Below are 72,089 nucleotides of genomic sequence, written 5' to 3' on the forward strand. Positions count from 1 at the left end.
TGAAGAAGACTTGAAACTAGAGATTGAGACCATAAACTCATGTTTACAATGTTTACTGAGGGAATAAATCAAGAGAGAAGTAGAGTCATTTTCTCATAGACTTCTATACAACCAGAGGAGTCGCCCCCTGATGGACACTAGAGAGAATGCAGCTTTAAGACATGAAGCATTGGCTTCACTTTTCAGAACTAGAGGTTGTCGTCTGATTTGAGCCAAGGAGGGCTTTTACTCTTTAAGTATCAAAAAGAGTGAACAAACAAGATACAACAAACAAGGTATAAAATCTTAATTAGTGAGCATTAAAGGTTGCTTCAAGTCTTTATGCTAAGCTTTATTATCCGTAAACCTCATATCACCTTCATATTAAAAAGGACAGATGAATACTGAAACTATTCGTTTTTCTACATTCAACCAATGTACATTACATTACATTACATTACATTACAGTCATTTAGCAGACGCTTTTATCCAAAGCGACTTACAATAAGTGTATTCAACATAGGTATTCAAGAGAAGGCAGCAGAGCGAAGTGGTCGGGCGGGGGTGTAGGGCTTGACCAAGGCCTGGAGATAGGAAGGAGCTGTTCCTTTCACTGCCCTGTAGGCTAGCACCAGAGTCTTAAACTGGATGCGAGCTCTTACAGGGAGCCAGTGTAGAGAACGGAGAAGGGAAGTTGTGTGGGAGAACTTGGGGCGATTGAACACCAGACGAGCTGCAGCTTTCTGGACAAGCTCCAGAGGTCTGATGGCCGACGCCGGGGCTCCGGCAAGTAGTGAGTTGCAGTAGTCCAGGCGGGAGATGACCAGAGCCTGGATGAGCACCTGCGCAGTCTCCTCAGTGAGGAAGGGACGAATCCTCCTGATGTTGTAGAGGAGGAATCTGCAGGAGTGTGTAACCGATGCAATGTTTGCTGAGAACGACAGTTGGTCGTACAGGGTCACACCCAGATTCCTCACAACACCCAGATTCCTCACATGTAACCAAACACAATGTCTTATGTTCTCTTTACACGTCATGAGAAAAAAACTATTTAAAATGTTAGAAATCCAATAAAGTATGAATATAGTTGTTTGTCCTTCAAGTTTGCTCAGTGTTCTTCTATTTACAACAGCAGAGTCCCGGCAGCCATCTGCTGCAGTCCTGCACCGGGAACAGAAGGTTCCCTCTTAACACACGAGGAAGTGCAGTGTACCTTAGATAAAGTGCTGCCCCTGCTCTCACACACACACACACACACACACACCACACACACACACACACACACACACACACACACACACACACACACACACACACACACACACACACACACACGCTACTCATCCTCACCCCAACCATCCCCTCTGCGGTCCGTGTATCTTCTGGCAGGCAGCAGCAGCAGCCGTCCTCGTCTCAGTCGGAGGACGAGTGTTTCCTGAGCAACTTGAGCGAAAATGGGAAGTGGTGGTGACCCGAGAAGTAAACCCATATGTTGCACCCCATGTCACCCCTATCCTTCCTTTTGACCTCCATCGCATCGGTTAACTGCTAAAAGAGAAAGTGCACAATGAAAAACAAATTAGAGGTTTTATGTAATTTTCGGTTCCTGCAGGACACAGACTGTGACAATGGCTGTATTCAGGGAGGCTGGGAATGAGCTCTGGTGTACATCGGGACTGCCGTCTCTGCAGCATCACATGGTTAGGTACGGAGCATCACATGACACGGAGCAAAGACACTGTGACGTGGTCAACGAGGGTCATTTAACAGAACCCCCGGGAGGCTTTTACTGTTAAATGTTTCTCTTCTTTTTCAAAATAGATTTCACAGGAGCTGAAGGCAGTTGTTTAGTTTCTGGGTATTTGCTTTGTGATAACTGGAAATTCTAGAAATCGCTGACAATCTTAAACCAGAAAGAAAAAGCTACCCTTCCACAGAAAACGCTTCTCTTTCCTTCTTACCTTCAGCTTCGAAAAACAAACGGGAGGTGTTTCATATTTAACTGCCAGATTTACCACAAACAGTGTCGGAAGGAGTGTGACATGCTTATCAAATTTAGAACCACAGCGAGGAACCGCAGCGGGTTGAGCAATCCCTGCGGACCTGTTGCACAAAACACTGGGGTCACATGCACATGTTCTTGCTTATCCTATTTGTTTAATACTTTACAAAATAAGAGTAACGACTTTTTGAGCCAGACGCCGTCCTAAAGCTTCATCTTTCTGAACCAGAAAAGAGTTTGTTGCCAAGAGATTCATGATGGTTCGTCCGCATGATCGTCGTAATTATCAATAATGCTATGCTTGCTTAACAAGAACATTTATCATTCTCAAGAAAAGGTGAACTTCCAGCACAGTGCACAGCTATTAGCCCTCAAGGAAACATCAGCACAGAAACTTCCTACTGTCATCCTGTCATTTCTTTTTTCACTTCAGGATGACATTTAGGATATTTGGTTTGACAGAAACATTGTTTTTGGACTGCATTCAGGAGACAACCCTATCTTAGTACTGTCATGTAAAATATTACATTCATATGTATAAATGCACACATACAAATCTCAAACACAGTATATTTTGTCTATGCTTTCACATCACACCACACTGTGCACATTGCGGTAAATGATTATAAGTTCTCTTAGAAGGTCAAACACTCCGGACAGGGCATTCTAGTGCCTGGCCGTACGATGGAAAAGAACAGAGACACTTAAAGAAGGAATGTGCCTTTACGACCAACTGACCACAGATAACAAATAATAATAATAATAATCAATCCTTTATTAGTCCCAACTCTGCATTTAACCCATCCCGGAGGAGCAGGGGCTGCAATGAAGCGCCCGGGGAGCAACTTGGGGTTAGGTGTCTCGCTCAAGGACACCTATGTTGCCGGTAGAGGGGCTTGAAAGGCTCTTTTTACGACAAACTGACCAAGGCCCTCAGAAAGTCTAAAAGTCTAAACCAAGAGCCGCCTCTCTCATTTTTGGACCTATCATATTCAACTCACAAAACCTATATAACATGATGCGCACTCTGTATAAGCGCCTTTTAGTTGCTGAACTTCTCAGTACTGCTAGGCCCGTGCACGTATAACTGCTGGGCGATATACTCCTGTCATCCTAAAATAAATACCAATTTGTTTTAAGTTGATTCTGGTGTAGAAGTCTCTCTTGTTTTCCACTCAACAGTACACGCGTCAATTTCCGATTGTTACATGCATTCAGTCTTTTCAAAATAAACCTCAGTTTTAACAGGAAACAACAGTTAGCGGAGCCACCGGGTCAAATTCTGGTGAAATCAGATGAAATCGTGCAGGTTCACCAGAAACTCCTTCAGATCAGACTACAGCAGAGACCAGTCCACCGTGGACAGACCCAGAACCAGCAGAGACCAGTCCACCGTGGACAGACCCAGAACCAGCAGAGACCAGTCCACTGTGGACAGACCCAGATCCGGCTTCACTGCGGCCTTCAACCTGAAGTCGGAGCTCCGGAATGAAGAGGAGTGCTCAGCTCCCGGCAGCAGCAGCGCCTCCTCCTCCTCCTCATCCTCCTCCTCCTCCTCCAGGAGCAGAGCTTCTCCCCTCTGGGAGCCAACACCGGCACCAAGCTGCTAGAGACCCAGACCGTATTACTGGACCCGCTGGAGGGAAGGGAGACACGGGAGAACCAGGACTGAGCAGGAGCAGACCGTCAGACCCTGCTGCAGTAAAATTAGAGGATTTCTAAAGGGAGTCTGGTGCTCGGAAACACTACCACTTTAGTCCACAGGGACCGCCAAAATCAGGACAAAATGAAAGTTATGTGTAGTAACTTCAAGTTCAGGTCGCACAATCAGTGAAGATATTTTCTGTCCACAGGAGCCTTAAAGGTTTGGTATGAAGTTAAGAGGTCTAAATATTTGAATCAGGGTTCAAAAGCATCTAATCTCACCTTATTAACATACAACTGTTGCATTAGGATAAACTGGAAAAAACTGTTCTTTCGAAAAAGAGCATTAGGATGTTAATTGCTGATAGCCAAAGCTAAGGCTAAATATCAATATAATAACATATTAATAGAATATTAAAATGAGGTGTGTTACATTTTATATTGTCTTGAGTGTTGTACTACTGGTCTAATTACTACGAAGATACAACTCAGCCTTTGTCTCTTAAACCCTTCCTTAATTCTGACAAACAAACATTTACTTCAATGGTGGGATTTCCTGTTTGTCTCTTATCAGTTAGATCCTGAAACAATGGACGCTGCCCACGCAAAAAACTTTGTGCACCGGCTTGTCGTCCTCGTGGTTTTTCCCCCTCAAGTCCAGATGTCCCTCTCTGGGCCGGAGCCAAAAGGATTTAGAAGAGAGCAGGAAGAATGACAAACAAAACAAATCTGATAGTGTGTGATCCGTTTGTACTTTACATTAGAATTTGAGCCTCCAAAGAAGAGATGATCAGAATTGAGACGTCGTGCTTGACTTCACCACACCACAGACTGTCAGTGTTATAGATGCTGGGGGAAGTTGACCAATCACACGCTGCAGTGAATTGATTAACACTATAAAAACTATACAAATTGTATTTTCTTTCTCTAGATTTGGTTACAAAAAAAGGATATGATTGACAGGTCTCTACCAGAGGCATATACAGCGTCTCTACGTCACTCCTCCTCAGTCCATATATGGTGACTTCCGTTTACTGGTTGCAAAAAGTCAAGATGGCGACGGCCAAATCGCCGAACTAGAGGCTTCATAACGGCAGTTCACAAACCATTGGTTGACGTCACGATGACTACGTTCACTTCTTATAAAAAGTCTATGATCGACACCTTAAAAGGACATACTCTTAGGCCAATGCAGACTTTCTAATCTAAGAGACGGGCAGTCTTTGGCTATAACTTATCTATGAAACCATCTCTTAGGTGCTTAGAAACGATGACAAATTGATCGTAGAATAACTGTAACAGTAACCAGTCAGCAGTGACTAATATTTACATTATTATGATAAAGTAACTTAACATTATTAAGAATTTAAGCCACTTAAGTTGTAACATGCATGAGCTACCATGTGACTTGGCTTGTAGGTGAGTCCCTAGCGTTTTCTGAACATAATGGCAAATAGAAAATCTCCCTAAACTACCATTTGAACGTCAGTACTTTGAACGTCAGTACTTACATAGACATAGATTTAATTCTCAGCTTAAGAAATATAGAATGTTGAAATAGGTTTCCAGGATTTTCCAGCACATTTGACCTTTTCTCTCATTTTCCACGTGTTTTCCATGAGTTGAAAATTGGTCATCTGTTTTCCAGGTTTTGCAGGACGCGTGGGAACCCTGTACGAGAAGATTTTCATACATGGCTCTTCAGAATTTAAGAGACATATGAGTTAGCAAAAAAACTAAACTTAAAAGTTTCATAGGGAATTCAATATACACAATTTTATTTACATTGTCAACAACATCAAAATTACACAGTAACACTAAAGCCTCAGGTTTAATAAATATGTAGCAAAATGCAGGAAAAACTCTTAAAAGGAGCATTGAAATGAAAAAAATCTCATTTTTGCCGTGAATATCGATGATCACATGTGATCATCGGTCTGTTTTTAATGAGGCGGTCGCCAAAGTGAACTGGCATAACTGTTTGAAAAGATGAATCAGCCAAAACGTAGCCAAAGTGAATCTCTTCTGTTTAAGTAACCATGGTGACAGAGACACAAGCAGCTTTTTTTTTGCTTTTTTTTTTTTTTTCCAGTTGAACCTACAGTCTGAAATCTGTGCACACATTTAAGAAAATACAGCATAATAAAACTCTGCATCAATGTACCACATCTTCATTGAGATAAACATCCTCAAAAGCGTCGACATTACTGCTTTACAATAAAACACACATTTATATTTACAAAACGACGGAGCAGTAAGACTGTGGTTTATATTTTAAGTAGCCTAAACGACTTTATGAATCTCTAGTAGTGGCACCTCTTGACAGTATTTATTTTAATTCTGCAGTCACACACACATACACACACACACACACACACACACACACGTTCATACACACATACAGGACACTTTCCTGGTGCTCTTCACAACCACATCCACCAGTGGGAGGGGGGGGGGTCATAATGGTTTTGGGACTGGTGCAGACTACTGGCTGAGAGGGGCTGTAAAGTCCCACATCTGGTGGAGGAAACAGCTGGAAGGGCTGCTGGGAAACCAGCTACTGGTTTTTGAGAACAATGAGATGACCAACACACTGAGGCTGAGCGACGAACGGAGAACGGAGAACCTTGAAGACAAAACATTCTCAGTCCCAACTCGTCAAACACAGACACTCGTTTAAAAACCTTAGCTTTAAACTCAAACAAGTGAAGCCAATGCTGAATTGTTTAAAGCTGCATTCTCTCTAATGTCCATCAGGGGGCGACTCCTCTGGTTGTATAGAAGTCTATGAGAAAATGACTCTACTTCTCTCTTCATTTATTCCCTCAGTAAACATTGTAAACATGAGTTTATGGTCTCAATCTCTAGTTTCAAGTCTTCTTCAATACAGCATGATGTTCATTTAGTAAATAATGCTCCATTTACAGTCAAACAGACCATAAAGCAGGGGATGCTTTAGGGCGGGGCTACACAGTGATTGACAGGTCTCTGATAGAGACGTATACAGCGTCTCTACGTCACTTTTGTTCACTGTTTGCAAAAAAAAAACCAAGATGGCGATGGCCAAAATGCCAGATTTGAGGCTTCTTAACGGCAGTCCACAAACCAATGGATGACGTTGCCATGGCTACCTCCACAGTCTACAGTTTTCACTTATTACATACAAAGTGTCTTTTTGAAAATAAACTTCAGTCTTCACAGGAAGTTTATGCAATAAAAAACACTAAGTTAGTTTTAGGAAAAGGCCGTGGTTGTAGCGAATAGCGAGTGAAAAAACAATCAAGGGACTAGCGGAACTAACGACTTATGATTGACGTGATGAATAGGTCAACGTTTACTTTTAGTTTTGCACGGGACACGACACAAACAGTGGTTAGCCTGGAGGAAAATCCTGTTGTTGTTTGACCCTCTGTGGAATTTCTCGCTCTAAACGGGTTGGAAGTGAGACCGGATATTTGAAGAAGACCCACTGTCTTGTCTCAGGGAATATTGCAGTCCACTTAACAGGCATCGCCCTTGTTTTTTTTATCAGAACTGTAAAACAGAGAGCTCAAACCTAAAACAGCCAAACAGAAGGGGTCCCGTTTCCCGGTCCTTCACGAGGGGGAAAGAAGGTGAAAAAGCAGAGAAAAAATAAAAATAAAAACACATCTCAGAAATGGCAGTACCTGTCTCATGCTTGTAAACAAAGACCATACACTTAGATGTGGCGGGAGAGCGAACCACATAAACCTGAACAGTTATTTACACCTTTACAAGAGAACTCCCCCAGCAGTCCAGCTGTCAGAAAGTGAAACTGCACACACCTGCAGCTGCTGCATGCTAACGTAACAGTTAAGACCCAGAGTGTCTTCTTTGTCTTAACTTCCCATCTCATCGTGTAGCAACATCATTACCTACGTATATGTGCACATATACAGTCGAAAAGCACATTAAATGAAAAGCTAGCGTACCATGTTTTTTTCCATATCTCTGAAGACAACTGTGAGTGTGATTAATCGTAGGCTGACCCATGTAACGTGTTAACAGATCCAGTAGATGCTCTCTAGGTAGCAACATCCAACATAAAACAAAAAAAGAACAGAAATGCATTTTCCTTATTGTCTTGAAGCACTTATGGATTCTAAGCATGACCGACCACGCTGACTAATAGCTTATACACCAGTGTCTCGATATCTATACTCAAATTGGCCCCCGAAAAAAGTATCTCCTTCATATCAACATAGATCTGAACAGTTGGAAATAATACTGACAATAAAAGAGTAAAAAAAAAGAAAAAAGAAAATCAGAAAAGCTGCATTATGTGATGTGTGAATATGTGTTAAGTTCAAGTGCCTCAAGTGCTTTTTTCCTCCAACAATTGCAACAGCCAACCCCCCAAAAAAGAGAATGCTGCATAAATATCAGGAAAAACAACAAAAGAATAACAAAACACAAAATGTAAAATGAAAAAATTATCTCCTATGGATGGAAAAAAACCCAGAACGATCTTTATGAAATGTGTAGGAAAAATGTAACTGAAAAAAAATAAAAACAAAACCAGACGCCACAGTTTATTAGAGGAGTTGGTGTCCGTCCACCGTTTCTCCGGGTGCCCTAACAGTTAACAGTTCTTTGCTATGAGCAGGGGAGCATTAGTCCAACTGTCCTCCCTGTAATCATTAGTCAGTGATAACTGCCATTCGTTCTTTGTTGTTTCTGGTAAATAGATGGCCATTACCATCCATTTGCCGCATGCGACAACAAAACGCTGCCGGTACCGGGGCGGCTGGGCGGGTGTGTTTGTGGTGGTTGGTTTTGTGGCGGAACATCACAGGCACTTTATGAGGCGTCCGGGCAGGTCGGGGCTGGTCCTCACACCCGGTGGGCTCTGAGGGTCGTCCCCTCCAGGAAGACCTCGTGCTGGACCAGTAATGGCTGGTTCAGAGCTGGAGCGCTGCCGTTACCGGCTGAGTTGAGGCGGTGAAGAGCAGCGATCTGAGAACTGGGCTCCTCTATGGCTCGGGGCGTCCCGGGGAGCCTCGGGCTGAAGTTCAGATAAATCTGAAGAGAAGGAAGAGAGAGAGAACAATCATTTTTAGATCTTTCAGTTCTTATCTCAGTAAAATACTTATTTGTCATTGCATTATGCAGATAAATGGAATTATTTGACATTGGGGGTGAAAAAAATGGTTATTTACTTTCCTAATGAGAGTTAGATGAGCTTGATACACTGTCACAATTATATCTCCTTTAATTCTGAAGCTTGAGCCAGGAGGCAGTTAGCTTATCTTAGCTTAGCATTCAGATTGAAGCCAGGAGAAGGTTATCTTAATTTAGATAAAAGACTGGAGACAGAAACTGTTAGCTTAGCATTCAGTCTGGAGCCAAACGGGTTAGGGTTTAATGTTTACCATGGTCCCCATTTTAGTTTAGCATTTTAGCATAAAAGATATACGACTCCATATTCGGCCAATCTGACACAGTGACCATTTTAACAGACAAAAGTATCTTGTAGTCATTTCATATCTTGTTTGGATGGCAAAATCTTGTCCCCTTGCAAACAGACTCTTCATATGAACTCAGACGTTTTTTAGAGATTAACCCGACACTGACATGAAGAACCTGATGAGAGGTGCTGATCAGAGCTGATGAAGTGGAAGAGACAGTCATGAGAACGACGGAGGCGCTCACATGTAAGTGTGATTATAGCAGACTAGCTGGAAGTTCAAAACACATCTGCTGCTCACGCTGCAAGAGGCCTTCTGACCTTTAGCCGGAGGAATGTGTGAACACCACCACGAGAAGTGATGCGTGTGGATAAATTAAGTTCAAATCAATTCATAATAATCAACCGACAAAGGAAACTTTTTGGTCCAGTAAGAACAGGAAAAGGAAACAGACATATGCGTAAACATGCATATACAAGCAAAAGAGTTGTTTAAGACTGTGAAAACACAAGTTATTATGAAATAACGATAAAAAGAAATGATTAATATGGTGGATTTTACGAGACATTAATAGTATTTCATGTTTTTCATGTGGCAAATCAAGATAGAGCAGAACTGTCTCCCAGTTCCTTGTGTTTACCCGGCGGGCGGCTTCTGGAATGAATGATGCTCTGTGCCGGGAGAAATATAATTAATTAATAAAGCTTTCAGTGTCAAGTACGCTTGGAGTAGATATGTTTGCTTTAAGCACAAAGAACAAAGCGTGGATTTATCCCCAATATGTACTAAACTTCTAGTTTGCGTAGGGCTCAACAATGGTGTCAAAAATGTATCACATGCACCACGTAACCTAACCCCTTTAGGACCCTGGGGTCGCCTCTACTTCACTAACTCATAACCCGGCCGGCCCGCCAGCTCTGAACCAATTACAGCAGAAACAAACATTTTGTAAAAGTGGTGCTCGACCTACGTGCTTCGTGGCATCTGTCAGCTGTTGTTCGATCCTTTCCACGACCTTCCTGAAGGGGGTCTGTTAAAGGGGTCAGCGTCCCAGCAGGACCTCATGATCTGATACCTGCACAGCAGCATAGACACGCACACAAACACATTTAATCGGTCTGCTCTCTCTGGACACTTTGTGTATCACATTCCCTTTCTTTTTGTGAGTGTGTGTGTAGTCGTGTGTCGGCCCACGGTTGATTCGTGATCCGTACTCATGTGAAACGTGGATTAATTATCGAGTTTAATGTTAACCATCAAAGTGTGAAATAAAGATTAACCGTTGATCGTTATCCTTCAACATTCAGTAGAATATGAGATCAGGACATCATTTATGCTTTTCCAGTCTCATATCTCTGATGATGTTACATTGTAAACAACCAATGATTGTTTAAATTGACAGGAGAGCTAGTAACATTAGCAGCAACGCTAACAGCTAACGTTCAACATTATGTACATTATGATGCGTTCAGGTTCTGTAAGGTGAAATTGAGTATTGGATGAAGGTACATTATGAGGTTGTCATGATGTGTTTACATGTTATCTGGTGGAATGTAGTTTTGGAGATTAACTAGAATAAATCCAGTAGTTTGAAGTAGATGTTTTTGCATTAATATAAAATAGAAATTCCTATAACAAAGAACTTTTGTTGGTTTACAAACTTTCGAGCATTGAACTGATTATTTAAACGAAGGCAAAAAAAGAAAAGAAAATCCTGTCTGGAGTCTTGTAGACCAGCTGCTATAATAAAACAACAAATGGATCTGTATCTGCCAATAAGGATCATTAATGATTGGCTATTAGTATCAGCTGCAAAATAACGTGATCAGCGATCTCTAAAACTTATATTTGCTCCCTTTTTTCTTCTGATGATACGATCGAGATCCGATCCGAACCGTGAGTTTTGCACTACTATATATATATATGTGTGTGTGTGTGTGTGTGTGTGTGTGTGTGTGTGTGTGTGTGTGTGTGTGTGTGTGTGTGTGTTTCAGTTAACAGTCCCACTAATAGTTTCAGTTATTCTTGTGAAAATCAAACAGGATGACCGCTGCTCAGATCCCCCCACATTGCTTTTCTTTTAAAGTCTCACCACCTCCGTCTCCCATTTCACACCATCTCTCCTGTGATCTTTTTACACTTACGAACGACCAACTCACATTTCGCCAGGCGCACACTCCGGAGCGTCCATTCTGTATCCTTCTTTTATCAGCTTGTAAAACTTGGCGTCCACAGGCATGCCGGGGTAAGGACTGTTCCCTGCGTTTAAGAGATTCGGTTACATTGTGCAACGCTGAAAACCCCCCCAAAAAACACACACAGACAAAACACACAAACGGATGGATAGACTTACCTAGAGAGAAGATTTCCCAAAGCAAGATGCCGTAGGACCACACGTCACTCTCGAACGTATACACGCACTCAAAGATGCTTTCTGGAGACATCCATTTCACCGGCAGACGAGCCTGCAGAAAAACAAAACCCTGAGTGAGATGGAGAGTGGAAGTCAATCAAAGCCTTCCTCCCAGCGATGTTTGCTTTCTTTTAATTTATTATCTTTACTGCGATTGGGGTCAGGGCGTTTGTGACGAGGGCTGCTAAATGAACAGACTGTAATTAATGGCAGGTATGCACGCACACAAAAACAGCTTTGGCCTGAGGATCTGAAGAAACACACATGGAGCTCAGCCCATTCCTGGCGCTAGCGGACACACGTCTCTTGCATTTCCATTAGGTGTTGTTTTTCCCATCCATCCAAAGATTATGTTTCCCTCTATAGATCATCATCAGCTAAATATCTGGTAAACAAGCTCAGTAAAAGTGTTTGACGTCAATTCAAACCAGATTTATTTTAAGTTTACAAGGTATGATTTTCATTTTGTTTCATATTTATTCTCACTATTATGTACCCAAGAACTTCCTCGCTGCCAGTGTTTTGGTACATTTTGTAAAAAGAAAAGAAAAACTAAGTTGAATGAAATCTTAAGTTAAGAGGTAAAAATGAAACACCAAAGTATGGTCTACATGTTGTACTACTATGTCAAGTGTTTATGGTAAAAAGATACGTTTACAGACGAATCACTGCTCATCAGCACGTCTTCAACTTGTAAAAATACTACTTGCCTGCAAGAAGCCACAATAAATGCAGCATTTAATGAGATGTAATGCTACGTCTTGAGGCTAGTGATTGATATTAAATTATATTTTTTGTAGCAAACAGTGTTCGCCTACAGCTAACAGCTTGCTGAAGGTAAACTCACTGAAACCTTAAGGCCTGACGTTCTGTGTCCTTTAGAAACTGATCTCTCTGGGACGGCTCCATTGTTTTTGAAAACCCCAAAGTCAGTCATTGGAGCTTCCAGATTTCTTTTCCTCTACTGGCGAAGGCATGAGTCATTGAACTTAATGCAATTCTGCATAACAATTAGCCATGTATTTCCTTTTGTTGTACCAAGACTTTGTATTTTGGGAGAAATGGATCATGGAAACAATGGAATGTTTTTTGGGGTCATGAGTTGTTGGAAAAAATGGGCCTTTGATCCAATTGGACATATTTGGGTTTTAGAATAATGGGCTGCTGGAACAATGGGAAGTTTTTGGTCCAGTAGGACATATTTGGGTTTTAAAATAATGGGCTGTTGGAACAATGGCATGGCACCAATATCACCAAAATGGCTGGACGGATTTTTAACATTCAAACTGCATTTGAAACATCTTTCTCCCTTCATTCTTTTACAATTCGAGCTGAGAAAAAGATAGCCCTCACTAATCTCTTACAATGTTAGTTTATATAGAGATCAAAGAAAACATAATCTTCAGGTCAGCAAGCTAACGTTAGCTTTGTCGGTTGTATACACAACAGTTATACTTGGCACTTAAAATGTGTAAATATTAAGTGAAATCTTATCTCTATTTAGAAACTAGTTTGTGAGGTGCTATCCGTTTGTATTTAGTGCTTGGTAAATCTTTACATTGTAAACACTTGTGTTATAACTAATCTAGGTGTTAACTTACAAGTAGCTCGAGGGAAAGTTAAATATTTCCGAGTAAGTCAAAGACAAATAACAGTTTGGTCTGTAAAACACCATCAAGACTAACTTTACTTCTTTGTAACTAGAAGCTTTCACAATGAAGGTGATTACTGACATTAAGACAATTATGTTTTGTATCACAAGGTTATGTTTAAAAATGCAAATAAAGCATTATATTATTAAATGTGTGCTAATTTGCATACATTTCCAGAACAGAAATGTGAACGTTGGATAAAACCAGGTTCAAAATTATTGTTTTATCTTGTTGACATATGAGAGTCAAGGGTTTTTACAGATGGGATTATGGATATCTTTGTGTCACTTCATAAATCAGAAACTCTTGTCAACAGGCATTAAAAGAAAATCAATTTTCTCCATGTTTTAGTAATAAATGTTGTATAAATCAGGCTATGAATGATATCTGAACAAACCCCTCTGTAGAAACCTTCAGAATATAGAGAGGAATGAAGCTGTAAAGTTTGGTGTATGTAAGAGCTACTGAAGTGGAGATTTCTGGATCAGAGTCTGAGAAAAAACTTCCTTTAAAGATATGTTTAGTTAAATTACATACATGTTGAAGACTCTACAGGTGAATAGGGTAAAAAAATAACTAATAGATATCAACATGAAACTTCACCAGTTGATTACTGACATTAAGACAATTAGTTTTTGTATTACAAGTTTTCTGAAATGTTATGTTTAAATAGGCAAATGAGCATTATCTTAGGGTAACTTTTTGTGAATTTAGGAGAAATCTACAGATGCAAATAGACAAAGTAGTAAAATAAACATTGAAAGTAGTAAAATAATGTTATGGGAGTAAAATGCTGAATCTCCAAATCGATCAGTGCATGAATAATTAAGTTTTGCCTGTAGTGTCTCGCCTTAATAACCGTACAGCTCCAAATAGCTTTCTAGTGATTTGGAAAAGCCCCCCAGGAAGAAGTTTGCTGACAGTGACTCTGACAAGTAAAGACATGATCGACTAAGCAGGGTCAAAGGTCAATGAACTGCTTCATCACTTTACAAATGTATTTAGACAGTTTGAAACCTGTAAACTGAAGCAGAGGGCTTGATTGGAGATAAGGCATGTTGAAGGGGTTATTTCATGTTGTCCTACTCATCTCAAACTACCAACTACAACATCTTAAGTACAGACTTACGTTGCCTTTAACGACGTAGTTGCAGTCCGTGTTGATGTCTCGGGCCAGACCAAAATCACAGATCTTTGCTACTCGTCCTTGAGTCAGGAGGATATTTCTGGCAGCCAGATCTCTGTGGATACACTGAAAAAAAAACAAATGCACCATTACCTTTAATATCCAATGATACCTATCATATACATAACCAATCAATAATATAATAAAATTAGGGCATGGATGTGGTGCTTCTTCTAATGCAGTTTGGTGCTGAATTTCCACACTTGACTCTGTAACACAACCACTGACACAGATACAGGAGCTTACTGGCCGCAGTATCTTGACTCCACGGCTAATAAATCTTTCAACGGCGTGCTCCAACATGCGTTTTAGATCCGTTTACTAGCTGTGGAAACCTGATCCATGCTAGGTTAGGTCTCAATTGCAGGAATTCACATCAGAGTTTTATCCCAAAATGAAATCAAGTAAGAAGGCCTGTACGTGACGTATAAATTACACAAAAAAGTGTAATATTCTGCTGCAAATATTTTGCATCGAAACTATACATACAGGCAGAGGAACAACTAAAAGGACCCTTTTGACCCTAAGCAGCATCTGACTGTTTGAGGTAAACTGTTGTAAAGCCTAAACTATTGTAAGATATTTTATTGAGTTTCCTTTTAGGGAAATACTCTGAGTGAATTTGAGTTCCCGCTGGTAAACAGTTACGCAATGTATATGTCTCATGCTTTTATTGTGAAAGGTAAGAACAGAAGGATCTGATCTGGTCTGTGCTGCCTTTTTAAAGGTCGAAAGGAGCAAAAAAATGTCTTGGTTCAGACTACGGAGCCTCCGGGATCTCACAAAAATTTGTGAAATTACCAAGACAGCTCATAACATGGTGGTAGAACATTATGAGTACAACTACATGCCACGAACACGGAAACAATTTTATTTTAAGCTTTAGGCTACAAAACCAGCAGTTAGGTTTAAGCAACGAAATTAACTTTCGGTTATAGCAACAAAGAAAACGTTCGGTTGGGAAACAAAATAAGGGTTATGTCTAGGCAACAAAACAAACATTAGCTTTAAGCAAACAAAACAAACGTTAGGTTTAAGCTAGAAATGAACAAAAGTTAGCTTTATGCAACAAAACAAACTTTATGTTAAGGCACAAAATGAAAACAAGGGCAACAAATCCAATTAGTAATATTTAGGCAACAAAATCAAGGTTCAGTTTAGCAACAAATCCATTAGTAAATGTTTCCCAGCAAAGACATTCATGGTTCAGTTTAGTGCAATACTTGCACTTTTCACATATTTCTGTGATGTTTCATGTTGGAAAAACTGACCTTGTTCTGATAACAAATTAAGTTGCTTTTGCCACACGCTATGTTTGTGTTCTGTGTGTCAAGTATTCAAGACAAAAACAGCAGTTTGAAAAAATATATTGACGGACAAATAAATTAAACAGAACCCCCCCCCCCCGTGTAAAGTCTTTGATAGTTGTTGCTCACATTTTTTGCAGCCAAGAACTCCATGCCTTTGGCTACTTGGTGTGAGAAGCTGAGGAGGTCTTCTGTGTCCAGAGACAGGCCGTCTTCATCGAACATCTCGCTCTCTGCATCCTCTTCATCCAAGCCACCTGAGAGGACAAAGAGGACAAGGATTATTATTTTTCTTATTCCTGAAACTGTACGAGTCGACAGCTTCTCTCTTCTGTGTATTTTAAGACATTTGATGAATGGCTGGCTTCGCTTGCCTTTGCGTAGTGAGCGTCTCTTCTCAGAGGACGAGCCGAACGGCAGCTTGCCAGCAGCAGAAGGCCTCATGGTCATGTAGCCGTTCAAGCTGTCACTGTGAAGAGGAAAAGGAGCAGTCTGGTCTCAGCTGAGCAACAGCCACACATCGGCACGCTAGTGTCCAAATACCCTCCTCCCACGCACGTTCTGGACAGTAAATACTAGTACTCTCCTTTCTCTTACGCTCACAATATACTACTCTACAACAATACATAAAAAAGAACCTGACCCAGCTGCGTTGCTCTGCGGCATGACGTTGCGGTAGTAGCAGTCTTCCTCCAGCTTATAGCAGATGTAGGATTCCCTCTTTCTGCGTAGAAAGTTAAGAAGATCTCCGAAACAGCAGTACTCTGTGATCACCAGTGTTGGGCCTGCAGACAAAGAAAACCACGGTGACACCAAGAATCACAACAAAAATCAGCCTCTGAAGAGATGATGATGATGATGATGATGATGATGCAGAAAAAACATGGCTGCCGTACCTCCGACAGTGCAGGCTCCCAGCAGGTTGACAATATTCATGTGGTTGCCCAAGTAACTGAGGACTTTCAGCTCCGACATCAGTGCCTCCTTCTCCGTGGAATGAGCGCTTGCTGTGGGTGAAGAAATTGGAATAGAATCAGAATAAAAAAAAGGATTTATAGTCAGCTGGAGTCGGACTATGATTACGTATCGCAGTGTGGTATTTGTGCTCGTTGCTGGAGGCTTAATAAAATAAAAACGTGCCTGTAAAATATGTTGATTTTGATATTCACATAAATCTTGATGGTCTCTGAACACCTGCATGAAAGTTATTAATTCCTACTTTTTAAAAGCAAACAGCTCATAGCCAAATGGCTTCTCGTCAACACACTTTAATTAATGGCGTTGGGAAGTATGTGGGGCATCAAAACTGATTTCAGGATCAGGTGGAAATCGTTGCCTGAATTGGACCAAAAACATTTCAGCATTGTCTTGGATAACTCTATATTTATATGAATATCTTGGGTAATATATCCCACTTAAAATGCATTTTATTAGTCACATTAGGCCAAAATATGACAAACATTTCCACATTTTGTAATTTTATGTATATTTGGTTAATAAAAAAGAAGTAATAGTGAATTGCTAATGCTTCTCGCTAGCATGCAAATAACTAGATCTCATGCTAATTGGTAGCATACACATATCCCAGCTCAAATTCACAAATGTTTATACTTTACTTTGTCGACTAAACAGACAAAGGCCACAATCAAAACAATAGTCAGCATGCTAGCTATTAGCGCTAGGGATTTGTATAAGCTAATTAGCTATATGTTAAAGTCATGTAGACCAGAGGTCGAGCAGTTCATGTGGTGTTATTGTGTTATGTAACTGAAGCATGAAAGCATGGTGGAAATATCACCAAGCTAGCTAAATAGCCAGCGGCTAGATGAATAAGGTTGAGCAGCTGAATGGAGGCTGTTTAGGGTTGTGCACCTAGCCTGAATAGGAGTACATGTACTCATGGAGATAAAAATCAAGAAGTGCAAGTCAGTACAGTGGTGCACCGAGCCATTTCATGCAGGAATGCAGATTGTATTGTCTGAGGAAGTTAGTCAAGTTCCAGGTTGACAGATCCCTAATCTATTTGATTTATAAATCGTTTCATTTATGTGATTCTATAAACAGCCCAACCTCAAACAGAACTCATCCACAAGGGTGACGAGTCAGCAGCAAAGTTATTGGCATTTATCTGAGCTGTGCATTATATATGACATTACCCTCCTCATGCATTTTAAATTTAAGTTCCCTGCTTTCAGGTTCCCGCCTCGGACAACCTTTATCCAAAACTACCAGGTGGGAATTCTACAACCAGGCCTCTTTCCCTCTCCCTCCTTTCTTTCTCACCTACGTATATCAATATCAATGTACACCACTGTGCAATATCAATACTCTGTGCAACGTCAACATTTCCTATTTCATATGTGCAGTAATGTGAAGCCAACCATTCGGCTCTCTTGTATATTATTTAGTTTGTGTTAGTTTTTACGGATTGCTTATTTATCAAATCTTTACTGTTTGATTACTTAGTATACTTGTTTGTTTTTACTGATACCTCTACCCCTTTTCCCGCTGTGGAACTAATAAAGGATTATCTTATTTTACCAATATTGTACATTTTGTAATTTTGTACCTTGTGTGTTCAACTCTTATTCTTGTATTTATCTCGAGTGGCTATGTTTGTGTGTTTTTCTAATCTTTTGTGTTAAGCTTTCTTGTTGTTTTATTTGTTACTTTAACAGAACGTTTCTGGGACAAATAAAGGTTGTAAACTTTGTGTTGACAACGCTTACATTTTAGCATTTTCACCGCCACCGTCATGACTGAATCTGCGTCAGAGAGTCCATACGCAGTGGCCTCCACCACTTTCCCAAACGCTCCAGATCCCAGCGTCTTCCCTGAAGACGAGAAAGACACACACAAAAAAAAAACTGTTATTCCTCCATCCTGTTTAACCTCCAACATGCTGGCCCCACGCCAGGGTTCCCAGGACAACACCGTTTGAGCCCCCGGGCTGTGTACGTAGTCACCAGGACACGCAGGATCCTGTTTGAGGAGGTTCCTTAAAAACAACACCCAGAATATGTCAACAATATCATGTTTGCAGTGAGGGAGTGGGGCTTCATCATGAATGAGCTGTGAAACTGGTTAGTGACCACACACGGACAGAACGCTGTGTCCCTAAACACAGAAAAAACTGAGTGTTTGTCAATCCGCATGCAGTCGCCGGAGGCGCACGGCGGTGATGTCATGCCGACTGCACTGTCAGGCTTTTATTACCGAGGCTATTACTGACACAAACCCTCATTATCTCCACATCACTCTGCTGCTACGGTGATTTACAGACAAGGCATAAAAAGCTTACAGTATCAGAAATGACAGATTAGAATAGAATCATGGAGGTCAAGACACAAACACACACACACACACACACACACACACACACACACACACACACACACACACACACACACACACACACACACATAAACACACACTGAAGATCATTTTGATAAAAGCAGTTGCAGGGCTCGCTCACCAAAACGCAAGTTGTTTCGTGGAAACTCCCACTGGTGATCGTACGGCAGCTGGGCGGGGTCAATGTACACATAGTTGTTCCCATGGATGCCCTCGATAACCTTCCACTGAATCTGGTATTTGGGTTTCTGGCAGCGATGAAACACAAAAACATACACATAAATAACTGACAAATGAATGTTGCTGATGGGGGAAGAGAGGGGTTTCAACATGCTTTAATCTTTCACTTGACTTGACTAAAATTGTCATTGAAGCGGGCGTGCCATGTGGGAAAGAAGCGCAGCGCTGCCTTTACCTGCATGTACTTGTAGAACAGCATGATGAGGACGAGACAGAGGACGCCTGCTGCTGACACAGAGCCAATCAGCAGAGGGGAGAACAGATCGTGTGGAACGGTTCTCTCTGCAGGGAGACAGAAATGATAATGTTAGGTTACAGGAGCAGCGGCAATAAACGCTGAAAAAGTATGGAGAATAGGGATGTAACAATATGGACTAGTAGGAGGAAATATCACAAATATTTACCAGAATATTTCTAATAGGCCTATAGCAAATTAATTTTCATTTGTATCACTACTATATCCTTTTACTATGTTATAGTCATCTATAGTGGTTATTTGCATACAAAATCACAATTCAAATGACATCATTAGTAGTTTTAACGATGTATACTAAGTTGTCTATCAAATCATTATTTGTTCAAGTTTTTTCACCAACTCCATTTTACAAGCTAACATTTGAACACAACATGATAATGATAAAATGTACTTTCGTCCAATAGTCATTTATACAGAAAGGAGCTTGAACGGACCATAATGGAACTCCATGGAACCTCCGTATGTTAGAAAATAACCAACCAAAGTTACTAGCTCTCCTACTGCTGATGTCACGACGGCTTTGTTGTTCATTTGTCTCATTATTAGCTTTGCGACCAGAGAGCATCAACACTGATCTTCAGATCACATATTTTTTGCAGAATACAGGCAGATAACGGTCGGCAGTAAAACTTTTTATGGTTAAACTGTGTAAATAATCCGCAGTTTACATGTTACCCTAGTCATTTTTTATAGCCCAAATGCTCCCACGCTGGCGATTTGAGGCCCTTTTTTGTCGAATAGAAGGCTGTAATGTCGGTTCCCTCTGACATGTTTACAGCTTCTCTTCTCGAGGCTTCAGGTTAGTGACTCTCGTGCACAAAAACAAACCGCCGCGCACACACACGTTACATGACTTTCACATGTCTCCAGACAATAGACATCGTAGCTTCTTCAATTCTTATGGTTATGAAACTAGGACTTAAATATAAAATATCACAATCATTTTTGTCCAAATACCTCAATGTCGTTTTGATATTGTATGGTTGACTATTGGTGCTTATACAGAATATTTGAACAATAAAAAACATCAGTAATGTGGATATAATGACGAAGCAGGTAAAGACAAATAAAAGAATAGTCTAGCAAGTTTGGAAAATGACATCACTTTACCGTTTTGCAGCCTTTAAACAAGGGAAAGACAACAGCTGAGCCATTTCTAGCATGCTTTCATAATTTCATGTTTTTATTTATCTCAATGTAAACAGTAAAGCAGCACCAAGTGGTGGTTTTTAATGAAAGCGGTTGCCCTGAAAATAAGTGAATTGTTGAAGACGCCTCAAAGGAACAGTCTTCAACCGCCGCATGTTTTGGTTATTTTGGTTGGTTTAATCTTAGTTTGGTTGGATGCATTTGTTTATTTCACTGATGATTTTAACTTTTTGTTATTTATTCTTTTGGGAAAATGTTTGTTTATGATGCTTCAGTCGGCCAAAGCAGTTAAGCTTAACCCATCAACTCCAGTACACCATTCAAAAAACGGCTTGGACCAACCAGAACCATCGTGGATCATCAAACAATGAGTAACGTCAACAAACTAAATAACCAACAGGGCATTGATCACATCTATTCTGATGTCTGTGAGTGGCTACCAACAACACTTTAGACATATCAATATATTCAAAATATAAGAAAATATTGTCCAGCCTTTGTGGAAATACAGTCAATCAGTGACTCTTTTGCTGGTTTGCCTTGTTTACACTCTAAATGACATTGGTGAGGGGCATTAAGGTAAGCCAGAGAGGGCTAAGTCACAGTGAAGCTCACTTTGGTCAAATAACAGCCAACTAATCAGATTACACGTGTAAACAACTGTTTGTTTTTTTACTTTTTGTTTGCAAATTCTGCATTTTATTTTGTTTAAAGTGCTTTTATATCCGTTTTCCTCTCACAGTATTTTACTGCATTCCTGCAGCTTTTACAGCTGTGTGTTTGTGAGTAATTATACGTTATTGTTGTCCTGTTCCTTTGTGTGCGGCTGTTTGTGATGCCTTATTGTTTTGCTCCTCTGTACAGTGGGATGTAATAAGCTCTTTAGAGATAAGAAGCTTTCTGTCCACTTCAAATCTGAGAATGCAGCGTCTGCAGGAACTAATCCCCTGTAAACCTGTCAGTGGTTTCTAAAGCCCGGTGTGACACCTCTGAACCTCCCACAATCCCGCTCCCCCCCTCATAAACGGATCCCAGCGCCGCCAGGACTCCCACTGCGCTCCACACTCTCGGCGCCTCCGCCTGGTCTGCTGTGCACAAAATCTTGGGCCGCGCTCCCAAAAAAAAAAAAAAAAAAAAAAAAAAAGGCTTGTGCTGCCTGGCCACAAACACTGTCCTCCCTCATAATGCTCGCCCACATACCCGCTGTACTCCACCCCAACCCCCCCCCACTCCCCTCTACATGTCCTGCATAAACCCCGGGTCCACATGCTCAGGCAGGAACGACTGCTGCAGATTCAGTCTGTGCGCTCACGCCACTTTCAGGACGTTGCACAGCAGATGGGGAAGCCGTTATAACAGATTTAGGGTCATAAAGAAAACAATGGACTAATTCCTATCTGTAAGTGACAACAGTCTCATCGTGGCCAATCAGGTATCTCCCCTTTGATTATGTTTACCTAACAGATTACAGAAGGCCAACCTGTAGTGGGACCACACTGATGGGTTTATCCTCGCCAAAATCATGCTGGTAGTAAATATTTTGAGTTGGGGACTACATGCGGTTTTACAGAACTGCTGAGATAACTTTGTTTCTTAGTACACAAGGCAGTAAAAGAAACATCAAGATTTGCAGCCTGAAAACAGGAGATCTTCACATCTGCGTGTCCTTTTTTTTGTGCCGTTGACTCTGTCACGGTTTATCTCTAATCTGATGGTGAGGTCGTGCAGAGGGATTACATCAAATCAGCAACAAAACACGAGACTGACAGGCGCCCCACCCCCCCCCCCCCTCAAGACCACGTGGCCCCCTATCTAACTGTAAGTGTGGACTGTATCAAACTTTATTCGTATTCTCACCGCTGATGGAGAACAGCGTGTAGGCCTGCTCTCCCTCCACCGTCGCCACACACTCCAGAGTGCTGAACCGACCGCGGCTCACGTTCACCCGACTCTCCACCTCCGTCTTGCCGAACATGGGGCTGACCAGCGTGACGGTGATGATGTTGTGCTTCTCCTGGGTGGCGTTCACCTGTTGGGAGCACCTGAAGGCAGAAGATTACACATTGTTGACAAAAGGGATCACCGAGTTATTCATCAGTTGTCTCACTCAGGAGTCTCTCCCATATGTCTCCGCATGACACTCACATTCCTGAATTCCTGAGTTTAGAAAACATCTCCTGTCCTTTTCAGTTCCTCATGTGTTTCCTGCCTCCTTGATTATCCACCTAGCCTGCCCATGATTTTGTCATGAGTCAACCCCGTTTATATACTCGCTTGTTTTTCCTGTAACTCCGCAAGATTGTCTTTAATCTACCCATAGACTGTATTTAAGAGGAAGACATACTGTGAACTGTGGACTGCTGTTTTGAAGCTTCGAGGTTGGCATTTTTGCAAAATTGCCATCGTGGTTTTTTTACAACCAGAAGTGACACGAGAGGGTGGCGCCAAGAACAACCGAACTGAAAGACATTTTTAAGGCAACTAAAATGTTACAATTAACTTTCAGGAAGTGAAAACCATCTGTGAAGGGTTTTAGGTTGTAAGACAAAAACACGGACAACTCCCAGTCCGGAAATTGCTATGGCAGCAACCTGTCAATCACAAGGTAGCCCCGCCCTAAAGCATACCCTGCTTTATGGTCTGTTTGACTCTAAATGGAGCATCATTTACTAAATGAATGAATGAATGTAATCTCAGTAAAGACCCAGCCTTTTTTTTAACTGACCTTAAAAAGACCTGTTTCTGAAACTGAGTCTCTGCTCCACCCAGAGTCGTTATCTTTACACCATATGCAGAACCACAGACTGCACAGTATCCACGTGTCCATCAGAAGTATAAATAAAAGAGAGGAAGTTCCTCCTGTGCTCATGAAATAGATGTGAGATGTGTAAAAAAAATGACCCAGAGCTCCATAAAAGAGCAGCTGTTCTCTCAGTGCTCTCTGGTCACAGGCTCACTCTCTTTCTTCACATCGTGGTGTGTTATGACCATTAAGTGGATTTGATTATAATTAAAGAATTACTGGATAGAGTTTGATAATCACTTATGATTCACCGCCTGTGCTGCTGGGGATTGGTTGTTGCTACGGCAACCCGGGCACTCCTCCTTTGACGCGCCTTATGTTTGACACGAGATGAGTCCCTGCGTCCAGTCGTCACCAAGCAGACGTCCTGGGCACCTCCGCCAATCACAATTCAATTATTGCCGATCCCCTGTAACACGCGGGTCATGTTATCGCTGTCAACATGTCACAAGTTGGCGCCGGGAAACCCCACGCAATCCCACTGTCACCATCATTCCTGACTCTATCCAGCGTGGTATCACTGCAAAGACGCCTTGTATCTACACGGCGACATTCATGCCTCATTGCCTTTGCAAAAGCCATGACATCTGTTTGCAAACATCCATCCATCCATCCATCCATCCATCCATCCATGGTTCTCTAGTTCTGTGCAATTATTACGCAATCCCACATATTCTGTCTTTGCTATATTTTTTTCTTTGAAACTGATGGTAACTGAGTGTTAACCTCATCAATGAATATGCATAAATTTGGATAAAGTTTGTGATTTGAAGACAAATTTATATTTATTACAAACTCTTAAGTTGTTTCTTAAGATCCTGAAACTTGGTTTTGAAGTATTTTTTCTCTTAAATAAAATGTTCATTTCTAAATAGGCAAGAATCTACTTTAAAGTTTGAAATGTTTTGTTATTTTGTTATAAAAGGTTTAACACTTAAAAACTCATCAGGACTGAGTGTGTGTTTTTATTGGCCAGACTGTTATCACTAATGTCTGATTGGTGCAGGCTCAATTGTTCCAATGTCAAAACCAGTGAGAGAAGCACAAATATCTCATCTAAAACAAGCCAAAACAGTTATAACTTTTGAAAGAAAATTGTCATGTAGCACCAAATCACTCATAGTAATAAAAGAAAAGGTCTTCGAGGACCTTTGAAAATCTCACCTGGCGTAGGGCTGCTCGCAGTAGTACCAGGTGATCTGCGGGGCGGGGAACCCCTCGGCCACACAGCGTACCTGTCCGTCCACCGGACCCTCGTGAGACACGATCTCCGGTTTACCTAACAAACACGAGTCGGGAAAAATGAGGTAGAGATCAAGACCTCATTTCACACACAGAAAAAAAAAATCAATCATTGAAACCTTTTCCCAGCATGTCAATGCTAGAAGATTAATGCGATTTAATGTATTATGTGGCTTAAGGGAACAAAAAACCTTTAAACACAAAAAAATCCATCACACAACTTACTGATCACAAAGATGGCGAACGTGTGGTTTATTGAAGCGTCGCCGTTGGAGGCTTTAAAGGTGTAAACTCCACCCTCTGACATTTTCAGTCGCACCAGCCTCAGCTCGCTGCTGTACCTGAACAATAAAGCAATCACATCTTTTAGCACCAATGCATTAAACGTCTTATAACCTTTGTATTTTAACTCTTTGCTGTTGTATTCTACCTTTTCTATTTTAGTTGATTATTTTTACATTATTTATTAACCTTACTCTTATTGCTTTTGTATTCGATTTTGCAATGTCAGTATTATATATTTGAAACTTAATCATTTTTATATTCTATTGTTTATATAAGTTTATATTTGTATTATATAGTTTATTGCCATTATTCTGTTGTAATCTTTAATGAAGAATTTCCTTCTGAATTAAAAAAGTTCTATCTTATTTTATTTTAATATATTTATCAACGTTTAAGAATATAGCAGAAATCTAAATCAAATCTGCCCGAGAAAGAACTTGAAATGATCACATATTTGCATTTGAGATTATAACCAGTCTTTTTGTTTGTGTTCTGCTTGTTTACCCAGCCAAATATTCTGGTAGTAGTATTGATTTATTGATTACTGTGCTCTCTCGTGTACCTTTTAATTTGCTCCATAGGGCCTATAATTCACATATCACAAGAAATGATTGTACCAAACACCATGAAGCTCGAGCCAAAAACGCATTAAGCCGAACATGCATCCTCGGATAACATTATGTAATATTTCTAGCTGCAGCACGGAGGTAATACCGCAGATAAGTCATGGTTTCTTCTCCGTGGGAAAGCCAGTTATATCCTGAGAGTTCCCGTCTCACTAGAAACCCTACAGTTTTTTTTTTCTTTTTGAATTTCAGCTGTACTTCTCATGAAGCTGTTAACAGCGGCACCTCCACTGACCTGCAGCCAAAAACCAAAGCTGTCAAATTCCACCAAACAGGTTTAATTAACATTTTCATCTAGGTGGTAAAACTGGGCGCACTTGTGAGAAGTGTGTGCGTTTGTGTGTTTGTAGCACCTGTACTCGTGGCTGTGTGTGGTGATGACGTGGTCCGTTGTGTTCCTCAACTGGTGGCCCATGAAGCTCCAGGAGAAAGATCGCAGCTTTGGGTAAGCCTCCATGTCAACGTTTAAGGTCAAACTCTCCCCCGAGCGGACGTGGATGGTTTCGTTGATTGTGGGTTTTAAGTTGATGAATCCTTTCTCTGAAAGATAAGGAAATGAGATATTTTTTACAGGGATTTGGAGAAGTGAAATGTGGATTTAAAATGATATAGGTGGTCACAAAGCAACCCAACACACATATTAATACAGGAAAGGTACATGTACTTGAATTTACATGTAAAGCAGAAGTGACTTTGGGGAAATAGACTTATTTGCACAATAAGATGGGATGATCAATATCACTCTCATATCTGGCTGTTAAATATAAGGCTACAGCTAGCGGTGGGTTAGCTTAGTTTAGCATAAAGACTGGAAAAACAGCTAGCCTAGTACTGTCCAAAGGTATCTGAAACCACCTAGCAGCACCTCTAAAGCTTATTAAAACATATATCTTTGTTTGTTTGATTTGTACACAGACCGAAGCATAAAAACACCAATTCTCTGTTTTACATGGGGTTACATTCCAGATTATTTCTTAGCCAGGACCAGATGCAAGGCAACCAGCAAAGACACCAGGAAGTTACTGTGGACGTCTTAATGCCTTAAAGAAACTGTAGATTTTGCACAAGCAAAACCAAAGACACATTTCTGCCTTTTGCACGCAAAAAGTAGAAATAAAGTATGTTCTCCTTCTATTCTATTCTTTTTGTATCATGTTAATTAGAGCGCCTTAGAGGCACTGGTAGGTGGATTTTGTACGGAGCCAAGCTAGTTTGACAGCTGGGTATACAATTACCCAGATCTTCCACATCCATGAGCTCATGGTTTGATCCACTATGTAAAATGGAAGCCCTGCTCTTTACCTAGGGGCTTGTATAAGGGTGATATCAAACTTCCCATCTCTCAAAAAAGAAAATAGAAAATTGGGATACCTAAAGCAAATGTCAGAGAAAAATGAAATATCAGTATGAACAACGGATTTAAAGGTGACACTTATTGCTTCAGATCCCTCCTCATTTTCCAGTTACATTTCCACAATAATATCTTTACGACATCAAAAGTTACCTAAAGTTTAGCTTTAAAAGAAAAAAATCAAATGTCTTTGATTACTCACCGTAAACATCGAGCCACACCGACTGCGAGCTGACCCCTTTCTCATTCTCGGCATCACATTGGTACTTCCCGACGTCCTGAGGTTTGACCGCCGTGATGTTCAACGTGACGCCGCGCACGTGAGTGAAGTCCTCCGTCAGGATACGCGAAGTGCCATCAACCTTTGCTGGTTGCTGTGGATACCAGACGGCACCCTGTCAACGCCCAGAGATCTCTAGAGATTAACCCCGTCTGCTTGTCTATCCTTGCCAAGCACACAAACACTGACACAGACGCACAACCGGCTGCATGCGAGTACACACACGTCCACACACACACACACACACACACACAAATACGGCCCTCCCGCCCATTCACACTTGGTTGTGCACATAGTACACACACAGCCACGATCCTGAAGCTTAGACAGCGAGAACTTTGACCCCTTTCACTCTCGTTCTTATAAAGAAAACAACCACTGATACCAGGTAACAAATTATTAAATCTAAATATTAAATAATACACAAAACAAATATTCAACTTGAATTTGTTTTGTGGTTTAGAACACCACTTTCTCATCTTTGTCCTTTTTTGGGGGGACACTTAAAGACAGTTGAGACGGTTTAATTAGGACCAGTTTCCTGAGTATATAGCTGGTATTTTTGTGGTTGACCCTTCCCTTTTAAAGTTACTATGAGGAACTTTCTTTTTGTCTTGATTTTGGCGGTCCCTGTGGACAAAAGCGGTAGTGTTTCCGAGCACCAGACTCCCTTTAGAAAACTTCTCTATATTAAAGCTCTCCTCCCTCCGGAGCTTCGACTGCAGGGTGAAGGCTGCAGTGAATCCGACCCGGTGGCAACGGTGATGACCATTAAGAATAACTAAATTGAAATAGACAATCTTCTCTCTGATGGTCTCGTTTATAGACGGAGGTCATATAGAGGCATCAGGATTCAATTGAGTCTGTTTCACAACCAGTTAAAAGTTCCTCACAGTAACTTTAAGTCAAATATCTGATCAAAGCTCTTTTAAATCTAACAAGCCTACAATCCACACTCAGGGTTCAGTATTTTCTAGATGCACAGCACAGGGCAAAGGAAGGGGAGCAGGGTCTCACCGAGCCGTGAGGGGGGACCCACTTTATCTTGATTTCTCCGTTGACGTTGGTGGTGTTGCAGGTGATGGAGAGACTCTCACCCAGCGTGAGAATCACTCTTTTGGTTGCCTGGATCTCAATCACAGGAGGAACAGCGGGGACTGAAAAAAAAGACAAAAAAAAATATGACTTTTGAATTTTCAACCTGTGCTTTTTCAACCCTGTCCCCTGCAAAATGACTTTCCCATACAACTAAACTACTTCCTCAATTACACTTATTTTCCCCAGAGTTTGAATCACTTGGTTTACATTGTAAACTGAAACAAAACAAAGCAAAAAATGCAACAAAGTACTTGTTTATGTTTAGTACTAAACATTTGGTTGGTTTTAAAATTACTACGTGTTTAAAACAAATCAGAAACGTAACAAAACTACTTGGTTCACATGAGTCGAAGACAGCGGTCTCTGGACTGAAAGCCTTTTGTTTTTTAACAAATGACCCCCGACCTCACAGAAACTCTTTTATGATAAGTTGAAAGTAAACGTAACCACTATAAAACACGTCTTCCTCAAAACGCTTCTCCCAATGCAGTTTCATTGTATGGGAATAACATTTTTAGGAGACAGGGATGGCTTTTGAAGCCACACACACGCACGCACACGCACACACACACACACACACACACACACACACACACACACACACACACACACACACACACACACACACACACACAATTTTACCTGGTTTAACTGTCAGGTAGTAGTCATGTGATCTGACGCTCTCTCGCCCAAGTCTTCCTGTGCACACATAGCATCCTTCGAAGGCCTTCTGTGTGTTGTGGATGATGATGCCTTGCTCCAGGGTGGCATAAAACTGGAGACCAGAGGCCGGAGCTCTGCTGGAACATGTTTCCAGGCGCAGGTTGTCCAGACTTGGATCAGTTGCCAGGCAAGGGATGGAAGCAGCTTCTCCCACTCGAGTGAGAATGTTGAACACCATTGATTTTCTAAAGGGATTGTCGGGATCTGCCAAAAAATGGAGGCGTCAGAGCTGAAAACGGGGCCAAACACTAGCATGCACTCTTTTCCCACCACTATTTTATTCTTTTTGACTTCTTGCCATATGATTACTATGAATTACTTGCTTGTTTCCATAACTGGCAGTGCGTTTGGCTGTCTGATATGCTCCATTACCTGTTAAATAGAATGTATAATGAACAGCACATTTGGCTCAACTTCTTTAGCACTGCCACTCTCTACTTTACACTTAAAGTTACAGCCCCTTTTCATGATATCAAAGCCCTTTTTTGATGCTGTTTATGGTCTGCATTTTTAGTGGTGGGGTCAGCCATTCCCGTACTGGATTCAAATTGCCTTCACATGCACAAGGCTTTCAAGGAAAACAATGAATTTGTGTAAGTTGAAAAATAAAACATAAACTAGTTAGTGCGGTGCCTGAGATTTGAGGTAAGAAGTTAGGTAGCGTAGAAATAATGGTTTGTGGGTACATTAGAACTTATTCGGTGGTTGCCATGGAATTTTTTTTTTTTTTAAAGATACAGAAAAACTGCACAATGTCGGATCACTTTATCAGCATTGCCTATTATGGTTTTGGGACAGGACTCGATTCGCTCTGAACTCGACCTGTCTGGACCTGGTCTTGGACTTGACTTGGCCTGCCTCAATGATTGATACCCAGTAACAGTGAATGTAAACATAGACTCCACAGGACCCCTTGAAGTCACATGCTTCATTATGTCACGATTTACTAGAAGTGCATTTTGCTGTAATTTATTAAAAAAGCTAATTAAATAAACGTACTAATAACAGCCTCACTGTTTAACGTTTGCTCTGTTGACACCGTATCATGAGCTTTCTGCAAATGCAAATGCAACATTTCCCACCACGGCTGCTGCTTCACATTAAAGGCGTTCAACTGTGAATCAGTCACAAGAAATGCAATGCATCCGTCGCCCTGCCAATTACCGGCCGCAAGCATTCAACCAAATGCATTCATAAAAATAAAGCAAGGGACAGTTTTTACAGCAGAGCACAACAACGTGGGTTTGTTTAAATACCATTAGCTGAAACAGAAACACCAGCTGCTCTTCTGTCTTCAGCCAGAATTGAAATCGTAAAGATTGCATCTTTAAATTGACTTATTTTCTTTCCGTCTTCACAGACACGAGAAGATCTGATCTGCCAAAGTGATGACTCAGCTGTAGCATCTTTACCACACAGAAGCCAAATTGCAAAAGCTTGAATTGTCCAATGACAATTAATCAAATTCAAACATCCTGGAACAGTGCTACATGTGTGCCTCTCATCTAAAAAGTAGTTCCTGCATGTTGCCTGGATGGTGTGGACTGTGGAGTGAATGATGAGCACATGATGTACGCCTGCGGTGATGGCGGCGGGCCAAGGAGAAGTGGAATCACATAGAGGTGGAAATACAGGAACACTCAACCGTGCACTCGATAAATAGTTACAGTAGCTACTGTACCTGTCCGGGGCAATAGTACAAACTCTTTTTTCTGCGAGCACACCCACACACACTGCTCCCTGTACTCTGGAATTCTTTTTTTTCTCTTACACACAAGCACCACGTAATCTCAAACACATCCGATCACCTGACTACACCCAAACATTGACAGTTAAGAGCTACCTTTCACATAGACATAGATGGAGGTTTGCTCCTTGGTGCTATCCTCCAGGCAGATGTAGCGGCCCATGTGAACAGGCTGGGCCCTGGGGATTTGCAGCGTGGACATCCCAGAGACCTTTTTCTCTCCCCGCACCTTCAGCCGGTCCTCCCGCTGCCACTGCATCTCCTTCTCACCCTGGCAACGCAGCTCGAAGGCTGCGTTGAGCGGGACGACAAGGTGGGGGCCGACGGGGGCGATGGTGGGCTTGGTGTTGCCTGTGAAGTGACGGAGAGGGGAATCAACTGCATGTCAAAACATAACAAAGTCAAGATAAGACAATTTGTCTTATATAAATGTTAGAACAGCAGTTTCGGGGGTTTTTTCCCACATTTTGGAGGAAAACATTGTGCATGATCATGGCCACGTTTCTGATAATTCTGGGCTGATTAATATCGATTGCCCAGGGCTAGTACGGATCAGGCACTCGCAATGAAGCGAGCACTTCAGTAACACTGGAAACAGGTTAATTGTTAAAACCATAGGGTGAATATAAGAAGTGGACGTGGTCATTGTGACGTCTCCTACTGGTATGTGGACTGCCGTTTTAAAGCCTTGAGTTGGGCTTGAACGCTGCCATTTTGGAATATGGCCGTCGCTATGTTGTTTTTTTCGCGACAAATGAACAGAAGTTGCCATATTTAGAATGCGGAGAAGTGACGTAGAGACACATTATACGGATCTGCTAGCTGCAGCGACCTATCAATCACAGTAGCCCCGCCCTACAGCATCCCCTGCTTTATGGTCTGTTTGACTCTAAATGGAGCATCATTTACTAAATGAACATCATGCTGTATTGAAGAAGACTTGAAACTAGAGATTGAGACCATAAACTCATGTTTACAATGTTTACTGAGGGAATAAATCAAGAGAGAAGTAGAGTCATTTTCTCATAGACTTCTATACAACCAGAGGAGTCGCCCCCTGGTGGACACTAGAGAGAATGCAAGATTTATGACTCATCCGCATTGGCTTCTGGATGAAATTAAAGATTAATTTACTTAATTAAAGATTAAACATGACAATTAAAGAGTTACTGCACACTTTTATTTGTTTTGATAGCTATAGACTAAGTCATATGACTTTCTTTGATAGAAAAAAATCGTAGCTGATGTAAATATTGACATTTCTTTACAATCAACCTTAATATTTTATGGCCAATTCTGAAAAAGAGTAGACCGTTTGGGACTAATCTAAGTCATGACATAAATGAAAGTTACCAACCTATAATCATACACCCCTTTACTTTTTCAGTTACCAATGTGCAGCCTTATGATCACAGTACCGTTCATTGGTCTCCCAGCAACGGGGAATGAGGCGGAGGGACCGCCGGGTGTAGTTCTTGTCTCATTTGTGGTCTGATAGACGGTTTTATCCAACAGATTCAGAGCCATATCGCTATTTTCCAAGCTACTGTAGCTAGCTGTCATATTTGTTGACACTGCGTCATGGCTTTCGTCATACGGAAGTGGGCTGGGTTAAACTCTCCCTGGACTATTTACATTTTTAAAAATAATGATTGTTGGAGCTATTTATTTGATGTTAGTATTTAGTTATTTTATTCATAAATAGTATTGTTTAATTATTCTAGATGTTTGCTTATTTAGGTTAGATTTTTTTTATATATTAAGATAGCTTTCTCTTATGATAGTCATTTGTTTGGTTTAATCATTTTTTGTTGTTGTTTAGTATACTTAGTTTAACGTTTGTTTGTATATGAATTGTGTATAACTACCTGCGGTTATATATAGGAGTAGTAAGGTACAGGACCAGCATGCACTGGGGTGGGCCAATGTTTTTTTTTTGCAAAATAGGGCAGCGATAGGATTTCCTTCGTTCTTTCATTTCTGTGTTTGCTTGCTTATTTACTTTTGCCAAATAAATGATGAGAAACACGGAATCCTGTATGGACAATGGATTATTTTGCCTGCATAAACCACAAACCCAGTGGTTTGTTTTTGGTTTGAAATAAATATCCACTTCAATGCTCCAACAGTTTAACTTTGGTCTTAGTTGTCGTTTGATAACCGCTAATAAATCAAATAAGTTGTTTAGCGACAAGTAAAAAATGAGTTTGAGTAATGGTATAAAATAAAAACATTTAAGTTGAACCCTGTTTTTATGTTGACTCAGGAAGACAGATATAATTATGGAGTATTATTTGAAATCCTTAAAGTTGATTAATGCTACTCGGGTGAAATCATTTCTCACCACATTTAAGTCTTGATGTGTCAACATCTGCAAAGATTCATGTGCATTCAAGAAATCCCCGATCCAAAAGCAAACAACAGGATCGGCCCTCCTCCAACTTAAAAAAAAAAAGTTTGGAGCCACTGTGTTAAAGGTTTGTAACAGAAATGTGATTGAGATCATTTGCGAAACAGAAACATTCTCCAACTATGTGACCTCAGCTGTAAACAGATTGTTTTGACTGCCGTCACAGTCCAGGTGAAGATTCCGCTGGAATCGAAACCTCTTGACGTCGGGAAGCGAATGAGTAATGTTTATGTTTTCGTACCTTTTTCTATTGAAGCCACCTGTTACAAACAGGGCGTCCTGCAAAGAGGGTGAAACATGTGGCTGCATTATGAACCGGGCCAGAAGGGCCAGCGGGGCCAATGTGGTAAGGGTGCACTGCAGTGCTTAGCCGGAGACTCCTGATGGAAGTTGAAAGCCAGGGCCCTCGGTGTGCATATTAAAAGCTAACCATTAGGCCCCTGGGTGCTTATGGAATGAGAAAACAACTAGAGCCCCCCAGACCTCTGACGCTTACAGGGTGAGGGCCCCCAGATGCCTTATGGTTTAAAACGTAAGCTGATCACTAGGGCCATCCAGACCACCTACGTTTACAATGTGACGGCCCCCAGACCCCTTGTGGTTTAAAACTTAAGTTATTTGACCATGAGGGCCCTCAGACCCCTTGTGGTTTAAAACGTATGTGAGCTAACCAGGAGTCCCCGGACCCCTTGCTGTTTAGAATGGATTCCATGTCATCAACCCGAAACGAGCTGACCCGTTCTGATAATAAATGGTTAACCTCCAGGTTTCTTTATGGTCATGTCCTGAGAAAAGGACATGACATGACAGTTTTTGTGGTGATGATGATTGAAGGACAGAAATGCTCAAATCCAAAGAATCACAGGACAGCAAACAGAAATGTGTCAGTGTGCAGAAACGGGTCAGTTCAGAGGCTCCTGGCAGCTGTGTTCTCTGTCATCAACATGCATCTACAGGTGATTTCTCTGATGCATCGTTTGCTGAGCTTACTCAGAGATGTGCTTGTTGATTTAGTGAAAACATGGTGAATTTGGACTGTGTAAACGGACTCCAGGCAAAACTTCATGGCTTATTGCATCACATGATAACCGTGACTCAAAATCCCCCCCGATGAGCTATCCATCAGACAGACACACAAAGCAGTCCTCCTGCATCAGGTGGACCTGAGGAGGAGCACAGTCACAACAGGAATCTTGTTTTCTTTGGCTCAATCCGTGCCAAAGCAGCTTTTCTATCATTTTTCTGTGAGCCTAGACTTGCAAATGTCCTCACAAGATAAACAGCTGACTTGGGAATTCTTCAAATATAAAGAAAAACACAGAGACAGAGATACATTTGCGCATAAAAAGCCAATTAGTCGATTTGGGAATCCCCCCAAAATGTGCTCCATTATCTCCACACGTGTTAATATTTATGCATCAAGTGAGAAATTACACAGGCATGCAAACCAGTTCTGGATAATTCAAGCTGCTAATTTGCATGCTTCCTTGGAGTCAGGAGATGCCAATATATATTTACATAAAGACAGTTCATGGACACCGCATGAACCTGTGTTTCCTCGAGTGCAACGTGGTCAAAAAGCCTCTTTGCATATAACCAGCATCCTATCCTCGTTTTATTATCATGCACGACTCCAGTCTCTCAGGAAAACATTCATTATTCACACAGATCATGAGCCAAAGTGTCCGCTTTCCTCGTCGGGTTGCAGCGACTTGGCTTCGGATCTCGTTGGAGACAAACAAAGACACAAAAAGTGCTGCAAAAGCATCAAGACAGGAGATGCAATTACACCTCCATATGATGTGGACTAATCTGGGCTAAACACACAGCCGAGCAATGCATTGCACTCCTTAAAAGAAAAAGAAAAACCCTGCAAGAAGTTGCAACAAGCATGCATGCGTAAAGCTCTCACCTGGATGGAGGGTTGACTGCAGAAACACAGCCAGCAGGATCCAGTGGTATTCCATAGTTATTATTCCATGGGTCGCAGGAGTTGTGGAGACGTTTTGGAGACGTTCACAAGCCTTTGGAGACGCAGATATCCTCAAACATTGCTGTGCTCCTGAGGCACAAGACTGGGCCGACCAGGTAGGTGTGTGAGTTGTGTGTGTCTCTCTCTCTCTCTCTCTCTGACTGACTGTGGCGTCAACAACATGTTTATATGGAGAGCCAAGTGGTGGAGCCTATTACTCACAAAGGAGGGAGGCGTTTGAGGACCTCACCGACGCAGAGAAGACAAAGTCCAGCATCCACTCCACTTTTTTTAATTCATTGTCTTTTTCATTTGTTGTGATGAAGCATTGGAAATATTTCCAGAACACTAAGTTCTCAGTTCTAAGGGATTATCATTTTATTATTTTTTATTCTCATCAACACACACTTGACTTGAAATAGTTTAAAGACAACATGGAGACATGGAGATCACATAATGACCCTTTGTCTTTTCCCTATTTTATTATTTCATTCTCATCAACACACACTTGAAATAGTTTAAAGACAACATGGAGACATGGAGATCACATAATGACCCTTTGTCTTTTCCCTCATGAGACCACGCATGACATTTTTTTTTTTTTTTTTTTTTTGCACTCACAGGCTTCCAGAGTTGGCCTAGTTTTCCATTGGCTCATGCCAGGACTGGTGTCTGCATAATGTTGAATTAGCAATTCCTCTTTTCATTTATAATCCCGACAACAGCCAGTTTGCCCTTTAGTTATTTCCCTCGATTGCCCATAATAGACCTCATTATCTGTTGTCATCAACGATGCCACCCAAGGTGAGTGGCACAATTTATGGGAAACAATCAGGGTTTGTTTCCACTTATCCTGTCATTACTCCGCTGTTGATTTTCATTTTATACAACATTTTAACATCGCCATAGTGGTTAAACCAGTTCTTGCATCACATTTTGCACACTTGAAGGTCATTTAAGGCATTTAATCCTATTCTACTATGAAAACGCTTTAATTAAAGGTAAAAAAAAAGACTTTGCCAATTTAGTTTTGCACATCCAAAAAGTTAGCGGGACTTGAGAGAGACCGATTAAAAGAAGAATGAACAAAATCGGAGCATGAGAGGTGAAGATACCTTGACCTCTATTCCTTACTATGTCAAGCTTCAAAATCCCTGGATCCTACAACTCCCACAATGCACCTCAATAGCATATTTCATGGTTGTAGACCCTCCCTGCCTGTTAAATAAGCCACACATACAAGCAGCAACCTCCTGTGCTGAGAAATTAAGCCAGCGATGAAGTGCCCAAAACTGCAGTTCCTGAAATGGCCACTTGAGGCTCTTAAGTGTGAGTCAATCCCCATAGACCTCAATGTTAAAATGCCCAACTTTACAGCAGGAATAAACCTGTTTACAGCCTCTTTAGCTAATGTTTAATTCAAATATAAAACTCCTGTTTAATTTATATTAAGGCTTAATGTTATAATAAAGGTATCATTAAGGGCGTGGCCTCTTTGAGTGACAGCTCCACTAGCTTTGAGCTTCACACCGTCTCTTCAACACCCACATCAATATTTGATACAGTCTATTGGATCTAAACACATTTCATTTCCTTTAAATTCTCACAATAAAAGTCCCTGTTGTCATGGCTGTTTACTCTTTCTCTCTGCAGTATTAGACTTGTGATTGGCTGCTAACAAAGCTCCCTTTAATTAAGTGATAAACATTTAATCGGCTATAAATTCTTCACAATAAAAGACCCACATTATTTTGCCGCTTACCCTTCCTCCATGCAGTAAAAGTAGACTTCATTTACTGAGAATCAGCCACTAACAAAGCTAACAAGCTGCTAATTCAATGATAAACACAATTCATTTCTGGAAAAATTCTTCAGAATAAAAGTCCCTGTATTTTTGCTCCTCACTCTTCTTCCCTGCATTATTAGTAGACTTGTTTTATTGAAGAATAGCTGTTAACAAAGCTCTGTTAATTCAGTAATAAACACATTTAATTTCCTCTCAATTCTTTACACAAAGGTCCCCTGCTATTTTTACAGTTTACTCTTCCTCCCTGCAGCAATTGTAAACTTGTTATATTGAAGAAGAGTCCCTAAAGATGCTATACGCTAATTTGATGATATACAGATTTTCCTATTAATTCTTCACAATAAAAGCCCCTGTTATTTGCTTTTATTTTGAAGCAGCAACATCAGTACATGTGTTTTCATCAGCAGTACAATAACTCAGGCTGAGGCAGCAGGTCTCAGCTGTTCTCCAGGTTTTCCTCCACTCCTCTCTTCGCCCTCCTGTGGAGAAGATCTCCTTTGGGAGGAGGAAGATGATGGAGACCGATACGTTTGATAAATTGATTGTGTCCACATGCCGTCAACACCCCACTGAGATCTGAAATCAATGAGAGTCAGTCCACCTCGGCATGTGGTCTGGATGATCAGATCCCAATGCGAGCGAGATCCGATCTCATACAGACTTTACAGTTATTGCCTTCTGGTGCGATCGGAGGACAAAGTTGGCATTGAAGAGAAGAGAGTAGCCACGGCCTAAAACACAGCATGGAGGTGGTTTTTATGCATTTCTCAATTTTGTAACAGGCCTGAAAATAAACTGCAAGCCTTCAATGCCAAACTGGTAGCAGAGTTTGAAAACATATGTATTCAAAAAGTAAGAAAATATGGAAACACTGTGGTTTTATAGTAATGTTTTCCATATTTTGTCATAAATTAAAATTTGGTGTACTGCCCCTTTAAAAGCCATGTCGCCTGTATGTTTGGTCTGTGTTAAAAGAAGCTTGGTAGGCTACCCATATCTTATTTATTCTCTACCAGCTGTAACATGCACCCCTTATTTCTGCCTCCATTTCAAACACAACATTTGCATATTTTGCCTTATCTGTCGGTAAACAGATGCTGGGAGACATCAATGTTTACCTTTGGTTTGACAAACATGGCCACCGTATGCAAATTACTTTTGGGTTTGGGTGTGGTCTAAAACAAACCAAACACTGTGTGTGAGTAATGGGATACTTTTTTTGGTCAACAAATGACAACAAACTATTCTGGGGTGGCATTTCTAACCCGAGGCCACTAATGTAACTACTACTAACCCATCACTCAAAATCCCAAAATGTGGCTGGAAAACAAGGTTCAATTTAAAGGTTCATAACAAATGATACAGGTGGAGGACGCATGAAGTTTCATGTGGCGTAAAAATGTTTAGACTCTATTCGTAGCTAAACCACTATCTGGTTATTAAAGACATCATTAAAGAGAGAATATATTTTTGAATTGTTTGTCAACTAAAAGACAATTTTGCAGATCAAGAAAGTCTCAGTTTATCATAGTATCATTTCATTTGTGTGAAACTAATCAGTGAACTACATCTTTCGTCTCCCACAATGTACATCATCAACACCAACATGGCCGTTACCCTGACTTGCTATCGAGCTAGCTCCTTTGGCTAAGTTCTACACACAAATGTAACATTATCTTATCTTCTGTGTTTTAAACAGTGACTATTTTTATCAGCCCAGAAGAGAAAGAAAGAGTGAGACATTGTAGCTTCAGAGAAAGGCGTCATTCACAGCGCTTCTTAACGTGTATCGTCTTTCTAGTAACGGATTTTCACAGTCTTATACTACAACAGGATTACGACAAAATGCAACTTTCTTGATGTGCAAAATTATTTAACACCATATGTGTCAATTGTGACAGAATTCAAACAGGGTTAACTATTGTTTGTCTCTAGCCGTTGGCTACTGTACGTATTTTCTTCCGAAATAAAGTCCCACTGTGGGTCACAGAAAGGGGCGGGACATCGGCTCTCCATTCTCTTATGCTGTATTCACACCAAAGGCGAAGCAAATTTTCCCATTGCATTACACGCAGGAGTTTGACAGGATCATTTGTGTTTATTTGACTCGCTAGAGAGGGGTGGGGTTTTACCTCCATGTAGACAACGTTTCATCGATCATGGCTGAAATAACCACTATTGCTGCTTTGTATATGTTGTGGAAATCTAGTGACTGGGTTCATAACATCATCCAGAGGGGCTCTGGGAATTTTCCCAAGCTGTATTCCCTGTATTTAGCAAGCCATGCTTCAGCTGGTTTACTACAGCTGTATGAACCCAAAATAAATAATTTTGCTGCGATTTAATTGCAATAAACAGATTTAAAAAAGGTTGCCAAAATAACAACATAATGACGCCGATTTGTAAAAAGTCTGAATTCATGTTTTGTTCGTTCTCTCAACAAGACGACAAGCAAACAACTTTTAAAGAGCTTGTTTTTTTAATGTAGCTCGGATGGATTGGTGCGAGGCTATGCTAACGTTGTAGCTGCTCCATCAACACTCGAAATAACGTAATATAGGCGTAAATACGGCAGCGTCATGGTGTATAAATAAAGAGTTTCGTCCAGATGTGAGCTATATATAGATAACGCTCTGGGTGAACACAACAATATTTTCACTTTGCGTTGTTGCATGAATGTTAGTTAGAGTCTGATGGTGGCACCTTGCATGGTAGCCTGTCATCAGTGTGTGAATGGGTGAATGATATGTAATATACTACTGACTGTAAGTCGCTTTGGAGAAAAGCGTCTGCTAAATGACTGTAATGTAATGTAATGTAATGTACAGTTTGTGTATGTTTGGTCAGGAATGATACAGGTACTTGAACCACTTGACGCTGCAGGTGGTTGATTAACATATTTATTTTACACCAGACTCTTCTGACAGGGCTCCCCAGAGGAGAGTTTGAAATAACAAGTTCCTGTATTCATTAGCTGTTTTGAACCCATAAGCAGGGCTTTTTGTGGAGAAAGAAAAGCTTGTTGTAAAAATGTCTGAACACCATTAAAGATATGAACCATAAACTGAAGCCTAAATAGATTCTTACGGTCATTTAATATCTACCACAATCACTTCTCATAACGTGAGCACCACAGACGACTCTTACAGGCTCTAATGGCCTGAAACCAAACCTCTAATTTAACTTCCTCGAAGCATTAACTCCTGTAGAAGACCCATCAATTATCACACATTGATTTTTCCACTCACATAAATGACTTTCAGGATAACAGAAAATGTTTTTTTGTGATAACACGTGAGACAAAAAACTTGTTTATTTAATGGGAAAATGAAACTTAGTTGCTTGCATGGATTTATATAATGCCCAAAACAAAGCTATACTTTGTGTATTTCCTCTTTAGCCAGAGCATCTCTACCTGCAAAAACATGTTTGTAATGTGAGATTGTTATGTCTACGCTGTGATTAGATAAAATAAGCATCAGTCTTTCTTTTCGGCCTCGATAACAAAGTTTTTATTGTTTCTCTGTCCAAAACATTTCCTCTGTTAGGAATGATGAACGGACTCCAAATGCATGGCTACATTAGTCAAGTTTGCTTCAACTGGTACACAAGACAATTTTTTTAGTTATTACCTACATTTTTATTATTTATTTATATAAGTTTATGAAAAAGATATGTAATATATGTTAAAAGCAATCATATGAATATTGATTTTAGTTCAAATTCTGTCACAAAAAATGCAGAATTCAGGCTTTAATGTAGCAAAAGAAATTTGCAAGTATCTAATCATTATGAAGGACATCTAATTGATAGGAAAAACGTTGATGTCATGAGAAATGCATTTCATAATCATATACAGACAGCTGGAACTGTCTGTATATGATTATGAAACTACAAACCTGTGAAGTTTCGTGACTTCATCTGGTGGACAGACAGATAAACACCTGGCTCTGTGGTGGTTCATGCTTCAGTAGGTGTCTCCAGGTCGTCTACCATGTTGTACCCATGATGACTCACACAGATAAGGTGAAAACAATACCAACCACATGCTGTAGCTGCAGGTAAAAAAATAAAACACACATTTGTTTGTTTTTACATTTACCCTTTGCTTTTTTTCAGTCATGTGTTTTAATTAATTGTGAGTGTTGAATGAAGACATGTGGCCCCCAGGTCTGTCGGTGTTATATATTTATTCTAGGTTGGGCCCCAAGGGCACCATAACAAGGGGAGATAAATTATGGCTAGTGTAACGTCCAGTAATGAGGGGTGTCTGTAAATCCATGATTTCTTTGTTCCTACATCAACACAGTCCCTTTGCTGGACTTCATAAACCTTTCACCACCTAATACATTTCATCCTAGCATGAATCTTCACCACAGCCAGCACTGGAAGACAACGCCAACAGTTTTTCTGTTCTATGAGGTCTGTAATCAATTCAAAAAAAGCTGTTGACATTAGGTGACCGGTTGGAAATGCTGCTTGCAACTAGAGTGTAATTTGTGTTCTCTTCTAAAGTTACAAACGTGTAAAGAACGATGCTGATGTTTTCTCCTGTAATGTTGCAAAGTTATACTCAAAGAACAACGCCTTGTGAACACTAGTTCTCAACGTCTCAGTTATACATCAAAATTCAACAACACTAAAACTAGTCTTCAGGTTGAGATGGTTTTTGTGTTTGTGCAGAACCATTTATGCAACCAGTGAACAGAAGGAATCATATTTGGACTGCGTAGGAGTTATGTTAAGACGGCGTATACGGCTCTTGTAGAGACCTGTCAATCAGTGTGTAGCCCCGCCCTAAAGCATCCCCTGCTTTATGGTCTGTTTGACTCTAAATGGAGCATCATTTACTAAATGAACATCATGCTGTATTGAAGAAGACTTGAAACTAGAGATTGAGACCATAAACTCATGTTTACAATGTTTACTGAGGGAATAAATCAAGAGAGAAGTAGAGTCATTTTCTCATAGACTTCTATACAACCAGAGGAGTCGCCCCCTGGTGGACAGGAGAGAGAATGCAAGTTTTAAGACACTTCAGCATTGACCTCACTCGGCAGAACAAGAGGTTGCCGCCTGCTCCTGGCACTACATCTCTTGTCACGCACAATGTGCTTCACAAACACGGCCATTACCTTGACTTGCTAGCTAGCTAACTTTAGCCATGCACCGATGTTACGTTAACTTACCAAATGTATTTGATCCAGCTACTCTTTTTATTAACAGTTTTTGTGGTCATTTGACTAGTACTAAAGAAACAAAATGGCAATTGCTGTTAGTTGTTATGGTGACAATCAGGTCAGTTGGGTCAAAAAGGAGAAAGATGGCTGGCTAGTTAGCCACGTAACATTAGCATGTCCTTCTCCAGCGGGTAGCCCACTGTTTGGCTAATTTTATGAAACCAGTGCAGAATGGCGAAATTAGCAAGCTAGCAAACTAGCAAACTGTCCGCTAGCTAGCTAGCTTGCTAATTCCACCATGCTTAAATGCTACACTGGTTACATTAACTGAGGGAACAAAGTTGTCACACATCTAGCTGTGACAAGAGTGTGTGGATGAACATTAAGTTGTTCATTTGAATTAATTTACTGTAGGTCACTACGTAACGTAGTCGTGACAGCAAAACCTCACTTAAGTGAGTACGTGACTTGCCATAAGTTTAGTTTAGTTTATGCGAAAGTTGGCTGCTACAACGGTCCCAGTGGCAACGGTAAACATGATGGCTGCCGCTCTGACCATCTTAGATATCATCTAATTTCTACTGATGTATTACCATTTTCAATATTGTATACACACAAATAATTATGCAGACAATTCTGAAAAATGGCATGGAATTTCGGACACAGCCCAAGAGTCCAGACTATAAACTCTAAGCACAATTCCATTGTTTTTACACAATAGACAATTGACACTTTAACTTCTGTAAAGCATTAACTCTTGTAAAGACCCATCAATTATCCAACATGGATTTTGCCATTCGCATAAATGTGTTTTCAGATAACAGAATTTTTTTCCCCATGCCAACATGTGAAGACATGCGCCACAACAGCTGGCTGTTGTTGAAAGCATTTTGTCCAAAAAGCACGGCAGTTGAAAGAGAAGATTAGATCTGCTTCCGTCAAATTTCGTATTGCATGCAATGTTGAATAATAAACAAAGAAACTTACAGTTTATAGTGACTGGAGGACCATGTTGACTATTACGACGTGATGGAAACTTGGCTGTAATTGAAAACCAGATCGGAGCCAGAAGCCACACTTTGAAATGTGGGATGTATTTGCGAATCTCTTGCATGAGACAGAACTCTAAATATTGTAAAAGTTATAAAGCCAAAGAAGCCCTGGAACATCAATAAGTCCATATGTCTATTAAAGTAAGTTTATGTAACTTGCATGACAACATCAAAACCTTAAAAATATGGAGGATTTTAACACTTGTGAAGAGTTGGTGTCGAGGTGACCTTCACCAGAAAATGTTGGTTTAGAAGATTTAGAAGATTTAGAAGATTCAATGGATCTGTGTTTACAGAAAAGCACAATGCCAACGTATTATTATTGCCGACTGGGTTGGTCCTCTGCAAGCTAATGGACAAAAGCACAACCTGTACTTTTACCATAGAAATGAAGTAGGAGTTGGGCAGACATTTCTGTTTGAATCAACGCAGCTGGATGGTCAGAGCGGCGCCGTTTTTATGTGTATCGTTGCAACTAACTTCTGGATAAAACAGACGGCAAGTTGCGGACTCATTGAGCTGAGGTCTTCCAGTAACGTCTACAACGACCAGTGGATTAGTAAGGTTACGAAAGGTAGTGAGTCAGAGTAAATGAGTACAATTTAACAACTTAATGTTTTGCATTGCTATCACCAGATAAGTGACAACTTTGTTTGGCTTATCTATTATATCCTGAGTAGCATTAAAGTATTGCAGAATTTGCAAGCAAGCTAAGCTATGGCGGGCTGGTGGCCAGCGGAAGCACTGGGTCTAATGGTGGTCAAATCAATTGACCACAGAAAACAGTCAATTCTACTCCTATACTATTTCCTTGACATTTAACTTTTGACAAAAATGTAGCTTTATCTGAGCGAATAAAGTCCATAACATCTTCTAGTATTTCATCACATGCTCAGTATTGAAACCTGAGAGTCTCATTGCTCTCAAGAATGATAACAATTGATTGCAGTATTATTTTCAAGTAAAAATCATACTACTACGTACATGTAGTTTGCTCCTCATTGGACCCCTCATGGTTCCCAAGACCACAGAGTCAGAATGAGTGCTGCTTTTAAAAGAAAGAGGTCAGCATGAAAAAAGAGCTTTTATCACTTGAAATACTCCATAGTGTGAATTTTTAACTTTGCACTTCCTTCAATTTTATACATATCACATGAACTTGTTGCAATCTCTACAAACAATAATGCTTTGTTTGTTATGAGCAATAAACCTATCAACGTGATGCTAACAGACTGCAATGAACCTCTGAGAGTCACAAGAGAGGAAGTAGCAGGTCTGGCACAGAGATATTTTAATATTGTCGTACAGCGGGGAGGCCCCGGCTGTCAGTTATCACCAAGTAGACATTCAAAAACACAGTTTCCCAGAGAGGGGGGGGGGTTCTTTGTTGCTTGAGTTCAAACACATTTATGACATAGAAATGACTGGAAATTGTAGCTTTTGAGAGAGGAGACCTTTAAATCATAGCTCATTCACTTCACCAAGGCTTCTTTGATGTTTTATTTAAAACAGTTTGCTTATATATGAAACTAGACAACTCTGTACTTCCCTCCACAGCCTTTTTCTTTTGATTGGGAACAGGCAGGTGAGAAGAAACAGTGGGAATAAGCTTCAGCAACGCTCCTGCAGGATTCCTTACAGGCCTTGTTTGCTTATGCCAATATTGACATAGCCAATAAAAGCAAGGTGTAACAACCCAGGTAAGGAAAGGCTGTTGTAACCTCTGCTTCTGCAGCCCTGTTTCCACACAGCTGATCTGTATTCTTAATGTTGTTCCTAAGGGGAAACTTATTTTCTCGTGGCACTGACAGTTTTAAAAATGTGGTTGCTTTGTAAATCAAAACAAAACCAAATAACAAAAACTACTAATGTCAATTGGTTTGGTTTAGGCAACAAAACTACTTGGTGAGGTTGATTAAAAAACAAGGGAACGTCAACGTTTGTTCTCACACGAGACATACGCAGCAGTCTCCCGGATGAAAGTCCTGTTAATCCTGTTGAAAGAAAGAAACTACTTGGTTAGGTTTCTTTTATTGGTTTAATTGGCTTGACTACGTTTGTCCTGTGTTGCAGTTGTTAAAAGGTTTAAACAAGTTATTGACGTTGAAAATGTAAACAAAACACAACAAAATCGCAACAATAATACTTGGTTAGGTTTGGTAAAAAGGTATTTATTGTTACGTTATTTTAGCTATGTATGTATAATATAATAACTAAACATACTTTTGTTCTCCTGGGTGAAAGCCCTATTTTTTTTTTATCTGTGATGCAGATTTATACATTTTTATTCATATGGTTAAGATTCTAAATTAAAACAAAGTAAAAAAGCAAACAAATCTACTTTGATAAGTTAAGGCAACAAAACTACTTGGTTAGGTTTAGTAAAAAACATCATGGTTTGGCTTAAAATGACTGTTCAGAACGTTACTTAAGCTAAGTGCGTAGACTAAAATAAGTGAAAGTTAACTTTTGTTTTCACACAGGACATGAACAGCTGTCTCCTGGGTGAAAGTCCGGTGTTTGGTTAGGCTTTAAATGAAACGTTTGTTACCTTAAAAAACTAGTGAACATTAACATTTATTTTCACTAGGGACACAAACAGCCGTCTCCTGGGTGAAAGTCCTGTGTTTGTCCTGTGTCAGAATTGTTCACCATTTAAACATGTGGTTAACATTGTGAATTGAAACAAAACAAAACCCAACATGCGACAAAACTACTTGCTTAGGTTCAGGCTACATACTACTTGGGTTGGTTTGTTACGTTATTTAAGCTACAGACATAAATCAAAATGAGTGAACGTTAACATTTGGCTTCCCACGGGACTTCAGTCTCATGGGTGAAAGTCCTGTGTTGGTCACATGGTTGACGTTGTAAATTGAAACAAAACTGAACAAAAAACAAAGTACTTGGTTAGTTGTTGTTTTTTTAAAACATCATGGTTTGATCTTGAATGACTTCTTTGTTATGTAATTTAAGCCATTTATCTGGCACAAAATATATTTTTCCTTGATATGCAATTCACAAGGCAGCTACGTTGTAACGGGACCCTGATTTGTAGGAGACAGGTCTGTGTTGAACCATGAAAACCAATGTTAGGACATTGTTTTAAAATGTGTTATTTGGCCTACAAACAAAATAAATTATTACCTACTGTATTTCCATCATCAGTGTTCATTAAAGGCAGTAACCTGCGTGCTATTTCGCCGTCTGTTGCAGTTTAGACTCAGAGCTGCAGTAGAAGGCTCTGGGATCTCATGTTGCTTAATCAATGTTAAATTTAAAGCAGGTGTTGTCCAGCGTCCCTTGATCTGCTTGTCTTAGTTTGACAGGGTAACTTGAGGCTACCAACTTTTTAATAGTTCGATTTTCTTGAAGAAAACACAGAACTCTTCCTGGAATATATCAAGTAATTGCAGTCCTGTAAAAAAAATATAGAGCATTTGGAAAACGTGTGTTTGGGAGGGGAGTTAATCGGTTTGTGCATCATGGAAGGTTTGGGAGTCACTCAGAGGATTAGACAGATTTTTGGAGACCGCAGCATACAGTCAAACTAGATAACTTAATTATAAACATATTTTAAGTTTTCTTCTTTTTTTTTTTAACACACCCACACATATGAATCAAATTAATTTTCACTAGTTTCTACTTACTACAAGAGCCTGTGGTCCATATTTTGATATGTTCACACCCTCCTCCCAGAACACAAAGACTAACGAAGTGTAGAAAAATACCAAGAAATCAGATCTACGGTAATCATCCACAGTGGTTTGCCGCCAGGCTGTGACGAACAGCTGTTTGCGTAACAAGTTGTCTAAAAAATGATCTGACTCTAAGTCGTTTTTACAGAAACAGTTTTTGCATTTACATTTTTTCTCATAGAAATGATGTTCTATTATATCCTGCTTGCTGCAAACAAGTTCCTCCTTGCTGGGTGGGTTCTGTTGAATGAAGTAATGCTTTCACGGATGCAATTTAGTTTTAGACATTACAGTTCACAAATTACAGCGTAATTATTAGGTACAATAAAACACTGCATTATGCACAACAAAAGAGGTTTGAGGGCGTAACAACTTTGTGTTGGAGAGACACACTGGTTACTTACTTAATTACAGTGGTGACTTTCACATGACATAATTTATGGTATTATATATTCTATGATGTACTTTTAAAAAATATTGTTGTCGTGTATCTTAAATACAACAAATGACATGTCAGTCCTGTGTTTTTTATTCATTTGTCCCTGTACTTCTTCCATTTACTTTACCAGCAAGTATATTTGAATGATAAGATAGGATAAAAACTTTTTTCCCAGGAGAAATTTCTTTGAAGCATTTGCAATACAAAGTGGAAGGAGTGCATATAAAAATGACAATAAAAAATCTGAGATATCCCAAATATTTACATATACATATGTCAATATGTATATGTAAATATACAATTGTACAATTGTTAACCAATGCATATTGACATGGATTATAAAAATACAATCAGGTAACAGTATGGATCCTAAAAAAACAAACGAGTTACAGGTAACGATCTTAAAAATATTATCACGTTCACGGTAAAAATACAAACAGGTCAACGATATTAATCCTAAGAATTTAAACAGGTTTACCATATCGAGGATACAAATATTATCAAGTTCATGATATAGATCATAAAAAAACAAACGGGTTGAAAGGGATCATAAAAATATAATCAGGTTATGGATCTGTATGGCTGGGGTTGTACGTAAATATAAATGTGCAGTCTCTACCTATTTCAAACAACAGATGGATGCACTTTAGATCTCTATTGATCTCTATAGCCCGCAGTGTAAAGATTAGCATAGCACGAGATGTGTTAATATTGGCTGTGGTCGGACAAGAAAACAAAATCACGAGTTCTCCAAAATGGTTTGTTTTTCTTTCTCTGTCATCATTCTGAACTCCTTTAATCATCTTTCACTTAGAATGAAATTAAATGATGACTACTTAGCCTGAATGATGTTACACTATGTTGACTACTAGACTTCCGACACACTCAAACTGCTGGAAAATGAAAATCACCACACAGAGGTCTGTGTGGTGATTTTCATCCACTGTAGCTAAACCATTTTTCATCGCTTCGGGGTATCTGCAGTTTATCAATGCAGCTCTGCAAGTCATGGCAGCTTTTCCTCTCATATCTCATAAATTTATTGCTGCTCATATGGACAGACAACTCAGATTCAGCAGCTATGACAGAGGAATCGACAGCCTGCTAATCAATCGTTCTGCTCCACACATGGAGTTGAGTTGTGTGTTCTGTGTTTTGAACGCTCAACAGTATGATGTGTTTTGTTCAAACCAAACGCTTTAACAATGAGTGCTCAACGCTCTGCAACTTAGAAAACATGTTCAAATAGACAAAACAAAAACATTTAAAGAAATACCTTAGCATTTACAAAATAACACTGCAAGGAGTTAAAACTTGTCGCAGAAAACACCATGGAAAATAGACTTGAGGCGCCTTACTGTATCTTTATTTAAAGTGCGTTTCTGTATATCTTGTGTTTTCTGTTTTTGTTTGTGTTTTCTTACTTTCCAGCGCATTTCTGTATTTGGTTGTGTTTCATTTTTTTGTGTTTTTTTTACATTTGTTGTGTTTACTGTATTTGTTGTGTTTTCTGTATTTTGTCATGTTTTCTATATTTGTTTGTGTTTTCTGTATTTGTTGTCTTTGTTATGTTTTCTGTATTTCCAGTGCATTTCGGTATTTATTGTATTTTCTGTATTTGTTATGTTTTCCGTATTTGTAGCACTTTCCTGTATTTCTGCTGTTTTCTGTGGTTGTGTTTTTTGTTTTTGCAGTGTTTCTCTATTTTTGGCTGTGTTTTCTGTATTTCTAGAACTTTTCTGTTAATTGTGATAGTGTTTTTTCTGTGGTTGCGTGTCCTGTATTTGTAGAGCGTTGGGGCAGCGATATCCTGAGGGGAGTCTGTGGTAAACAACTATCACAGCGACAGTAAATTCTTTGTTAAACTCAGGCAACAACTTGTTTTTTTCACTTCAACTAGTCATAAAATATATTAGTTTTCACAATTAAATGCATTCCTGCATTAAATAACCAAGATAGTGTCACTCTCTACCCATAACCACGAGTTTAGAGTAGTTCACTTTACATGGTGCTCCTTTCTTGTTAGAAAAACATTGCCGATGAGGACAAGGTGTTGTCTGTGCTGAATCAGTAACGCTGCAGCTGTATTGACTCTGCAGGATTACAACCATCTCCACTAAGATGAAGCAGAATTTGAATATGTTCGCTTCAACACATTTAGGGAATGTGGTGTCAATTCCTTTTAAAAACAGTTCTGGGAGACAAATGCACTTTGGTGGCTTTAGAGAGTTTATTTCTGTCAGTCTGGCATAAGAAAGGAGTATATGTTCCCCACTTGGCCTGAGGCTCCTACAGTTTGCCAACACAGCCCACTGTCACTGGTCACATGAATGGAAGGGTGTTATCCTCAGGCCAGGGCCAGAAGTCAAAAAGCACATGACTACTACATCGGCTCAGTAGCACATGCATCTACACAGACAAGCACACACATCAAAGCAAACACACACAGAAAACCTCAAGATACAAAAACTGTTTTTAATGCAAAAAAAAAAAAACAAGCCACATGCACTTTGCTTTGAGTAAACATCGAACCTTCCAGGAAGCACCGAGGCGCAGTGTTCCAGATGCAATGAAATAAAGAGATGAGTAAGGGGGGGGGGGAGTTAAGTGGAAGTTAAAAAAGAAAACAATCACTGTGCAGAATCTAGATCCATGTGGGTGTCTCGAGAAGAGGCGGAGGAGGAGGAGAAGTTGGGAGGGGGGGGGGTGATGCAGACTCCGTGGGTGTTGTTGGTGGATGTTTGGAAGAAGCGTTCAGAAACTGATCATCTCTTCAACACATTCTGGCTCAGAGGAAAAGAGTCGGCCGGAGAATTATTCCTCTGATGGAGCAAATTGGGGGAAACGCTTCTCGTCTTTTTAGTACCAACTGAGCGTAGTCATTCTGTAACGCGAGGCGGACATTAATGTTTAAACACACTATGTGCCGGAGTGGTGTAGGCGACGGTGGAACTGAATAGCTGGGTGTCCGGTGTCCCTCAACAATCACCGCCGTAGTCCAAGACCAAGTGGTGCTTGTCAAACCTGAACCGTCAAAAGACTTCTCTTTTCAAATGAAGCTCCCTGTCGTGGATAATTAATATGATGTTGAAATCTACAGTCGCGTGTGCAGTGTCTGTAGTGGGTGGGAGCTATAAAAGCCTCAAAATGGCTCCTAAATGGATGTTTTATGGAACAATTTGGAAAATATATGCTTGCAAAATCAGAAAAAAAGTGTGTGATGAATGGAAAAACATGCTTTTAAAGTAATATTTCAGCCATTATCCCTGAATAGACAAACTAATCAAAGACAGAGACAGTGTTTGTGCGTTGACAGATGACATGACCTCTTAAATACCAACATTTACATCAGTGTGTCGCACGAAAGATACAAGATAAAAGTCTGTGTGAGAACAAATTCTGTTTTTATTTTTAGATCTTTCTTGTACTCCAGATGATATTTAATAGCTGATTATTGAAGATAGAACATCTACAACTCTCTCAGCTACAGTAAATAAAAAGGAAATTGTGATGTTGGCTTAGTAACTTAAAAGACTAAATACAAAAGGAAGCCTTAAAAGCGGCGGATTCCTGTACTGTCCCCGCCTGCAGTGCTCTCATATGATTCCTGAGAGCGATCCGTCCTCACAGTCATGAGTTAGCATGTTTTCCTGGCTTGCAGCAAGTTTCCCAACAACAAGGTCGGCCTATGTGATCGCAGCTACAAATTAGAGATAGAGATCAGTTGGTTTCTGGTCTTCCTGCTGCATATATATAGTATATATATATATATATACACATATCTGTGACTATTTACTGTTTATTTTCCCATCATTGTGTGACAAATCAACGGCAGTATATCTTCCAGAGATGGTGTTTTAATCTGGATATGATGCCCTTCAGTTAAATGAAAAAAAAACGACAACAACCTGGGAAGAGCATGCCGGTCCATCAGACGAAAAAAAAAAAAAAACAAGCTTGAAATGGGACACCGGGCCTTCGAGGACCAGGAGACAAATCTATTTTACAGCAGATCGGTCCAAACCCCTCGACCATAACTCATGGAACGACGCTCCCAGAGGAGCGCCGGGTGGAGACCACACGGACGGCAGACGGGGGGCGTCGAGTTTCACGAAGGAGACTGATGTTACGTATCAAACAAACCAAAGGGATCGCTAATCCAATTGTCTCACACTCACTCGTGCCGCCAAATATATCAAAATCAGATTGCCTCTCACTCTTGCAAAGTAAAACATGATGCAATCAAATCCCCCCAACCCCTTCATATCTCTCCCCCATGACTTATGATCTGACACGGGCCCTCGCCGAGTCTTTCCACATTGTTAAAAGATCTTTATTTGTCGTTGCAAATCAAATCTTGGTAGCTCGGTTTCTCAAAGCGTTTTAGTAGATGTTCCACTTGTGCTCTGTTTGTAATATATTTTGCCCTCCATTTTTGGTGAAACAAAGAAATGAATTGTTCCTGTGTGAAGGCAGGGTCAACTAGAATCCAATCATATGATGTGTTACGTTTTTAGCTGTGTGCTAACTTGTTTTTGCACTCCGGGTTTGTTTGAGTGCAAAGTACTCCTCTCCAACAGACCAACAAACCTCTGCAGGGCTCTAATTGTTCTCCTCAATCCTGAGAAATGAGAGCAACAGCGTGAAGTGTATCAGCAGCGAAACAAATCACTTCATAAATACACAAGCGTTGACTCAGTTGTTTGTGTGTGGCTTTGTCTCCCTCCTTCCCACAAGATCCTTATCTGTTCACATTAGCACGTTTGTCAGATTAGGCTTTTCTTTAACCTTATCTAAGTGTGTGTGTGTGTGTGTGTGTGTGTGTGTGTGTGTGTGTGTGCGTGTGTGTGTGTGTGTGTGTGGCAATGTCAGTTGGTCCAGACTGAAATATGTCAACTGTTAGATGGATTGCTGTGAAATGGTGGAGCAGACATTCGTGGTCCCCAGAGGATGAATTGTAAATATTCTTTTCTATTTTGTAAAATATGTCAACCTCTACGATTGTTTTCGTACTGGAGATTGATTTTATGGTGCGTTCACAGCAACAGATGAACTTGTTTTACTCTGTTTCCATCTTCAGTCTGACTACTTTTACATCAACACTTATATTCCACAATATTCCATATTTGACATGGCTCATGTAAACATCATATTCCGTGTAGATATTCCGGATTAGGCCTTATTCCGAATGGAGTTTTTTAAGATTAAGACACGTGTGATATGTTGATGTTCTTCAGGTTTTAGGATCATTCTTTGTTCATGTATACAGCTCATTCACTATATGAGTCTCTATAGAGGTTTCTACGTCTCCTTCCTGTTTACCAGCAGCTCTGTGCGTTGAACACAAACCAACTAGCCAACAGTAAAGTAGTGTAAAGCTGGAGTAGAGATGCATGTCCAGAAGAACAGAAGGAGAAACACTCCTACTGTTAAACATCATGAAGGACTTGGACATCAACAGGTTTTTAGGATACGAACAAATATCTCAACGCCGACCTCTTAGAGAAGGTGTTTGAAGGAATGAAAGAGGGAGGCTGAGGTCACACGGACCAACAAGTCCTCCACCTCTGGAACACTTTGATAAAAACAAACAGATGCTGACTGAAAGAAGCAAAAATGGGACAAGAGGCACCTGTTCCACGTGATAAATGACGTGTTATGACATGGACCCGTCCAAACACAGAAGAGAACGCCGTCGACGTAGGATTCACTGACCCCGCTGATGAGGATGAGGTCGTTCAACGTAAATCTTAATATGCATGGCTGCATGTAAAAGGGAATTAGTGGAATATTCATTTTCACTAGCCATGAAAACTGGTTACTAGGAATATTGTTTTTTTCAGAATAAGGGCCAAAAACTGAATATTTGCTGCTTTGGTATACTACACGCTTTTCTTTTTTGCTTTTGTTCGTATAGTATGTTTATTCTCAAAAGCACAAAGAACACAATGCTACACTGTAAATGCTATTTTCCATTTCCCCTCCTAAAGTTCCTACCTCCAAATCCCCCCTATTTGCTTCTCTTTGAGCTGAAACTGACCCTTCAATGTGTCAATGTATGTTTCTATCTCATCAGATACCCTGGAAAGACATTTCCATAAATGGAACCGTTCTGCCAAAACCACAGTTATTTTACTGTTGTACATTGGACCACAACACTTTGCATGCACATCTCATGTTCAGCAAAGTTACACTGGGCCATTTGTTATCATGGTGAGGGGGAACTTTCATCCATTTCCGTGTAACTTTTCTGGAGAAAACAAAGCTTCCTTATGTGGTCGTTCTGGGCTGATTTGTTTCATTTCAAATACAAATAATACTTTTGATATATTAACATGTTTTACAGCATTTGCTCCGTTCGCAGGCCCCTGTTGAAACTTGTCCCCAAGCTCTGGAGATTAATTTAAGAAAAGCCTCTGTATTCAACCTTCAACTGTCAGTTCCTTATCGAGGTGATGTGTTTACGAGCAGCCTCGAGCACATCTCTACCAACTATCACAACTTGTTCGCCCAGTACCACCTCCTCCGTAGGCTCCCCTGGGCTCAGGGTTTGGAGGAGGTATTGATCCGTCTTTGTAGTAGCACCGGGTTTCCCTCAAGGGTTCAACACTTTGGGCAAACAGAAGATTAAAATAAAAATTGGAAAAACCAGTTGAATACGAATAAGTTAGTAAAACAAATAAGAGAAAAGTTAATGTTCAAGTTGTATAACTGTGCTAAGTTGTGGGTAAAGTCATAAAATAAAACTATAGGAGTGATAAAAGAAGTGAACAATTGATTGTAAAGTCTTCCAGTTAAAGTCTACTTTAAACGGCATGTAAACAAACTTTTACTACATTAAAGCCCCACAGAGAAGACCTTATGATGTGGTTTCAGATGTAGGTGTGCACAGCTGTGGCCTAACGGATGCATCATAAACTGTATAATCTCCTTTGACACACCTTTAGGTTTTACTCTGATCAATGTTAAAGATGGTATTAGCGTCCACGCACTCCTGCAGGCTCAGATCATTAGTTGCACTTCTACATCATCCCGGTTTCCTCTTCTCCCACTTCATCTCCCACACCTGAATGCACCAAGCATTATCTGGACTCTGCCTCCCTATGGTGGGAGGAAACAGCAACAACAGGTCATCTCTCTCACTATTTTCTTTAGAATCTAAAGAAAACAGTGACCATCTAAAGTTTAGATGGTTAAATAAAATCTACAGCTTCAGCCCGTCAGCGACAATGAGAAACCGGAGCAGAATATTAGCATTAAAATTAATAATTAGTAATTGGCAGGAGGTTGGCGAGATTGTTGCCCTCTCAAGGATGTGTTTCAGACTGCATTTGTACCAGTGGGACAGCTTACTTTACAAATTTAGTCAAAGAATATAGAAATATCATTTTTAAATGTAATATAAGTGTGGTTGTTTATGCACATAATATGTTGTTTGCTGTTATGGGAAGTGAGTTTGTACATTTACTCAAATATTCTACCCAATTACAAGTTTGAGGTACTTTTACTTTTAAATTTTTCCATTTTATGCAACTTTATAGTACATTTCATAGTAATGAAACACTTTATAGTACATTTCATAGTAATGAAACACTTTATAGTACATTTCAGAGGGAAAAAATAACATTTATTGTTTATTTTACTACTTTTGTCTGTTCGCATCTGTAGATTTCTTCTAAATTCACCAAAATGTATCATAAGATAATGCCTAATTTGCATATTTAAACATAACATTTTAGAAAACTTTTAATACAAAAAATAATTGTCTTAATGTCAGTAATCAACTGGATAAGTTTCATGTTGATATCTATTAGTTAATACGTTAATACGTCAACAAAATGAAACAATATTTTTGAGTATGGCTTTGGACTTTGGCTTTTTCCAAAGTTCCTGTTTTGGAAAGATATGCAAATTAGCACATATTTGATAAGATAAAACCTAATTTGCTTATTTAAACACAAAAAGAATCCAACATTTCATAGCAAAAGCAAATGTTGAAAAAAAGTCTAAGAAATGAATGCAGCTTTGTTTCTTCTTTCTTGCCTCAATTATTTATCACAAGACAGGAAAGCAGGACTTTTACTTGTAATTAAGTATTTAATATTTTAGTACTTTTCTTTTATCTACAGTTAATGGTCTGTGTTTTTCTCCCTCACACCACTGGTCATGTGTGTGTGACGCTGCCCAAAGGCACTTCCTCTTCCAGTCTGGTATTATTCATAATGATGGTTTTTTTATCAGCATGTTATTTTGCCAAATATATAAAGAGTCTCACTGTTCTTGTCCAGGAATGCTGCATCTTCTGTTGCATCTAATAACCTCCTGGACTAAAATGTACAGTACCAATCTTTATTTGGCCCCCCCACAGACACCCCTATAATAAGGGTTCTACCCAAAGAGCGGATGTTCTACATCTCTGAAGAATCTATTTTGGAAGAAAGTGGTTTTCAACGATTCTTTGTATATAAGAAGTGGACACTTGTCATGATGTCACCCATTGGTTTGTGGACTTCCAGTTTTATAGCCTCGAGTTCTGCTCTGCTTTATGGCCTATTTGACTCTAAATGGAGCATCATTTACTAAATGTAGTAGGAGACATTGCTCCTCTCTGTTCTGGAGGAGTAACCCTATAGCTCCATGTTTTAATCAGACGTCAAAAAGTGTAGCCGATGCGGAAGCGTCTTAAAACCTGCATTCTCTCTCCTGTCCACCAGGGGGCGACTCCTCTGGTTGTATAGAAGTCTATGAGAAAATGACTCTACTTCTCTCTTGATTTATTCCCTCAGTAAACATTGTAAACATGAGTTTATGGTCTCAATCTCTAGTTTCAAGTCTTCTTCAATACAGCATGATGTTCATTTAGTAAATGATGCTCCATTTAGAGTCAAACAGACCATAAAGCAGGGTATGCTGTAGGGCGGGGCTACACACTGATTGACAGGTCTCTACCTTCGTTCACTGGTTGCAAAAAACCAAGATGGTGATGGCCAAAACGCTGAATTCCAGGATCTACAAACCAATTTGCACTACTTTTTGGACATGTAAAACTATCTTTTGAAATGACAAACATCATATGAGTAATTCATGACACAAATCAAACGGGATGAAGAAGGTTTTTGTCCCTCGTTGTTGACTACAGTACTTTTTTAAATAAGGTATGATGTTGTTCCATCGGAAAGGGGCGGGACTTCGCCTCTGTGAGAGTGACACCTGATAAATCTGTTATTATTACTCATGTTGTTTCTGTTCGTTTGTTTCATACTTTAAAAACCACAGAGAGCCTGTTATTCTTTTTTTACATTATAAATCATTTATTGAAATATAAATCATCTGAATGTACATGATGTAACATATTGAAACATAGTAATAAATCATCATATTGGGTGTGATTACCTATTATTACAGATACTGTACCGTCATCAACACGTCGCTCACCCGCCGGCACAAACATTCACATCCACGCGGGTTTATTACACATCTAGAGCCAAAGCAGGACCTTTCTGTAGTACTTCTTTCTTTCTTTTTTCTTTTTTCTGCAACATCCAAAACAAAATAGAGGAAAAAACGAGGAAAAGTGCGACAACTGATTGCAGATTATATCACAGTCAACAGGAAGAGGCAGTGGCACAGCTGGTACAGTAGCTGGAGGATAAGAAAGGATTACACAGAGTCTACACATAAACTGATGTATAACATCGACGTGAACCTCTAGTCCATCTAGTGTCTGAGTTTAACTAGAACCTTCTAATGGAGAGCTGCAGGAATGAGGAAATGAGTCGGCATTTTTACACTTCCAGTTCCCTGGTCTAAAGACAATGTGTTTTTTGAATGTCTGAAGTAAGGTTTGTGTTTAACACAAGCTGAAGAGATTCTAACGTTTTGTTCTACGATATAAAATAGGTCAGTTAATACCCCTCTGGTGAATTTAGAAGCTTTTACGTGTCTTAAAATGAGTCTGAATGAGACGACTAAACGCCAACACTAGACGTCCTTTAGCTTATTGGCGGAGACGTGAAGTCATGTGACGGGTGGAGTTCCTCTGGTTGTATAGAAGTCTATGAGAAAATGACTCTACTTCTCTCTTGATTTATTCCCTCAGTAAACATTGTAAACATGAGTTTATGGTCTCAATCTCTAGTTTCAAGTCTTCTTCAATACAGCATGATGTTCATTTAGTAAATGATGCTCCATTTAGAGTCAAACAGACCATAAAGCAGGGGATGCTTTAGGGCGTTAAGTCCAAATATGGTCACTTCTGTTCACTGGTTGTAAAAAAACAAGATGGCGACGGACATAAAGCCAAACTTGACCCTTCAAAACGGCAGTCCACAAATCATGACGACTACGTCCACTTCATATTTACAGTATTTGTTTTATAGCCTAACGCTTTTTAATTCTGCTGATTGTATTTACGCTTCAAGAATCATAAAAGTGGTGTTGATTTGTGAAGATTATCTTGATGAACAAACATGTATCATAAATGTTTGTTTGCCACAGAGGTCATTTTCTGTAATAAACTAAAATCCAATAAAATAATCTCTTTGTCTTTTTGTCGAGGGAACCAGTGTGTTGCTGACACGTCATCGCTGCGACACTTTAAAGACGTCAGACCTCAGATCAAATATGAGACCGGAGGACTGAACCTGCTGCTCAAGCTCTTGGATATAAAGAACTTTTTGCCGTGTTTGCTGACATGATGAACTTGATTTCTCTTTCATCTCTTTCATTTCCTCATTTTTGTTGTAGCTTAAATGATTACTATCCATATCAAACATTAAAAACATGATAAAATATGAATATTTCTAATCCGCAAATATCTTCAAAGACTATATGCTGTCCATTATATGACGGTAAATTTGATTCCTATTGGAGGAAAATGTGTTATAATTGCTTTGTTGCCATGGATTCATCAGAAGCCTTGGCTCCATTGAGGGTGCAGAAGCTTGATATGTGCTTACATAAAATAACTGTTATCCCAATAACTCTCTCTTATATAAAAAACAACAACTCTGGAGCTATTTACAATACAATCACACTTCGTTTTTTGTTTCTCTTCAAAGCCCACGTGACACATGTGACTGAAGTCTGCAGGGTTGACATTTGGGAACATAATTCTTTTCTATTTGGGGCGACATAAAAGCTCTATTCTCAAAAACCACGGTATTCACAAATAACACACGTTTACACAATGATGAAGTACAAAAATAAATTTTGAATTACCGCACGTGTTCCGCTATTAAAAAAAACAGTATATGGTCGCATCGTACGCCAAAAAACAAAGTCCAGATTTTGTGCTTTTAAATCTGAGTATTGCTACTGATTGTGCCAGCATCAGGTGCTTCTTCTCTTGCAGCAGGTGAGTGTGAAGTGAGTTTACCTGCCAATGCTGTTGCTAGTATTGGACTCCTTTAGTCTAGTGCATCTGTAGTGGTTAAATATACATATATATGTATCATATGTATGATATCCTGTGGCGTTGAGTTCGTCCCTTCTTGCTTATATTGCTGTTAAAAGAATGCCCGATAGAATAAAGCTCTGCAAATTATAAAAAAAAGGTCTTTTAAAGTCCGACACGCAGGCTCGCTGGTTCTTTGAGTTCCTTAAAGTGTCACGTTCTCTTTGACGCTCAGTCACTCCTCCAGCCCAACAGGGGGCAGCGTCCAGGGAGAAGTGAGGGCCGTAGAGTCACCGCATCCAGACGGGGAAGTGGTTTTTGTTCTGTCCTCTGAATGGGCGGTCCAGGAAGAGGAGGAGGAGGAGCAAAGGGTAGACAGCCAGAGTCTTTGGTTTTTCCTCTGTAGTTTCCTGCGTCCTCACAGCCCCCCCTCGATGTTTCTGATCTACAGACGGGGCGCTCGTCACAGGAAGCTGTCCTCCCCCAGGTCACTGCAGTCCAGACACATCTCGTCCAGCAGCGTGATGTCCTCCAGAGTCTCACCCTCGCGCTTTGCATAGGTGGAGCTGCTGGAGCCCGTCTCGATGGCGCTCTCCTCGGACGTCTGAGATCTGCAGAGGACACGAAGAACACAAGTTAGCGTTGATAAGTGGAATACCACGTGGAGCTCAGGGTGGAAACCTCCAGGTCTGAAAAAGTGAAGCCAATGTGCATTCTCTCTAATGTCCACCAGGACAACGAGAAGTGCAGCACAGAAGTGATTTCTAAAAGGTGGTGCATAACACACTGATTATCAAGATGCCTCTTCCTCAAAACAGTTTTAGTTCCTCTTCATCGCTTCCTCCAGTAGAATTGGATCAAAATATCTGTTCGAATTGCCCCATAAATGACATTCGCACCTGTAAAATGAAGTTGACTCGACATATCTGTATATCTAGGTGTAAGCTCTTGCAAAATGACTCATTAAGATGTCATTTTTGATTGCTAATTATCAATTACCCGTTTTTAAAAGGGATATTTACGGTCCTTGATTATGATTGGCTGAACCATGTTCAAACCTGTTTTAAAATGCTCATAACAAAACTATATACTTATAACAAAACGTCAGATTTTATTGTACACTTTGATTTACAAGTTGACCTCAGCGTGGATACGTGACTGGAAGCAGGCGGCAACCACTGGGTCTGAAAAGTGAAGCCAAAGCTTCATGTGTTAAAGCTGCATTCTCTCTCCTGTCCATCAGGGGGCGACTCCTCTGGTTGTATAGAAGTCTATGAGAAAATGACTCTACTTCTCTCTTGATTTATTCCCTCAGTAAACATCGTAAACATGAGGTGATGGTCTCACTCTCTCGTGGAGGTAAATGTTTGTGTTTACCCGTGTCGGTTCCTCTTTCCATACTCGTCGTCAGAGACGGGGTCCAGGTCTGGGAGGGGGATGATGTATCCGCTGTCGGAGCTCAGCCGCTGCTCGTCGAAGCCGCTCTCCCGGTCCTTCAGCTTGCTCGGGTTCTTGTAGGCGATGCCGATGTAGGCGTCGTCGTTCTCCACGCACACCCGGGTCACAGCCGGGTGGTCGCTCTTCAGGAACTGGTGGTTCACCCTCTCGTAATGCTGCGTAAGAAAACAGACGGACACGTAGGAGGTCAATGCAGAGCACAGGATCACTAAAGCTCTCAGTGACGCCTCAGGAGAACCGAGGTATGAGGGTGTGATCGCTGGTTGTGCTACCAGCTGGATGGTGCTGCCAGCTGGATGGTGCGATTACTCCCTCCCCCCCGGGCCGTTAAAACGCTGCGAAGGAGGCAGAGGTACGACTGTTTTGATGTGCCATGTGTGACGTGGAGCTTAATGGGGTAATTAAGGTTGGGTGGTGGAGGCGAGAACCGGAGTGCTGCGTCATTACCCGCTCTGACATCCAGCTGCTCTCTAATCACTTGTTAGCTTCACAGACACACAGAGAGGCCACAGAAACACCCATAATGCACTCTGGGAGGAAGTGGAAGGGGGCTTTTAAGTGAGATACTTTTTTTAAACCTGCACTTTGCTCGGCAACACGACTCGAAGCAAAAGCGCTTGGAGAGGAGTCAATCATCAGCATGGAAACGTCAAGAAGAAAGAGAGGAACAGAATGTGCGAGGTCCAAGCATAAGGTCAAGAATGAGAGGTGGTGAAGTTAGAAAAACAGGTGTTAGGACTCCAAAGAGGTCAGGGGGAGGCTCACCCTCTTGTAGCTGGAGGGCAGCAGAGAAGAAACAGATTCACTCAGACCCAGGAACGTAGGCCTCTTCTCCTGCTCGCTGTTCCAGCACTTCATCATCATCTCATACCTGAGAGAAACACAGGCGATGTTACCTTTGAGAACTCTGTCCTGTAGCTTGTAATTTTGCCGTGAATCACGTTATGCAATGTACATCACAGATCAGAATCAAACTGTTCTGAGTTCAACACATCTGACATGATGATAGCGATCACGTACACGTCATCAGGCGCATGCTCCGGCTTGGCCATCCTGTATCCGCTCTTGATCTTGTTGTAGAAGCTTGAATCCACGACCATGCCCGGGTATGGGGTTCCACCTTCAGAACAACAAGAAACAAAACAGATTCTCATCATCCAACTCCAAACTCAAGGGTTTATTTTCTCCAACGGATGCTTTCCGGTGGCTCACCTAAGGAGAATATCTCCCAGAGCAGGATGCCGTACGACCAGACGTCACTCAGAGTGGTGTACATGTTGTCAAAAATACTCTCTGGCGCCATCCACTTCACTGGCAGGAAAGTCTGCGGGACCACGGAGAGCAAATGTTCAGTATCGCTTGCAAAAAGCAGTTATGGATAAAGAGTGATGAAGCTGTGTTCGAGGTGAGACTTACACTCCCTTTGGAGACGTAGTTGTTGTCGTGCATGATGTCTCGGGCCAGTCCGAAGTCGCAGATCTTCACTATCTTGCCCTGAGAGAGGAGGACGTTCCTGGCGGCGAGGTCCCGATGAACACACTACAAAAAGAAAAGAAGGAGGAAGCAGAAAGGTGAACAGAAGCTCATTACATCACACACAGTTGTTTTTCAACCCTCGTTTCCCAAAGCAACTCATTTTCGCTCCCACAGCTACCGACTGCATCTATTTCTGTAAGTGTTTCATTTCAGCCGAGTTCATTTTTTAATGTCGTTTCATTTTGCTTTATAAAGCGCGGCCTTTGTGTAAACATGCCAGTTGGAGGGATGGCTGCCACCGCCGGATATTTAGGGATAATAACTATGAAGCTGAGTGAATGGCTCCTGGCTGCAGCGGGTCCCTGCCCGGTAATTCTAGCCCTGGCTGTGCTGCTACTATATTCAGCCCCTGGCGGCTCTCCTGAGTGGGCTCAGCAGCCTTCACTAGACCGCTTATCGCCCAACGGCCTCATTCACCCTCTGGCCTGAACCGCTGTCACCATATAGGACAGAATCCACCACCAGCGGGAAGCAGGAATGTGAGGCTGCAGGACCTAAAGCCATGGACGGATTACTGACAGGCCCAGAGGCCCAACAGGTAAGGAGGCCCCCTGGGCTTGAGTCTGTCTGAAGTTACTGCTAATATTACTTGCTGGGAAGTCACAAAGAGACATAAAACTACCAAAAATAAATGCAAAACGACCAAAAAGAGTCACAACCGGACCATAACGAGACACAAAATGGCCAAGACAAGATGCAAAAAGACTACAAAAAGATGCAAAACAAACACAGAGACATGAAATTACCAAATAAAGATGCAAACGGTCCAAAAAGAGAAGCTAAACTGCTGAAAAAGGACGCAAAACAACTACAAAAAGATGCCAAACGACTATAAGGAGATGAAAAAAGACGAAGACGAGACACAAAATACCAAAACAAGATGCAAAGGACCAAAAAGAGACGCAAAACAATAACAAAGAGATGCAAAACAGCTAAAAAGAGACACCGAACAACTACAAAATGATGCAGAATGACTGGAAAGAAATGGAAAAAGGACCAAAAGAAAGAAGAACGTCTACAAAGAGATGCAAAACAACCAATAATATGTCCCTTTGAATCTGTTTCTCTTGGCCTCCCTATGTAGGAGTGGTGGGGGCCCTTCACATGTCGGTGCCAAAGGGGCCCATTGTCTCATAATGTGTTTAGAAAAACAATATGTTTGCATTCATTGCCTCTGTGTGGACAAAACGTACATTCTTGGAAGCCAGGAACTCCATTCCTTTGGCCACCTGGTAGGTGAAACTGAGCAGATCGGTGGTGCTGAGGCCCTCGTTCATGTCCTCTGACAGCAGGTCGTCCATCTCGTCCTCTGATTTAAGAAAACACACAAAAACACAGAGAAAAACAGCCATGAGTATACGTTCATCACGTAAATATAGCACTGGCTGCTCAATCCTGGCTCCTGACTAATGGCAGGGAGAAACTGGGCATTATTATGCGTCCTGCTACAATTATCCTCTCCATGTAATTACAGGGCCGTACCAGGAACTAAATTCTGACAAGGGTGTACCCCTTAAACCAACGCTGAAGCTGAGCCAGTACACACCAGTAGCTGTGAGGGTGAACAGTGTGTGTGTGTGTGTGTGTGTGTACCTTTCTGAGAGGGCGGGTGGTCGTACTCAGACGTCTGGATGTCAGAGTACTTGGAGGGACTGCTCATCTCCAGCATGGGGACGTACTGAGTGTCGGCCTGCTTCATGTCCATGTAGTCTTGTTTGCTCTCGAAGGACAGGATCACATAACTGTGAGCAAAGAGAGAGAACATTGAGCCGTGATGTGGTGATAATACATCATGTAATACATCTTATTCTGTCCCTTAATGTGTGTCCATGTGTGTGTGTGCCCTTTAAATCCCCCCTCTGGCCCGGTGTTAGAGGAAGATGTGGTTGAGTCTGGTACATGGCAGCAGGGATGAAATCATGTTATGGTCAATTTTCGAGGTGTGGTCACTGTGAGTCATCCATCAACCCGAGAGAGAGAGAGAGAGAGAGAGAGAGAGGGCTGCTGTTTCACCACAGACAGAATTAACAGGTACCTCCATTGCAATGAAATTAGGGCTGAAAGCTGAGACCACTTCAGGCTGCGATTTGATTAGTGCGAAGACGGCAGATGATCTCCTCAACCGTGGGGGAAATGGCGATAGAGTTGCCGATTAAGGGGAGAGTGTGTGTGTATGTGAGACAATGGCTGTAATAAACCACGTTTCCACCAAGAATTTGCTGATCATTTCAGTCCCGGGAACTACTTTTCAATGATTTTTAGGCCCGTTGTTGTCTCTGTTTCCATAGCGATCCAAAGGACCTGGCAAATCAATCCGCTGACGTATGAAAAAAGCAACACAACATGTGACGATAGCTGCTGGTGGTTGGAGGGTTTAACACTCTCTCCTGCCAACAGTTCAGAGTGTTTTCACATATTTACTCTAAAAACAATAAACCTTACGTTTTGTCAGCATTTACTGCTGTTGCAGCGACCTGTCAATCACAGTAAGCCCCGCCCTAAAGCATCCCCTGCTTTATGGTCTGTTTGACTCTAAATGGAGCATCATTTACTAAATGAACATCATGCTGTATTGAAGAAGACTTGAAACTAGAGATTGAGACCATAAACTCATGTTTACAATGTTTACTGAGGGAATAAATCAAGAGAGAAGTAGAGTCATTTTCTCATAGACTTCTATACAACCAGAGGAGTCGCCCCCTGGTGGACAGGAGAGAGAATGCAGCTTTAAGACACAACAATCAGAAAATCTCTCTTTTCCTCTTTTCCTGCCTAATTTAACTTTTAGTTTCATCAAACTAAGACAAATGCTCTCCCCTCGTCCTCAAATGCTTCTAAATCGATAATACAGTACTTCCGTGTTTTATGAATGAAGCAGTAAAAGAGTTGAAGCAGCGGCACTGCTGTTTGTGTTTGACCCTGAAAGTTTCTGTCCTTTCAGAAAGTATTACAAACCAAACCTGGGCCTTTTTTTTGGGAGGCAAAACGTCCTCAGGAACCTAATCTCGACTCTGGTCCGACACGGTTGAGTTTATCAAAAGGCTCCTGGTCCCTGAGAATAGTTCCTGCTGTATAAAGGGGTCTTTATATGGGGAAGGTGTATTTCAGCACGTGTGCTTTTGTCCTCTCCCTTATCATTTTCCAAACACGATAAGTGTCTGAATTACAAACCTCCTGCTGCTCTCATCCGCAGGGTTGATCCCGAAGATATCCAGCTCTTTCTTGCTCTTCTCTGGGTTCAGGCTGAGGAATGTCTCCCTGTTCTTGTGGAGGTAGTTGACCAGATCGCCATAGAAACAGTACTCTGTGATGATGTAGATCGGGCCTGGGAACAAAGAGGCAGATAAGAGTCGTGCATCGGCGTCAGTCTGCAGGCTAATCTTATCAGAGAGGCTCGTAAAAGGAGGGCAAGCCTCCACATCCCCATAAAACACCACACCCACCACAGAGCCCAGACCGGAGCTGCCAGTCTCTTTTGGCTGTTAATGGGTGTGAATGTGTGTGTGCAGGTTTGTCTAACAGCATAAATGTGGGTGGCTTTGTGTGTCTCTTGTGTAAAGAGGTGGCTAAATTGCAGGGAAGAGTAAACTTTAAGCTAAGGCGCTGTTTGTGTTTGTGTGAGTGTATTGTTTACCTGATTTGGTGCACGCTCCCAGGAGGTTCACGATGTTGAGATGTGGTCCAAGATGAGTCATGATCTTCAGTTCGGACATCAGGGCCTGCTTCTCGCTGGAGCGGGCCGTGGCTGCAAGGAGGGGTGGGAAAATGTGACTCGTAATGTGGCCAACCAACCACATTCAGCCTTTATCTCGTTGTTAAAAGATGCATTTATGATCCGGCAGATTCTCAACTATCTTCCTTTTTTACCAACTTCTGGAGTAGTTGCATAAAATCAGCTGTCAGGGAGGTTTTGCACATATTTCAGTGTTTTCAGTAGCATCTTTTGTGCCCCTGATTTTTATTTATTATTGCAGAGTTTTAAAGGTTTATTAATTCATTACAGGAGTTTTCAAAGGCCTCTAACACAAACCTGTCTAACACTGTTGTTTGGCAATTTGGCAGCATTAAAAGAATGCTTAAAATCCCCCTAAAATCAAAAATATATACTTCTCCTCTTACTTGTAGAGCTATTTATCAGTCTAGACTGTTTTGGTGTGAGTTGCAGATTGTTGAGCCTTCTCTGTAATATAATAGGACGTGATTAAACTTGGCTCAAAGCGCCAAAATAATACACCTGAAAAACTTTCCATAAAACATTACCCTGTTACTGAAGATAATCCAAAGAGGTTGTTGCATGACCATGAAAACTGGTTAAAACACACCAAAACAATTGAGATGGCGATATTATACTCCAGGTAAGAGGACAAATATGTATTTTTGATTTTAGGACGAGCTGTTTTGAACCTTATTTTAGGCATCTAACCACAAACCCAATCAAAACACTCACTAACTTCTCACCTAGCCACACCCTAGAACTCGTGAGCTTCACTGCTGTAGAGACGCATATGAAATGACTTGTAACAACGAGTCTTTAATCTGTTGAACTCACGTTTCAACATCTTCACTGCCACCTTCATGACGGGTTGGGAGCGGCTGAGTCCGTACGCGGTGCCCTCCACCACCTTCCCAAAGGCTCCGGAGCCCAGGATACGACCTGGAGGAAGAAGAAACCAGTTATCATCAACGACAAACAAGAGGAACCTCTCTCAAACACAGCCGTACAAACACTTCTGTGCTCTTTGGAAGCCTCTGCTTTCTCATCCGCGACTGAACGTCCCCTTGATCACTGAGTCGAACTAAACCCCCCTTTTCTACCCAAGCAAGATAAGCTCGAGACTTCAAAGCCTACAGCTTGAGCATCGGAATATGACATGTAAGCTCACCGAGCACAAGTCTGTCTCGGGGGAACTCCCATCTGGAGTCGTAGGGAAGCTGCATTGGGTCCACGTAGATGTACTCGTGGCCGTCCGGACTCACGGACTCTATGACCCTCCAGCGGATCTCGTAGCGTGGTTTCTGAAGGACAAAACACATGTAAGAGCCAATTAATTAAGACTGTTAAATCCGCTAATGTGTGTCATATTTGGGACGGTTTGAACAGCAATTTTCCTAACAGCCTTGCAGTGTTTTGTTTGTTATGATCAGGAGACTTTTGCTTTGGGTAGGAGTGTTGCTGTTTGGTGGATAACCAAAAAAAGCACAGATTTTGGTAAAACAATTGCAAAAAGAGCAAACTTTTAGTAGAATATCTAAAAGTTTACCATAGGTTTACAAAAAAAACCTCCTGTTTTCTTTACTTGCATTCACATTCATATTTAGTGACAATGTTTTGGTACACCTTTAACCGGGTTACTCCTCGGAAAAGTGAAAGTAACCTGATGAAAGTCAAAGTACCGAAACATTGTCACTAAATATCTCTGAATGCAAGTGAAGAAGACATTTATAACAACTGATTGTGGGGTTTTATGAAAGTTTGCATAGTTGTCATGCACGTTTCCTGTATTCCTGCACAGCAATTTTCACACCGAATCAGGAAATTTAGTCTTGACTTTGCCAGGCTACTTTGCTCCCAAAAAACAAATCTCCCAATTACATAAACAAGTGCAGAAGAACATATGAACACGTGAGAATGAATGCAGAATGGTTCCAACAATACCTGTTTCCAGATAATAACCAAGACAATGAGTGAGATGATGACAATGACCAGCAGCACCAGCACAGCAGCAGCTACAGTCAGCTCTGGGTGAGGGCCTGTTCAGGGGGGAGAGCCGCCGGTCACACATGGTTGTTTGTTGTCGTGACAACATGAAATGCTTTCAATGAAACACGTGTTGCATAACAAATGTTGTGTGTCAGGGCTAGGAAACAAGTCAATCCGTAGGGTTTCCAGATTACTGGGACTAAAAGGTCTGCTGGGGAGATAACATGGAAGAAGGGGAGGAAGGGTCCAGGCACTGGTTTAGGGGGAGTGGGGGAGGATGGGGGTGTAAAGCTCATCTGGAAGGACCAAATTACTTAACGATGTCTTTCTTTCCTGAATTAGCCTTCACAATAAAAGCCTCCCATCAGCTGTCTCACCACACACTCATCATCTGACAGCTGCTGTAACGCTGTCACACTCTGAGTGTCGGACATGGAAGCAACTTCACAACAACAACAAACGGCAAATGTCAAGTGACTTCAGGGGGAACAAACAGTGTGTGTGTGTGTGTGTGTGTGTGTGTGTGTGTGTGTGTGTGTGTGTGTGTGTGTGTGTGTGTGTGTGTGTGTGTGTGTTCTTACCGTTGGACACCAGTTTGACCTCCCTGCTGACGGCGGCCATCTCGTTCCTGGCCAGGCAGCGCACCGCCAGCGTGCTCTCCAGGTGACCAAACATGACCTGGCTCTCCAGGTTGTTATCCTCGTCGAAGTGCGAGTCCATGGTGACCTCCGTGGAGTTGGCGGGGAGCGGCACCCAGGCGGACGAGTCGTTGGCACAACTTGAGCGAAGGACGAGAGATATATAATGTCAATCAAAGTGTCACGGCTGATCGAAAGCATCTCTGTTGGTGCTCTGAAGAAGACAGAACTTACTGTTTGATGTTCTTGCAGACGAACCACTCCACCACCGGAGTGGGCTGCCCTCTGGTGATGCACACCACAGACTGGCCGGTGGCTGAGCCGTGGTGGATGTCCATCAGGTCCACAATGACTGCAGGCACTGTAACACAGGCGGACAGCAATGGGGGTTAGACTCCTCTGGTTGTATAGAAGTCTATGAGAAAATGACTCTACTTCTCTCTTGATTTATTCCCTCAGTAAACATTGTAAACATGAGTTTATGGTCTCAATCTCTAGTTTCAAGTCTTCTTCAATACAGCATGATGTTCATTTAGTAAATGATGCTCCATTTAGAGTCAAACAGACCATAAAGCAGGGGATGCTTTAGGGCGGGGCTACACACTGATTGACAGGTCGACACCAGAGACGTATAAGGCATTAAACATTTTTTCAGAGTGTCTTCCCTAGCCTCCTAACTTCACTGCAGGTCTTATCTTTGTACCACCAGTTTGTCCAAAAACTTAAGATATATACCCATATTTGCAGCATGTATATATACATCAGTGCATCAGAAAAAACAACCTTTTAAAAGGACTGCAGCAGAAAGAAAATTGATGGAAAATAAAACACGCTTAATAAATAAGACAAAGTATGCATATATAAATGTGCATAACTTCAGAGGAGGTCATTTGAGACTAATGTGTGAGAAAAAAACAGTAACTGGCGTCGCATGCAAGGACATAAAGGGGCATTCTGACCTTTGACCTCCAGGATCAACTCAACATCACGTCTGTAGTCTCCGTTCTCCACCCGCATGGTGTAGTTCCCGCTGTCCTCCTCTTTGGCTCGGATCAGGGTGAGAACACTCGAGTAGCTAAGCAGAGCGACAAAAAGAAGACACTGCAATAAACTCAAAGTCGTGGAGGGTTCACAGTCGCACCGTGAGGCCTTAATGACAGACCTGGTCGACCAGAGGGAACTTGTCATTAGTCGACCTCGTGTGAGGGTCTCACCTGGTCTCGCTGAGCTGCCGGAGGCTGGTGGAGATCTCCGCCGTCACGTCGCTGAGCGGGACGCCGTCTTTGAGCCAAGTGACGTGAGCGCTGGGGAAGGAGCTGATTTCAGCCTTGAACTCTCGAACCTCATCCAGCTCCGCCGATTCATATTCTCCAAACTCGGGCCGGACGGACATGATCTCCCGCGCTGTTAGAAAGAAAAGCCGACAGCCAATCAGCACTCGTTCAGAGAGAAGTTATAAAATAAACACTAAAAGAAAATACAGCTTTCATACCAAAAATTCGAATGACCAGCTCCTTTGTCTGGCTCTCGTTGCTCATGATGTCGGTGATGGAGCACGAGTAGATGCCGCTGTCTTTGTCTGAGGCCTGTGGGATGGTCAGAGTGTAGCGGATCTCCTGATCCTTCTTGTTCTCTTGCACTGTTTTGATCCCACGATTAGCCTGTTAAACAGAAAAGGAACATCAGGAACTTTGAGCTTAGAGCTGCAGAGATTATTCGATTGGTTGGTTTCTTTTCTCCTCTGTGAGAGTAAACTGAATATCTTTGAGTTGTGGACGAAACAAGACATTTGAGGATTTTTCTTGGGCTTTGATAAACACAGTTTCTCATCATTTTCTGACATTTGATAGACCAAGCAACTAATCGATTGAAGAAAAAAAGTAAAACGTCTCTGAATCCAGCTTCTTAAATGTGAATATTTTCTGGTTTCTTAACTCCCCTGTCACAGTAAAATTAATGTATTTGAGTTTTGGACAAAAAAAGACATTTAATAGACTGCATTTTGGTATTCAGAAAAACGCCATTTCTCATCATTTTTGACATTTAATAGACCAAACAACTTTTTTTAAGAATTAAAAAAAAAAAAAATCTGATTCCAGCTTTTTAAATGAGAATATTTGCTGGTTTACTAACGGCTTTGTGACAGTAAACTGAATATTTTTGAGACATTTGACAAGATAAGAAATTTCATCTTGAGATTTAGGGAAAACTACTTGATAGTTTTCATAATTAATAAAGACATGTTATCGACAAAACAACGAAGCGCTACAACCTTACAATATTACTTTTGGAGACTGGCACCAAAACCCTCAGTTTGAATCTTTTTTTTTATGTTGCCTAGCGTGACTTGGTCCTCACCAGTTTTCCAGGGTATTTCCAGTGGTCCTCCAGAATCTCAGATCCCCGAGCCAGACAGGTGACGACGATGGTGTCTCCCAACAGCAGAGCGGACCGTTGTGCCATCAGCTCAACATGCAGAGAGCCACCTGAGATGCAACGATTAACATCAGCAACATGTGTGAGGAAAAAAAAGAAAGCATGGAGCTGACTGGTTGAATCTGAGAGGTGAAATGTCTCACCTGCCCAGCCGTGGACGATGTATTCCCCGCTGTAGTGTTCCTCTCCGTTAACGAGAGCCTTGCAGACGTAGGTTCCAGCGGTGAAAACTCCCAGAGCGCCCCTCTTGCTGTCGTAGACGCTGGTAACAGGCTGCTGGGTGTCGACATTAACCAGTGTCACGTTAGCACTGGGATCGGACACCCGACACTGGATCTCCATATCCTCGTGGTCAAACAGGAAGTGGTTGCCATAAGGCACCAGCAACGGCACAAAGGGAACATCTGGATCTGGAGATGGGAGTAGAAGAAGTTTCTCAGATCAGATAATCAAAATAAATAAAATAAAACACACATAAAAGCTCAAAGCTGCTGCGTACCTGGCACATAGATGTAGATGCTGCTGTCCTCCACGTCCTCCGTGGTGTTCCGGCTGTAGAAGCAGGTGTAGTAGCCGGTGTGCGTCGCCGTGGCGTTCTCCACGGTGACGGAGGTGACGAACAGGCCGCTGTTGTCCTCCCGCGTTTCCTCGTGCGCGTCGAGCGGCGTCATCCAGCCGAGTTTGGCCTCTCCGCTACAGGTCAAGGTGAAAGCAGTGTGGAGGGGCACCACCAGCTCCTCCACCTGTGGCAGCAGCACGGGGGCGGAGGATGGAGGGAACATCATAGCAGTGGGGGCTGAAAGAAAAAGACGTGTACAGGATTCAGTCACAGATCACAAAATCCTTCCTTCCTATCTATCCATCTATATATGTACCTACCTACCAATCTATCTATCTATCTATCTATCTATCTATCTATCTATCTATCTATCTATCTATCTATCTATCTATCTATCTATCTATCTATCTATCTATCTATCTATCTATCAGTATCTATCTTACCTTTCACTTTGACTGTGAAGGAGAACTGAGCAGTGCGAGAGCCGCTGAGGGCCGTGATGGTGTAATTCCCGTCGTCTTTCACCAGAGGCTGTCGTAATGTCAGAACGCTTTCATACCTGCCAGAAAAAACAAGCAAATATCTCAAAATAGCTCAAACAGCTGGACCAGATATAAGTGACAACAGCGACAATCTATTTAATTCAATTCTATGTTTACATGCTAGATTTTTATTTTCATGTGAATGTTTTCGTCAATTTGTTGCTGCATTAAAAAGGTTTACATTTAAATTCCTGTTAATTCTAACAATTTCTTATTTTATTAATGAATAAATATTCCGTAGATATTATATCCATGTATTTATTTGTTACATTTTCTTTCACAAAGTTAGGAAAGCAATGTTTACGTGAAGTCTGAGGATAAAACAATGATCCCCGTCTCTGCCACACAGTGAGGCATACAGCTTATGATTTAAAACACTAAACTAACCATCTCACGGCTACAGCTTCACATTTAACCGTGAACAAAAGAGAGCGGTATCTTCTCATAAACCAGATTAGCGTATTTCGCCCCAAATGATTCCTTTAAACTTCTTAATGGCC

The 72,089-nt window shown here is 41.0% G+C and overlaps 2 protein-coding genes across 2 annotated transcripts in view; both read right to left on the bottom strand.

Annotated features, from left to right (window-relative positions):
- Positions 1–8,228: 8,228 nt before the first annotated feature.
- On the bottom strand, positions 8,229–35,276 carry kita (KIT proto-oncogene, receptor tyrosine kinase a). Its single transcript, XM_054602540.1, is given in 22 exon segments — positions 8,229–8,668; positions 10,025–10,080; positions 10,083–10,129; positions 11,214–11,313; positions 11,408–11,519; positions 14,249–14,371; positions 15,742–15,869; positions 15,987–16,081; positions 16,256–16,397; positions 16,509–16,619; positions 18,342–18,446; positions 19,088–19,214; positions 19,382–19,488; positions 22,469–22,653; positions 24,579–24,693; positions 24,882–24,997; positions 25,921–26,107; positions 27,121–27,292; positions 28,216–28,355; positions 28,939–29,223; positions 30,863–31,117; positions 35,089–35,276. Coding segments are annotated over 22 exon segments (2,952 nt in total). The 5' UTR covers positions 35,144–35,276; the 3' UTR covers positions 8,229–8,479.
- Positions 35,277–56,630: 21,354 nt separating this feature from the next.
- pdgfra (platelet-derived growth factor receptor, alpha polypeptide) overlaps positions 56,631–72,089 on the bottom strand; it is a 22,451-nt gene continuing 6,992 nt past the window's right edge. Inside the window, exons 8-29 of the mRNA XM_054602617.1 lie at positions 71,491–71,606; positions 70,988–71,284; positions 70,632–70,898; positions 70,411–70,538; positions 69,545–69,713; positions 69,267–69,456; positions 69,012–69,127; positions 68,287–68,413; positions 67,996–68,192; positions 67,370–67,464; positions 66,597–66,729; positions 66,263–66,367; positions 65,348–65,458; positions 64,885–65,038; positions 63,307–63,455; positions 62,907–63,022; positions 61,594–61,716; positions 61,390–61,501; positions 61,198–61,297; positions 60,943–61,048; positions 60,097–60,332; positions 56,631–59,330 (exon numbers count right to left, since the gene is read on the bottom strand). Of these exons, the coding sequence (XP_054458592.1) occupies positions 59,183–59,330; positions 60,097–60,332; positions 60,943–61,048; positions 61,198–61,297; positions 61,390–61,501; positions 61,594–61,716; positions 62,907–63,022; positions 63,307–63,455; positions 64,885–65,038; positions 65,348–65,458; positions 66,263–66,367; positions 66,597–66,729; positions 67,370–67,464; positions 67,996–68,192; positions 68,287–68,413; positions 69,012–69,127; positions 69,267–69,456; positions 69,545–69,713; positions 70,411–70,538; positions 70,632–70,898; positions 70,988–71,284; positions 71,491–71,606 (3,295 nt within the window). The 3' untranslated portion in view covers positions 56,631–59,182. The remainder of the gene's footprint in view (positions 59,331–60,096; positions 60,333–60,942; positions 61,049–61,197; positions 61,298–61,389; positions 61,502–61,593; positions 61,717–62,906; positions 63,023–63,306; positions 63,456–64,884; positions 65,039–65,347; positions 65,459–66,262; positions 66,368–66,596; positions 66,730–67,369; positions 67,465–67,995; positions 68,193–68,286; positions 68,414–69,011; positions 69,128–69,266; positions 69,457–69,544; positions 69,714–70,410; positions 70,539–70,631; positions 70,899–70,987; positions 71,285–71,490; positions 71,607–72,089) is intronic.

Source organism: Anoplopoma fimbria, chromosome 8 (assembly GCF_027596085.1).
Source record: "Anoplopoma fimbria isolate UVic2021 breed Golden Eagle Sablefish chromosome 8, Afim_UVic_2022, whole genome shotgun sequence".
In the NCBI taxonomy this organism is placed as follows: Eukaryota; Metazoa; Chordata; class Actinopteri; order Perciformes; family Anoplopomatidae; genus Anoplopoma; species Anoplopoma fimbria.